Source organism: Micromesistius poutassou, assembly GCF_964030765.1.
Source record: "Micromesistius poutassou genome assembly, chromosome: 7".
Classification (NCBI taxonomy): domain Eukaryota; kingdom Metazoa; phylum Chordata; class Actinopteri; order Gadiformes; family Gadidae; genus Micromesistius; species Micromesistius poutassou.
Window position 1 is genome coordinate 5258452 of NC_140277.1, and position 72089 is coordinate 5330540.

The 72089-nt window shown below is 43.1% G+C and overlaps 2 protein-coding genes and 2 pseudogenes across 4 annotated transcripts in view; 2 read left to right on the plus strand and 2 right to left on the minus strand.

Moving 5' to 3' along the window:
• Positions 1-15715: 15715 nt before the first annotated feature.
• Positions 15716-21560, minus strand: LOC311350147 (annotated as a pseudogene). Its single transcript has 4 exons — positions 21360-21560; positions 17094-17246; positions 16662-16751; positions 15716-16071 (listed from the first exon to the last, which is right to left on the minus strand). The product of its transcript is annotated as an uncharacterized misc_RNA (transcript).
• A 4691-nt stretch (positions 21561-26251) lies between these two features.
• Positions 26252-33176, plus strand: cdc42ep3 (CDC42 effector protein (Rho GTPase binding) 3). The gene is made up of 2 exons (XM_084470896.1): positions 26252-26543; positions 31312-33176. The coding sequence occupies exon 2, from the start codon at positions 31558-31560 to the stop codon at positions 32650-32652; it is 1095 nt and encodes a 364-aa protein (XP_084327022.1). The 5' UTR covers positions 26252-26543; positions 31312-31557; the 3' UTR covers positions 32653-33176.
• Positions 33177-44705: 11529 nt separating this feature from the next.
• Positions 44706-52537, minus strand: LOC311350148 (annotated as a pseudogene). Its single transcript has 5 exons — positions 52435-52537; positions 51689-51916; positions 50006-50162; positions 49661-49717; positions 44706-44776 (listed from the first exon to the last, which is right to left on the minus strand). The product of its transcript is annotated as an uncharacterized misc_RNA (transcript).
• A 17179-nt stretch (positions 52538-69716) lies between these two features.
• opn3 (opsin 3) overlaps positions 69717-72089 on the plus strand; it is a gene marked incomplete at its 3' end in the record, with an annotated part of 5934 nt that continues 3561 nt past the window's right edge. Inside the window, exons 1-2 of the mRNA XM_084470167.1 lie at positions 69717-70122; positions 71661-71980. Of these exons, the coding sequence (XP_084326293.1) occupies positions 69795-70122; positions 71661-71980 (648 nt within the window). The 5' untranslated portion in view covers positions 69717-69794. The remainder of the gene's footprint in view (positions 70123-71660; positions 71981-72089) is intronic.

The window sequence follows — 72089 nt, forward strand, 5'->3', positions numbered from 1 at the left end:
CCAGAGTTCTCCTATTAATTATTTACAGGCCACCCACATATGCTGCAAATTTCTTCGATGACTTTACAGAATTATTGTCTAGCATCTCCACAGACTTTGACTGTCTAGCTATAACTGGTGACTTCAATTTTCATACTGATGATTTTAATGATAAATGCGCAAAAAAACTTTTTACCATTTTGGACACATTTTAATGTCTCTAACATGTGAAAGAGGCTACTCATTGTAAGGGGTACACTCTAGACCTGGTTATCACAAAGGGTCTCAATGTTTCAGATCTCTCTGTGACTGATCCTTCACTGTCGGACCATTTCTGTGTTTTCTTTAATATATCTTTTATTCCCGACATACAGACAAAATCAAATACTGTAAAAAAAAAAAACTGTATATCAATGAACATTCTATTGTACTTTTTAAAAAGGCCATCTCCTTGCTACCACCTCTCAACCCATGTTCTGCTGATGATCTTTTAGAAAACTTTAATTTGAAAATTTTGAAAGTCATAGATGTCATTGCACCTTATAAGGTTAAAACCATTTCTGGAAAGCAAAAGGCACCTTGGAGAAAAGCTGCTTTTGTAACAGCCCAGAAAAAAGAATGCAGGAAGGCTGAACGCATATGGCGTAAAACAAAACTTCATATTCACCATGACATCTATAAAGAGAGCCTCCGTGCCTACAATTTAGACTTAAAAAGTGCTAGAGAAACATTTTTCTCCAATATTATTAAAACCAATACTAATAATGCCAAAACCCTATTTGCAACTGTTGACAGACTTACCAAGCCCCCAACACAAATTCCACCTGACCTTCATTCCATCCAGAAATGAGTTTGCAGCATTTTATACTGATAAAATTGAAGGCATCAGACACGCCATTAATGTCTCCACTTTAAACAAAAATGTTGGACTACCACCCTGTTCAGGCAAAAGTAACGTGGCAATGACATGCTTTAACATCATAGACTCTAAAACTCGGAAACTGTGCCACAACTGAAGCCATCCACCTGTTGCCTTGATACTTTACCTACCAACCTCTTTAAGAATGTTTTTGACTGCCTAGCAATAGACATATTGCAAATAGTTAACAACTCTCTCCAATCAGGCACTTTCCCAAAAGCCTTAAAAACTGCTGTTATATAGGGTAGTAGTGGTGGCTCGTTCGCGAACGAATCAGTTCGAACGAACGACTCTTTAAAACGAACAAACCGAACTGATTCGCCGCTTTTGTTCGTCTCGTTTGTTCTCCGAGACTCGACTCCCAGCTCCACCCACTAGTCACTGACTCGCGAGTCACTGTTTGTTCACTGACTGTGACTCGAGGACTGAGAAGTCACGAGAGTCAGCCGGGCAACAACATCCCGATTCCGAACATGAAGCACTCCTCAGCTAAAAGGAACTTAGTTAATGTTGTGTTGATTGATGACCGTTTGCACCATTGCACGATCGCGATTCGTTTGAGAATGAGAACGAGGGAGGAGCTGAGTCTGACCGACTCGGCTGAGAACGTCATTCACGATTCGTTTGAACGAGAACGAGGGAGGAGCCGAGTCTGACTGACTCGGCATTCGCGAACATGCATTCGCAATTTGTTTGAACGAGAATGAGGGAGGAGCCGAGTCTGACCGACTCAGTGACTGAGAATCATGATTCACCGCTACCGGAAATGCGAACGAACAAACAAACGAATGAACGACTCTTCTTGGCGAACTGACCGACGCAAACTGATTCTTTCAAACAAATCATGAAATCCACCAGTATAGGGTATGGATTTTTTGTTCTTTCGCTGACCTAGCTACTGAATTCAACCTTCCACCCTCCCATCTCGATATTTCCAGGTGAGGAACTGTGCAAAATCCTTATTTACAAACTTCCCCCACCTCCCGCCCAAGCAGCCATGGGGTGAACTTTTACTATTTAATCCCTTGCAAAGGTCTTTGATCTCAAAGGTTTACAGTTCTATCCAATCATATGATGAACATTTACCTACCAAAACAAGGGAGACTTGGGAGCGTGAGTTGGGGTTGGTCTTTGATGAGGACTGGTGGGAGTCTGCGCTGAGGGTCATTCACAAAACCTCTATTTGTGCCCGCCTGACCTTGACACAGTTTAAAGTTGTATTTAGATGCCATTATTCGAAGACAAAGTTGGTGCAGATTTTCCCAGATATGGTAGATGTCTGTGATAGATGTGGAGGCTCGTCCTGCAATCTTACGCATATGTTTTTCTCTTGTCCAGCTCTGTCGAACTTATGGCAAATTTACTTCAACACCATGTCTAAAGTACTCTCAAGAACAATTCCCATTTCACCACACATAGGCATTTTTGGTCTTCCGGAAGACTATACTCTATATTCTACTAAAGAATTGGAAGTAATAGCTTTTACCTCACTAATTGCTAAACGCCACCTCCTTCTGAATTGGAAATCTACAACAGCTCCTACCCAGTACACAATGGATTAAAGAGGCTATGTCGTTTTGGAAAGTTGAGAAAATTAGATATTCAAGAAGGGGGAATGTGAGCAAATTCTACAACAAGTGGCAACCGTTTATGGACTTCTTTGCAACAATGTAACCCCCCCCCGCCCCCTCACTCACACACTCCTTCCCCCCCTTTTTTTTAATATTTGTCATGTCAGGTTAATTATTGTATATAGACTATACTACTGTATAGTTTATTTGGTTTTATTTCTGTAACCGTTGTTTGTTCCTTAAAAAAAACTAAAACGATCTTAAAGCTGTATGCAAACATGTTTAATGCTGATGCCAACATACCATGTAAGTGCCTTTGCTACTTTTGTATACACATTAATAAAAAATATGAAACAGAAAAACTGCTGTTATCAAACCCCTTATAAAAAAGTGGAGCCTAGATGCCTCTATTATTAACAACTACAGACCAATATCAAATCTACCCTTCATAAGTAAAATCATTGAGAAAGTTGTCCTCCAGCAACTTATGCCGCTTTTCCACCGACAGTATCAGCTCGACTCGACTCAACTCGCCTCGACTCGACTCGGTTCCAGGCGCGTTTCCATCTAAAAAAGTACCTCTTCAATGTGGGCGGGTCGTAGAAAAGAACCTCTCCACCATGGGTGGGTCGTCATTAGGTTTTAATCACGGGAGACGCGATTCCCGGGAAATATGAATCTGATCAAGACTATTTCCTGATTCCCGGGAAAGGTTATGATGGGAAATAAAATAAAATAAAAAGCGCAATGACTGCGCGTCTATTGTTGTCATACGGTAACGTTGATGGAGGCAAAACTCGAGCCCTGGGAAAGAAACGACACTAAAACTAAACGGCGAAACGCTGATCCGCCGGTCCGTGGACTCCAGCCACGCCGGACACACACAACCATGCACAGCCTAACTCTAGCCCCGGGAAAGGAGCGACACACACGGCAAAACGCTGATCAGTGTCCCCCTCGGGAACGGGTTCGTGGACTCCAACCACGCCGGACACAACTTAACTTTGAGTGATTATTCCCGTTTACAGCCGCTGGCCAATCAGTTACCAGCAGCCTGTTTACGTCACACAAAAGTACCTACTCAACTCGCTTGGAACCTCGACGGAGGTAGTACTAAAAAAAAGTACCCGGTACTAGGTACCAGGTACTTTTTTTGCCAATGGAAACGCAAAAAAGGCGTGGCGAGTCGAGTCGAGTCGAGCTGGTACTGGCGGTGGAAAAGCGGCATTAGTGACTTCCTGGCATCAACTGGTTTCTATGACACCTTCCAATCCGGATTCCGACCCCTTCACAGCACCGAGACCGCCCTTATTAAAGTTGTAAACGACATCCGTCTTAACACAGACTCTGGCAAAACCTCAATACTAATGCTACTAGACCTCAGTGCTGCATTCGACACTGTAAACCATACAATACTTTTGGACAGATTAGAAAACTGGGTGGGGCTTTCAGGCACAGTCTTAAATTGGTTTAGGTCCTACCTACAAAATAGGAACTACTTTGTTTCCATTGGCGACTTTGTTTCAGAATCAACAAACGTGACATGTGGAGTCCCACAAGGTTCGATCTTAGGACCCTCTCAATTCAAAATCTACATGCTCCCATCTCATGCTCCCATCTCCCACTAGGGCAAATCATGCAAAATAACAATATTGACCATCACTGCTATGCTGATGACATGCAAATCTATGTATCGCTATCACCAAATGACTATCAGCCCATAGATCTGTTGTGCCAGTGCATTGAGCAAGTCAAAGACTGGATGTGCCGAAATTTCCTTCAACTAAATGAGGACAAAACCGAGATAATTGTATTTGGTGCTAAAACCGAAAGGCTTAAAGTTACCCAACACCTTCACTCTCTGTCCCTGAAAACCTCAATCAAAGCCAGAAATCTAGGGGTTATCATGGATTCAGATTTACATTTCGACAAATCAGTTAGAAAATCTGCATATTATCACCTTAAAAATGTAGCAAGACTTAGAGGGCTCATGTCTACCGAAGACTTACAAAAACTTGTACATGCCTTTTATCACTAGCAAGCTTGATTACTGCAATGGTCTCCTTACAGGTCTCCCAAAAAAACTCTAAGGCAACTACAGCTTGTTTAGAATGCTGCTGCTAGAGTTCTAACAAAGACCAAAACATTTGAACATATTACACCAATTCTTAAATTGTTACATTGGCTCCCTGTATGTCAGATAATTTATTTTAAAATCATGTTGCTAACCTATAAATCCCTACATGGTTTAGGGCCAAAATATTTAACTGATATGCTTCCACTACATAAGCCTTCTAGGCCACTAAGATCCTCTGAGACCAATCTGTTAAGTATCCCCAGAGTCAACACGAAACATGGGGAAGCAGGATTTAGTTACTATGCAACAAATAGCTGGAATAAACTCCCTGAGGATTTAAGACTTGCCCCAACTCTGACAGCTTTTAAAACAAGACTGAAGACTTTTATGTTTTCTTTAGCTTTCTGCAAAATCTTAAATCTACAATGCTTCTATTTTTTATTTTATTAGTAACTTTGCCTTTCTTTTCTCACTTTCTAAAATGCATTTTTTTTAACTCTGCCTTTCTAAAATGTTTTTTTAAACTTTGCCTTTATTTTCTATCTGTTTTACTTTTTACTTATCTATTATTTCATTTTATTGTATGACAATGTTTATATGTGAAGCACTTTGAGTCTGCCTTGTGTATGAAAAGTGCTATATAAATAAAGTTGCCTTGCCTTGCCTAAAAGGGGCTTATGGTGTTTAGCATCCAGCTGCAGCCCCGAGCCGGGCCCGTGATGTGGCTGGGAGCCTGGTGTGCCAGGTCTGGTTTTTTCGACATATATATATATCTATATATAGCTGTTGGATATATACATATCTATGTTATTGGTTTACAGCACAGTGTTAATGTTAGCGCTAGTTCCAATGTAAAGTGAATGGCCGTCCTGCCATGAGGTTGAGCATAGGCCTACTAGTGCATGCTGCCTTTTTAAACCATGATTCAAACTGTGTGGGAGACATGGCAGAGCAACCCGTTTTCTAAAATCCTCTCAAGTAGTCCTGGGCAAAGTAACTATAACGGTAGCTTTTTATAATTTATCATCTTTTTAAAATAAAAAGTCAGTTAAAAGTAATATTTACAGCCACCGGATAAGGTGGAGGCTCTTTAGAACACTTCTTCCCCCTCCCCTCGTCTTCACTGCTTAGATATGAAAAATGGCGGAGGCAGGTGAGTCCTCCGAAACAAGTCGAGTATTTCAGGTCAACTAAGAGTGTGTCACGGCTTTCAAACATATAAACCATAAAGCATATGGATGCCTCGGGACGGACTAGTCAAACACTTACTTGATGTTGTTTTGCAGCATTGTAGTGAGTGCGTACGTGAATGAAAAAACGTGTGTTGCGAGTGTATGCGATTCAAAGTAACAAACTCAAAGCCGATGCATGCATCCAAAACTATTTGTTCAAAACCAAATTAACAAATCAAAAATGGCATTGGTTATTAGCTTCTTTCTTTTCTTTTCAAAACTTGGGAATTAATACGCCACGGTACAGAGTGGTTGAAAACAATGTTGGCGTCGCCTGTGTGTGCTAGTGATGGGTCGTTCGCGAACAAGTCGGCTCAAAGAGCCGGCTCTTTTAAGTGAACGATGGGAGTCGGCTCCCGAACACGAGCCGTTGTCTTTTTTGTTCTCCCGCGCTACAGGTGCTACATGCATTCATTATACCCATGCTATGCGTTTCACGGCGCATGCATGGCAGCCAGCAACCAATCAAGAGAACGAGGGGCGAGGGATTTCGATGCGCGATACACGTTGCCTGTGACTGACAGGAGGAAAAGAGGAGAGAGACGAGTGCGAGCGTATGAGTACAAGATGAATGAGACAAGGAAAAGAAGCAGCATTTGGATGCATTTTGATCAGTGTGAGAACACAAAGGTCAACATGCGCGCACGTGTCAAAATGAGCGTCGGAATTACGGCATGGCACCATTATAAAAGGTATACAGTAAGCAGTAATATGGAGAGCCATTTGGGAGCCAAAAGAGCCAGCTCTTGTTGGTGAGCTGTTCCAAGAGATCTGGCTCACTAAATAGAGCCGAAATTCCCATCACTAGTGTGTGCCTTGCGCACCTGGGTTCGACTTGTACTGGGTTACCTGACTTTGGCAGTAATGTGTTAAACCCTGCCAACCCTGACACCCTGCCAAGTGTCAACGCGAGCAGCATAGCTGCGTGCCTGCCCCCCCCTTCTCTCTTTGTTGTTTGTCTAGTTTATGTGGCAGTGTAAAGACTGTGGGGCTGAAGTGACTAGGCGCTCAGAACTTCTTAAACATTACAGACTAAAACCAAAGTCCTTCAAGGCAAGTCCTCTCACTCGCAGCCATATTGGCTACGCCTATCGGGCAGCTATTTGGTCTTAACAAGACCAGGGCCCTATCTAATGAATAGGGAGAGAGCTGTATCTCCATTTTCCGAGATCTAAGAAAAAACACATGTTTGAAATCACGATGAAAAACAGACTAAAACGCTGAAAGGGTTTGTGGTTTTGTATCAAATTAACGTTTTAAAAGCCCTTTTTCTTACTGGTAATCAGGATGCGCAATGCTTCACAACACAGTTTTCATTTACGGCATAACAACACCGGCACTGACAGCAAGACGTCGTCGCTCACGGTCAGCTATCCCAGATCATGCCGCAATTTTGGATAAAGCAAGAGATCAACAACGTAATTTTAACCTTGCCTGTATCTGATTTGGTATTGACTGCTTAAAGCCCATGTCTGTTTGGATAAATAAAGATGATGTATCACACAAGTTTGTGTTCAATAATTTCCCTCTGGAAAAGAACAGTGAAAGTCAGCTATAAAAGTTAGCTTTTGCTGCCGAGCCAACAAGATAACAGGTAGTCGAAGTTTTCCAGTCGATGCTGCTTGTACCGCTCCAGCTGCTGGGTCTTCCCTCCTGATTGAAAATAACTTCCTCCAAGTGTCGCAAAAAGCGTGACCGCGTAGGACCTGCAAAATGATTGGAGCAACGGCACCGGAAGAGGCAGGACATGTGCAAACAACTGCCATCTTGGCGTTACGAAGTTTCCCCATGCATTTCAATGGGTGATTTTTTTCTGTGATGTGTCTCCTCCTTCTATAGTGTCTCTGCTAAAACATGGTCATTTTGAGCGTGGTAATCATAAAGGCCTTGTCCACACTAACCCGGGTAAATATAAAAACGCACATTCGCAATGAAAACGATCTCCATCCACACTATCGTTTTCATATAGTTTACGGAATGTTTTGCATCCACGTTCCACACTGAAATGATTTTGATAAACAGTTGTCGTGGTAACGCGACTCCCACCACGCCTCTCTGTTTAGATGACAGGCACGCGATCAGCTGATAGTTGCAGTTGATCAGCTGGCTTATCATTTTCACTCACAAGCAAAAATATGGCTCAAACCAAAAGCACAAAGGCGAAAGTTTTTTTCTTTTAGAAACGCCGCTCCAAGTACGGTTTGAACTGGTGTCTGCGGTTTTTTTTCCCATCGCTTAAGCACAGCAAGTACAGCGCTCGCCTTCGGTGTTGGAGTAACGAATATGTATGAGACAGTATGCCCAGTTGTAACTGAAGATACATAAGTACATTGCACAGAGAAATCATAATTTCCAATTCACCTGCCATTTTTGTTTAGATGAGCTCTGTCTCGAGCGCAAGCGTGTGGCAGTGTCATGGCAACCGAACATCATTGTCTCTGAAAGCCTTCGTCTACCCTGACCACACTACAATGCGAACCCAGAGTTTTCACATTTATCCACCTCAGCGATCGTTTTTGAAAAGCATAGTTTTCAGTGTCGGAATTCGCCGTTCTTATGTGGACGGAAGGGCTAAGCGGATAAATATTCATGCATTTGTAGATTTACCCGGGTTAGTGTGGACAGGGCCTAAGTGTATATTTCCTGATTGTCCATGCCTTTTTAAGACTTGGAATTCACTTTCCACACACTTGTCGTGGAATCATAATAATACTGCAAAGCACTCTGACAGCTTAACAACATTTTCCTGTCATTTATGTGGCTTTTGTGAAATCTGAACAGAACGTGACTATTTTGTGCACATATGCCATCATCTAAAGAACAACGAGACAGTCACTTGTGTGTTCAAAGGCTGTGAATACAAATCCAATGTATACAGCACAGTCGGAAGCACAGCTTACATTTGCTGGTAGATTTTAAGGATGGTATAGTACAAGAAACTTGTCTAGCTGGAACTGAGGAGCCTGGTGTTTCAAACAATGATGACTGTGTTGACAGTCAGTCTGATTATGGTGAATTAGATCAGTTTAAGGATCAGCCAGAGATAGTAGAAAAAAAAAGTGTTATTGAAGCTGGAAAATATTTTTCATGTTCCAAGTACTGCAGTTGATGAATTGTTGGAAGAATTACAATATTTGTTCAGCGAAGCATCTTTGAATAGTTCAAGAAATGTGATACATGACACACTGAATAGTTACAACTTGCAAGTTAGCCAGTCATTGATGAACTTGCATCTGCCCTGAGCACGTCTAATCCTGTGTATAGGTCTATTGGTAGGCTGTCGTTTGGCCACATCCTTTAAGCGCAAGAAATACTAAAAGCACAATTTTAAAGTTGTCGAACCAATCAAATATATTTTGGATAACAAAGATAAAAGTATGCTGCAGTATGTACCGATATTACAATTTTTGCAGCAGCTTTTCACTGATGATCACATTCTAAACAAAGCATTAGATAGTCATCTCATATCAGGTGCTAGGGGAGAAGAAGTGACGTACGTCAAGTCTTTTCGAGACGGTTTATTTTTCAAAGATAACCATTTTTATCAGGAGGTGAGTTGAGAGTGCTACTGAATTTGTATGTGGACAATTTTGAGATTTGTAATCCACTTGGCACATCTCGTAAAAAGCATAAGCTCTGTGGCGTTTATTGGAATCTCAGCAATTCACCACCAGGTAGCCATTCTTCGCTGTCCTCTATTTATCTGGCCTTACTCTGCAGGTCTGACGATGTGAGAAAATATGGCTATGAAAGGGTCCTAGATCCCTTGTTAAGGGATCTTGTCATTTTGGAATTTTTATTGCACAGCTTGGAGATTTTGTTCAGGGCACAATACAGTGTGTCATAGCAGAAAATTTGGGAGCACATGGAGTTGCTGGATTCATTGAGAGTTTTTCAGGTGAATACATGTGCAGGTTTTGTGTGGCACACAAGTATGAAATTCAGGAGAGTGAAGTGTGTTCAGGTGCATTTACTCTCCGAAGCAAAGAGATGCATGAAATGCATGTCAGATCAGCCCAGGAAAATGGAAAACATTGTTATGGTGTTAAAGGGAAGTGTGTTTTCTCTACACATCTTTCTCATTTCAATGTCTTCACTGGCTACCCTCCAGATATTGCACATGACATCTTTGAAGGTTGAGTTGGCACACTGCTTTAACTTGTTAATTGGCAAAAAATATTTCACACTAGACAAACTCAACGAGTCCATTCAGAAGTTTCCTTACAAGTGGACAGACAAGACTAACCGTCCACATGCTATTCCGAAGACATTCACATTGAGGAAAAGTATTGGAGGAAATGCTCACGAAAATTTGTGTCTTTTGCGGTTGCTTTAATTTTTAGTTGGAGAGTGGGTCCCACCAGATGAGCCAGCATGGCAGGTCATTTTGGACCTTAAAGAGATCGTAGAACTAGTTGTTGCACCAATGCACACAACACAATCCATTGCTTTCCTCGAAGCCAAGATTTGTGACCATAGACATAGGTTACAAGAAGTGTTTCCAGATATAAAGCTTTTGCCAAAACATCATTTTGTCAAACATTATTCACAGATGATCACATTTTTTGGGCCACTAGTTGGGATGTGGACAATGAGGTTCGAGGCAAAACAGGTTTTTTTTAAGCAGGTTGTTCGTCACACACATTGCTTTAAAAACATACTCTTGTCCCTGGCAGTGAAACATCAGTTCATGTTGGCATATCACTTGGAGTCAACCACAGTGGAAAAGTCGATCTTGACTGTTGCCGCTGTATCTGACATTTTACATCAGGCTGTACAGAAAGTTCTGAAGCAGAAAAACCCTGATATTACTCTTATTCAGCTCACAAAGAATGCATCCGTTAATGGCGTGAACTACAGGGAAGGCATGGTTGTGGTCCATGGCTCTGTTGGTGGCTTACTAGAATTTGCAGTTATCCAGATGTTTGTGGTGGAAAATAACCTGAGCTTCATTGTGAAAGAGTTGAGTGCTTGGTATAGGAAGCATTTTAGGGCTTTTGAGTTATGTCCCACATCACAAGTATCGGTTATTCAACTTGCTGCCTTGGTAGATTACAGGATTGGAGGACGGTGAATGGTGACGCTTAAAAGATGAAACACCTTGAAGGTTAGATCATGGTAATTCATGTTGTGTTCAACTATGACTGTTACCAACTTATACTAATACACAAATGGTAACAGGAGGGCTGCCCATTTCTTGCAGAAGGACTAATTTGTTTTTTAGCACGCAGAAAAATTATCCTTATCCTGAGATTTGTCTTTGTTCAATAACCCTCATGATGCCATTCATTACACAAGTTTGCATGTTAAGGGAAACATTTGTGACTAACAAAAATAAGTTAATTTTACAAAGTTTGAAAAAAGATATGTTCTTGTATAACAGTATGTTCTTGCTCAAATCAGTTCATACTGTAAATATATTCAAATAACATCAGTACCCAATATTGGTAAAACATTAAAAAAAAAAAAATTCTCCTTTTAACAATTAGATTGAAGAATGGCACGGAAATTGAAGTTGAGTCATTGTTGACAATGACTATAGAAGACTTGATCTCCAATCAGAAATGCCAGAAACTCTGACATACCTACACAATACAATTCGTCAAGCAATTGACATTCAAGCAGACTTTTGTATTCAGTTCATGGATCCTGACTTCAATAATGAAGTCATGAATGTTACGTCAGTACAAGACATACAGGACAGAAGTACAATGAAGTTGGTGTACATGCTAAACAATGTAAGAGTGAGTCCATCTTCTCCAATGCAGAATGCTTGCAGCCCTTCCTTGTCATCTGGGTCACCAGTAAGCAGCCAAACATTGGACAGTGTGTCCCCATTGCCATCATCGTCCTCGTCCTCAACGGATTCTGATAACACCATCATTCTGTCTCATTCAGACAGCGAACTGAGAGCATGTGCATGGCCACGTGAATTCTCCATTCCGCGTTTTCAATATGATGTAGAGTTGCAGCTTCAGCGTGGCAAAGAGAGCTTCAGAGAAACTGGCTCTCTTCTGAAGATCCCTCCAGGGCTGAAGTCCGACATCTTAGAAAAATTAGCTGAGGAAATCTTTCAGTATACTGCATATCCACAAAACTATCAAATGGATGATGTAGCAGTGGCACTCATCAAAAAATTTCCCTGTTTGAAAGAGCAGTCTGCAACCGGTTATTATGGCTGGATGATAAGCCTGAAATACAAAATGGCTAATTACAGAACCAAGATGCGCAACATTGGTTGTCCAGAAGTCACCATAAATGCATTGAAAAACAAATCTGGAGAGGACTGCCGCCCAGCCAAAAATGTGAAGAAACCAAAAAAAGGCTGAAGTAAACTATTGTCCTTCAAACCCTGCTGGTGAAACCGATGAAAGCCTTGAAAATATAAAGGTTGAACTGTTAAACGAAACGAGAAGACTAAGAGACACTGCATCTGTAAAAAAGAAGATGTGAAGGACCTTCTCCTACAGAAGGAGAGAGGTGGTGCAGGGAAATCTAGGTGCTGTAGAGATGAAAGCCGGCCTGCACTTTTCCGTATTGATGAGGTAACAACAGGGTTGTTGTTTTTTACCACAGTGTAATTCTTAATATCACATTTTGGTGTATGACTGCTGACCCCAATAGTTACAAAGAAGACTATTTTTTTAAAAATAAATTCCCTGTATTTGATCACTTATATACCTATGGCTGGTCCACACTGTACTACACATCCTATCGGACACGTTTTTGTTTTGTGAATGTAAAGGTCCAAATTAGAATGTGACCTTTAATAATACAGTAGCTGTAAAATAACATTGCCTCAATGACTGAACACAGTGCCTTTTGTCTTTTTTTCCTATTTTCTTTGTATAGATACATGCTGAATTCCACAGGTTGTCCGCGCATCCTTAAAAAGTCTTAAATTCATGTTTCTAAATTTAAGGCCTTAAAAAGTCTTAAATTCGTTAAAAATGTCATATGCTGGTCTTAAATACTGTAACTCAAGGTCGCAAGGTTGGTTGCATGAACAAAGGCACGCGTCCTCTGATACCTGTGGAAAGCAACATATGGAGCGACACGCCAATGGCCAATCATGTAACAGTATCAAGTTTGGCTGCGCCATCTCGTCTCGCATGTGTGTTTCATAACAGAAACAGTGCGATGTGAGAAACGGAAGATGAGTACCACAACGAGTGAGGAAATTGTAAATAATATATATGAAGATAGTTCTTCTCAGATCTCAGGCGCCGCGGCCAGCATTGGTTCATGACAGTACTGGACATATCTCCATGTCCCCTTTCCCCCTTTGATGGCATTATCATTATTCTGTTTAATGTAGGCATTTTCGTTATAACATGGATAGCAAGCATAACAACAAAATCGCTAATAGGCGCTAATCGCTAGTTAGCGAACATACTAACTAGCGATCTTTACAACATGGATGATGGTTCATGACAGTACTGGACATATTTCCATGTCCCAACAACAATGACATCTATATGTTCCATGTTCTAGGGACTCCAGGTTGAAGATAAGCTTTAATCCACCTACCAAGTAATGCAATAGTGATCTCATGATCTCATCTCTTATGTTTACATTTAACACTGCAAATGTTTTTAGAACACTTTTTTGTAGCACATGTTTTTGAGCACTTTATAATTGATAATTGTTAAGTTTTCATTGTGATGTTCATTTTCATTCAGACTTATGTTTATATTTATTTGAGTTTTCCATGGTTGTGTTGACATTCCTTTTCCCTGCCTACAATCAGGGGAAGGTTCAGTTTAAAATAAAACTGTTTACGTTTATATTTTTCTCCTGGTCCTTTAAAAAAATTATTTATCAATAATTATCGATATCGACCGATATGAAACACTTATATCGTGATAGTTTTCAGCCATATTGCCCAGCCCTACGTTATACTGCACTTACAGCTTTTGAACCAGAGAGCACTGAGTATCACTTTATGTTCAATAAACTGACAAAAAGTCAACTTGAATGAGTCTCATTGAGTGACACACATGCTATGCTTGGGTTGTAATACAGCGGGATCCCCCCACCATCCCCACCGTGCTTTAGGTCTTAAATTTCATTCAAGGTGGTATTAAAAAGGTCTTAAAAAGTCTTAAATTTGACTTGCTGAAACCTGCAGATACCCTGATTCCAGCGCATAACAATCATCCCTCTGGAAACTACCTTCATGGCGCAGTTGGACAGCCATTTACCCCAACTGACATCTGTTTTACAGAAGAAGGGAGACGTGATCTTGCAAGGGGTAATTATGAGTATACACTGTTGTACAGAAATTGTAATATAAACTTGAGTATGTTTTTTAAATGACCTGTCCACTACCATATACAGTAACCATGATTATTTACAAAAGTGCAACCCCTGTTTCTTAGGAAATATGATTCCAGTATGTACACTGAAAAAAGGAACATGTTGGATTAACTTAATTCAATAGTGGACATTGGTTGCACACAGATGTTTTACTTTGGCAGCAATTTAAACAATTGAGTTAAATTAACACAAGTTATTCATGTTCAATAAACCTGTGTATTTTGTGTTGATACAATGTGATTGAAATGTGTTATAGTAAAGTAATTTGAACATTTTAATTCTTTGCAATTTTAGCATTTTATTTCAACACTATTCAATAACTTTTAGTCCAATACTATTTGGTCACTAAAATACTACACGTTATTTTCATATTACATGTTAGTATTATATTATTACACATTTTTGTATTGTTCTCTGAAGATGGTTGCCTGTAACCACTGGTAACCTTTCAAAATAAAATGTCTAATTTAACTGCAGTGACAGTAGGTAAAGAATTGAGCTGACATTACTGTTCTACAGTAATACAAAACAGTGAACAAGTAATGTCAGTTTTTCAGTGTTTTTATCGACTTAGAATTAAAATTAGACCTTTTCTTTTGAAAAAGTTTACAGGCAACCATCTTCAAAGAAAATACAAACATTATGTTCAAGGTCTCTATTGTCAAAATTAATTCAAATAATTCTAACTATAAACAATTTGATGTAACTATAGAACTGATTTGAAATGCAAACCTTTAGTTACCATTGCCATTCCAGCAATAAATTATTTTAATGTCTAATTAATACCTTTCTATTAACTTTCCTAAAAATTAACATTACCAATTTTTGCCGCAATTGAAAATAAAAATGAACAGTTGCCTGTCAAAACCTTTATTCAAGAGCTAAACAGCAATACAGCGAGTATAAAAAAATTCCAACACTGACCTCCAAATACAAAAAGTGCAATAACATAAATACCCGTGTTTTGTCTCCAATAATCTGAAAGATGCCATGTGGAAAAAAACAGAATCTGGTCATCAACTAAGATTCAAGGTTTAAGTTTAAGTGTCACTTATACAAGCAAAAGGTAAATATTTCAAAACTGTTACACTGCCTTCAGTCAGGCCATGAATTCACCCTGCACATAAGATTATGGAACTGTGTCAATATCTAATGCAATACTGTTGTAGGAATTAGAACAGCAGTTGAACTTGAAATAATCTACACAAGGTTAAAGTTTCATAAATTACACACTAGCCTAAAACCATCTAACCTAAACACATCTTTGGTTTCACAGGTAGGGCCTATACACGAAGAAAAAAGAAAAAAAAAAACATTTTTCCAACTGAATTGAAAGTGAAACATGTCGCTGATCTCTTCACCTGTATAGAAAAATACAAACATAACTGAAGAATGCTGCCAGAGTACTTATTGAGGAGATGAAGAGGGGAAAAACAGGCCCCATCCATGTGGCAGTTAAGGAATAAACACTTGGTGAAGGAGCAGTATCAACTGACTGACACTTTTGTTTTTGTTGGTGGACTTAACAATGGATGCCATGATTTGTTTTGGGTTGCTGATAGTTCACCTGGAAAACCTCCAAAATGCAGGAGAGCAAGTGTGAGCTTTTGATGTCCTCCTAACTGGAGCTAACCGCCTCACGTGCACAACAACAGTGGGCTCTCCTTACTGGAGCAGTTTTGTCTTTAAGTTTTGGGCTTTCCTCGAAAGCTGAGTCGCATCCAACTCCATTATCACCTTTTGAATCACTTCGAAAGTGAAGTGGAGCTGTGACGGATACCTCATATTCAAAGAGTAAAAAAGTCCAAACAGCAAGGCTGTGGCAAGGGCCACATTATCCAGATCTTGCAGAACCACCACACCCTCGACGATGATGCCAACATCAGGAAAGTCATTGCCTGGCGTCTCTCTGGTGATGTAGATTCCCACTGTCGTTTGCTCGATGGCACTCAGTGCAGTGGCTTCAGTCATGTCCTGAAAATAAACAAAAAAACAAACAAAAAAAGATCAGATTTAGCAATTCTAATGCTATAGTTTATTTAAACTCATGTAAGCAGCAGATTATTACAGCCAAAGAAGCTTTACAAACTAAGGTAAAGATTGAATTCTCATCCTCATTTTTTCTGGAAGTTGTTTTCATGTTCCTGGATGAATTCCTGATATCAGTAACCTGGACTTTATCCAGGGCTCTATCACAGTCCCAATTTCCGCCCTTGTCAGATGAGGGTCAGTGCAGTGTAGGAAGATGGTGGAATTTTCCTTCTTTGACTAAATTCACAAATGTGAAGTGTTTTCACACTGGTGTAATCCCTAATGCAAGAGAAACAATATTTTTTTGCTCTGTGGCAGAGGGGTCAAAGTAGGTGGTTTTTCACATTCATAATGGGGGGCTATGGAAAATAAGTGGACTATTTAGACCATTTGTTTTAATCTCAGCACTGGAATCACTTTGCCAAGGTGATAAAGAGGGTAAATGGACCTAAACAGTCCAAGTAGAATCACTGGGTTAACTGTTACACAGTTTGAAATGTAGCAAAGCCACAATCTACTCACAAAACACTCACCACATACTCCTGCACCAAGACATCAGGATTCTCATTTAGGTAGATGCAGAGTCCTTTAATGAGGGACTCCCTTCGGGCATCAGTGTCTTCCTTAAGAATTATAACAAAGAAAATAGAGATATTTGAACTCAAATTTTCAGTAGCACAGAAGAAAGTGATCAAAGATAGTATCTACAAAACAACACTAAAATTACCCATTTGTACCTGACCTTTATGGATATATCATCTCCAGAGATTATATTTAAAAAAAAGAAACATTTCTCACAGTGGGACAGTGAATGCATGATAAACATGACTGGGTCCTTTCAGTGGAATCAGTACTCACAGGTAAAGGGAGTTGAGCTTTGCAATGAATGCATATAAATCTTTTACTGACCTAATGCAATTCATATACACTTTATAGTTAAACAATTTAGAGTTAAAAGTTCTTACAGGCATCATGGCAGCTATGTCTTTCAGCTTTTTGCCCGGCTCCCCTGTTCGCTTTGCAAACACTCTCAGCAGACTTTCGGAGAGAAGGTCAAGCTGCGACAGAAACCTGGATTGTAGAGGCATCGTTGTGATCCTCTTGAACTCCGTGTTTATCTGAAACAACATTAAATTATTTTTAAATAACGGCACAGCCAACAGATTTTAGAAGACATTTCTAACATCAAAAGTCTGCCTCTTCTGATCACAAGTAGGCATGTCCATCTAGAGGCGTGCTGGATAGATAGATAGATTAGCAACGTTTTCTACAGTCTACAGGCAGACTGATCTATCCAGCACACCTCTAGATGGACATGCCTACTTGTGATGTCAGAAGAGGCAGACTTTCAAAACGGCTTGTAACAGCTAATCACACTCGCACCTGGTGGTATAATATGTCACTTAAGCCGCATTGTTTGGGCTCGCATGTTTGAGGGCAAAAGAGAACATTTATTTGATTTGAACTTCAGAACTGCCGTTTAACTTTTTCAGTGTTTGGTTCTGGTACAATTAATTGATTTCCTTGTATATTACTACAGTAGGAATGGTTTTCAACAAGTGGTACTTACCGTGACAAAATAAAGTGTTGAAAATATTTTGTTTGCTTTTTCTGATTATTAAATTATAATTATTTTTTTTATTAAATTAAAAATGTTAAATGTTTAATTAAATTGAACATAATTGTATTATGTAGAAATTCAACAATTAAGTTGATCTGTATTAACATAATTCAGTTTAGTATATTGAATATAATAATTTTTAGTAATTCTAACTAAAAGTACGAGTAAACTCTATATAAAATAGTTAAGTAAAATCAACGTAACATTTTTAAATAAACTAAACAAATACATTTGATGTAACCAAAACTTAAAAAATGTATCTGTATTTAGATGAATTTATTTTGTGCAACCACTTGACACATACAAATTAAGTAAATTCGAAACAATATTTTTTTGAGTGCACACACACACACACACACACACACAACCACACACACACACACAATATACTTTCTCAGCTGTGGATCACATCCTTCAATGCCTTCACACTGCAGTCAACAAAATGTTGATTCATGATCGCCTGTCCTGGTTTTCTTTTGGTCTGTGATGTCCGGTACTGTCCCTGCTGCACCTGGTTAGACATAGATGTAGAGAAGCCCATATGTTCTACTCATTCATGCATCTCTCTCTCTCTCTCTCTCTCTCTCTCTCTCCCTTTGTATGGTTCTATGCCTCTGACACGGGGGGGGGGGGGGGGGGGCAATCGTTCACCTCTGCGATCCTGTCCCAATCCGTCCACTCCAACACCTCGCGGCGCTGGTGTTGATCCTGCAGGAGGTCATCACTGACAGCCATCCAGCCACCGTATTCAGGTTGGGTGGGGGGGGGGGGGGGGGGGGGGGGTCTAAGTCGTCCCAGATGGAGCAGGTCAGGGGCATGTCCGCCCGAAGATGATTTACTTGTCTAGGAATCGGGTGGAGGGGACAGAGCGGGTGCTCCACCTACCGCCCCCCCATGTCAAATGCAAACTGCCTGAGAGAAGCTGGAGATCAACTGTTTGATCTCTGAGGTATCTGGTGTGTGTGTGTGTGTGTGTGTGTGTTTGTGTGTGTGTGTGTGTGTGTGTGTGTGTGTGTGTGTGTGTGTGTGTGTGTGTGTGTGTATATGTGTGTGGGTAAATTCTGCTTGTTTGAAACCAGGCTACACCATGTGTAGGGAGGTCACCATACACTATGGTAAAACAATGCATTTCTACATACAGATGGTTCTTTATTTTGGACATGGAGACACAGTGGCTAGTCATGAAGTGATGCACTCAGATTAGTGGGATTACAGTCCCTCCATCGGAAGTGTGTGAGTGTGTGGAGTGTGCGGAGTGTCAGCAGGGTGAATCTGGGATGGATCGAGACCCGTATTTGAAAGATTTCATTTGTCATGCATTTGCAAAAGGCTTCCATTCCGTAGGCCGGTGTGTCAATGCCCGTCTCCCGTCCCAACTATCCACTGTCCTTTCCTTTTGGATGATTAGATGTTTTGAAGAACTCTTCCTGCCTCCCCTCCCTCACACACACCTTCAGATGCTTGCACCTTCTGCACATGCTCAGTGGCTCTGAATGCCCATGCCAGGTATCCCTGGCATGGGCCTAGCCCTCAGCAGCAGGGTGGCCTGCTTTAGCTTAGCGCACCGCACACTCAACCTTCTGAGCAACAGGCTCCTAATATAGCCCCCCCCCCCCCCCCCCCCCCCCCACCTCCCTCCCATCCGCTCCATCTCGCAAATGAACTCATATCTATGTAGAGGTCCTAGGAATTCAGAAAGAGAGAGAGAGGTGGGGTGGTTCTATATTTCGTGAGCGATACGTGTCTTATTATATTAGGTTGGGAGGTAGGAGGCCGGTAAGCAGAAGCAGCAGAGGCTGAGAGGAATGCAAGAGGGGGTGGAGGTCAAAGGTCGGGCTCCATATAGTGAGTCGAGCTGGGTGTCTGAGGTCTTGCGTCCCCGGAGTCGCTCACTCCTCCTCCTTTCTCATAACAAGTTAGGACCGGTAGCCACAACCCGCCTGGCTCCAGTCTCGTATTGTGTTTCAGTCTCAGGACCCCTCCACACCGTTCTGCTGCTCAATGGCTCCATTCTTTTATGAAGGAGGGGTCGTGTCGTCACATCAATCAAATTGTAGCTTCATGTTAGATAACCTGAATTTATGTTCAGTTTGAGATTAAGGACATCCATGTAGGTTTACTACGAGACATTAAATACATTTCCATTATTGTGACTAAAGCTATTATAGCTATTATTTATTTTAAAGAATAAAGCTACTATTTATTTTTCTAGTATATAACATAAGCCATATATTGTGAGTTGGGACATATGATTAGAACATTATTGATTGTCCCAGGGAGAGGGCAAGCCAACAACAGAGATGTGTGCTATTATTCTGATATAAATATACTCTGTATTGAAGCTCACATATATGTATTTGTTAATTTAGCTTTTGTCCAAAGTGGTTTAGAGCATTTCATTCTTGATTAGATTAGATAGATGAGAGATCAGGTTGGGGTTGGGCAGGTAGGCTGCAGACCCTGGGGATTTAACCTAATCTCTTTTTGTCTGGGAGTCCAACACCACAGCCACTTCACCATCCTGCCCCCGAATATGTTAAACACAAGTAGAAAAATAACTTCCATAATTAAAACTGCGGTGTTTAAAGACTGCAGCAGATGCTGTTCTGGAACGTGAGCTCTATAAAACTCCCCAAGGCATATGCATTCTGCACTGTGATGCGATGCTATGGTATAAATGTCTTACAAATGTCACAACAATAAATCAGTAACTGGAACACCATTTAAAATGGGTTTTCTGTTTCAAAAAATACAACTCCAGTGAATTCTGTGAGAAGTATGAACACCATGAACACCATGAACTCAATTCACGAGTTTGGCGGTCAAAAGCCACCGAAGAGAATATCTCCATAGTTGGAGGTATTTTTCCATCCCATAATAGTGAAACCACGCTTGCCTCTCAATCTAATTCCTGCTAGCCAAAACAGGGTGAATCGCACAATGCAAAGCGCCCAAGAACAATCAATCATTCATCACCCAATCACCCCAAATTGACGCCACAATAGATGCTCTGAACAAGACAATACAGCCTAAATATTCTTCTTAATAGTTCTCTGCGCTGCTACAAGGACAAAAACAACAACATGTTACAAAAAACGCAGCAGAAACCGCCTTTCTCATGGCATTTCCGATCCCTCCTTGATTGCTGGAATGTTATTTAGTGATGACGGAGATAGGGCCGCCATAAACACACAGTCACACACGTGAGCTCCCAGGGGACGCTGTGGGAGGAAAACAGGAAGTCATCATCTGATCCGATTCGATCAGACACAAAGCTGGCGATGGCTATCACACGGGACCTATTCCTCCCTGAGCTGAGTCATGTGATGACCGTGTAATCAGCAATGGCACAGAAATGCAACCAAACAATTATTTCCAGAACATCTCAACATCTTAAAATCTGGAACGATAAAAATGTTTAGTCTGGCTCTTCCCTCTCATACTTTAGTATGACTTTTGAGTTTGCAACTTCAACTTCAACTTCACTCAAATTAGCGTGACACATAACCTACCCTCATACTAACGCCTCAGTGTACATTTTACAAATTCCTACACTTGTTTCTGGAACATTTTCCTGGAGCCCTTAACGCCTTTCTAACGAGGACCAGACCATGACGGGGGGGCCCGTCTTGAGTTCTGAGCCCACACTGTAGGCCCCTGTAGAAATACTCCCGTAAACATCCAGAGGTGTTTCCAAGGTGAGACATTTATCAGTCTCAGAGAACATCTTATTCTCTGCATTCCCACCAGGTGTCAGGGGCCCCCGGCCCTGCTCCTTGCACACCTGAACAATCGATTTATTCATGGCCATGCTCCGACTCTAGCTCCATTCTTCCTGGGTCTCTCTCTCCCTCCAACACCGCCTACGGCCTGCCTGGCTACAGCACACTCTGCGGTGGTGGATCATGGATGATGATCCACAGGGGCAGCTTTTACAGAACCAGAGCCCCGACCACAAGCTTTCCCCTCGTGATCCGAAAGCATGCTCCTGCTTTATTACTGACGCACACATCCCTTTGCCTGGATCCCCCCTCAACCCACCATTAATTCGGCAGTTGGGTAACAGAGAACCGCATCTTGGATGTGTGTATGACGGTGGGAATTTGCGATGGATTCTGTTACATTAAATTCCTCACAATGTCCTCATGGCTTCTTGTGGGGGGTTGGTGGTGATGGTGGTGGTGGTGATGGTGATGGTGAGTGGGTGGTGGTGGGGATAGCAGTGGTGGTGAGGTCGGTAGGGGTGGTGGATGTGGGCGATGGAGGACAGCAGACCCACGGTAGAGTACTAGTTTGGATGTTGTTCAATGAGTGTACACTTGCCCTGGAGGATTTACCAGATAGATGCAAGTTCCTTGTGATCAGTGTGTAGAGTCAGGAGAGGTGGTGACCTAATCCTGTTCTCACACAGTACTCTGAAACTATAAATAAGACAATAGATAAGACATACATAGAAGAACAAAAAATATTGTAAAACATTAATATCACTGATACTGGCTCTTCCAGGGTGCAGCCTAACATTATAGTGTTTCTCTTTCTTTGCTGAAGAATGTGTGAGAATGTGCAAGAAACGCCAAAGTAGGCCTACACAGTCAACTACCCACAATGCCGTGCTGGTCACATTGCAGCTACTACACAGAACAAGACTCCTCTGTCCATTCTTCACATTACACTGACCTCTCTTAGTTATTCTGTACTGTGTGTACTGTGTGTGTTGGGGTGGAGACATTGTGAAATGTTTACTGTCTGAGCCTGGAATATAAATCTCAGCATTAGGGTCAACAGCTACAAAAAAGTTACAGCCCTGGAGGAAAAAAGTTGACAACAGAGTAATTATGGCCTGGCCATCTATCATCTGGTCCCGAGGTAGTGGAATTGTTCACAAAATACGTTCGGGCCGAGGGGCATTTTGCTAAAAACATAAATAATGGCAAATAAATATTTGCCAGCATGAAAACATGAGTAATTATTTTATTTGTCGTGGACTTGTTTTTCAACAGTACAGAATTTTCAGAAATGTATAACTTGTTTTTATTTTTATATGATTTAGCTGAAAAGAGCTAGGCTCCTTGTGTCCCAACTGAAAAAAAGCTTATTACGCACGGTTATGTTAGAATTAATTTGATAATTTTCTCTCTCTTATCTTCTCTTTTAACCCTCTTACTCTTTGCCCACCAAACTACATTTCACTGACGATGAAAGCTATGAAGTCTTTTAAAAAAAGGTACCTGTTACAAACCACCAAAAAATGTACTGTAAGATAACAAGCAGCTCCCCTCCCAATGAAACAATAGAAAGATCATCATAAAAGACACCAGTCGTTCTTATCTTAAAACAAAGGAAACACATCCCAAACATTCCAGCTAGCATCTCAAACCTCTGACTTCCCTCCCTCCCTTCGTCTTCCTTGGATGCCAAGTGATAATGATATAGTTTACACGCCGCTCTGGTGTGAACACGTCTGTCTTACAGGAGGAAGGGCGCGGTCCAACTGTGGGTTTGTGTGTATATATATGTGTGTGTGTGTGTGTGCATGCTGGTGTGTGAATTTGTGTACGTGGGTGTGTTTATCTGTGTGTATGTATGTGTGTGTGTGTGTGTGTGTGTATGTGTATATGTGCATGTGTGTATGTGTGCATGTGTGTGTGTTTGTGTGTATGCGTATCTGTGTGTGTCTATGTGTATGTATATGTGTGTGTCTGAGTGTGTCTGTGTGTGTGGGTGGAGTACTGTCGAGCAGGGGAATGTGTCAATTGGCAAAGGCGCGAAAATAATCTAGAATTAGCCTGAGATCTGTGCAAGAGTCATCGACCGCACGCAGAAAGCTAGAAGCTACTCCTTTTCCCCGAGATGATTTACGGTAGTGCTTTCTAAATCCTCTTTCGAAACTTTTTGTCATCAACAAACCGAGTTAGGGGAGGGCCGGTTAGCACGGTTTTCTATCAGCAACCTGTTCGTGTTTCAGGGTGTGGGTGTAAGTGGATGACCTCACCCACCCTCCTTGTGACAGCAGTTGACAAAGGACAAAAAGGAGTGGATAAATAAACCACATATGCACGCACACACACCCACCCACCCACCCATACACATACACATAAACACACGCGTACACATACACAAACAGACACACACGTACACACAGAGCCTCAGTTGTTCAACTGTAGGAATACATGATGCAAACCCAATGACGGTTTAACGGTGCTGAATGAAAGAGGGGGAAAAATAGAATTATTCCTCCCATAACATCATAAAAAACACAACATGTGACAGAAAACTTGTGAAATTAGATGACAAACATCGTCCTGGCAATGTTTGTGTATTGAACAAGCCCAGTTCAGTCACACAGTTCTTGAATTTGATTGATATTGCCTCTGGGATCTAATGGGAGAAGTGAGGGGAATTTACATTTTGAAAAAGGTTAACTGCATGTTTTTTTGAGAGTTTTATAAAGACAAACCTGAGATGGGTTGTGAATGGCTCCATGATTTTAATGGAAAAACGATTGTGAAAGATTTTAAACTGTCTAAATAAATATAACTCCCTTACAGCCTTTTTTTTTGCCTATTTATTTGTTCCACTCTTACAAGTGATTATTATTAATGTGAGTGACCCTGGGTTTGAACTCAGAATTCCTCCTGGAATATCAGGTCTTTTTTCATTGCTATTTTAAAAAATGGAAGACAGTGACCATGTGTTCAACTCGTTGCTCCATGTGCTCAGCACATGGACGTCTCAATGACATCACCCCCAGCAGCGCCGCGAGACGCGTCTTAAAAGGCCATCATTCACAACTGCGTCCCAACCGCCGCCAACTAAATGGGCACGTTACTCAAACGAAGGGTGTCAACATTAGTGTGTCTACACACAAGCAGACGCTACAGCATTGGTTTCTAAATGGGCCGGTGTGCTGCATAGTCCATAGTGCTAGTTGTGACATGGCCCATCTATACTTTGTGATGTTGTTTTGAAGCAGTTAACAGATTAAAATCTTGTGCTGACTGGGAATCTTCCTCTTGAACGGCTGTGCTTTTGCATGCAAGGAGAAATGTTGGACCTCTTTGGATGCGTAATCTCCCGAGGAATAGAAGCGCACTCACACACATGCCAACAATAACGCACATAAACATTTGTATAGGCAGACACACACACACACACACGCACACATACACACATACACACACTGTTCCCTACACACAGCCACACACACACACATGCAAACAAACACACACACCAACACCTACACGTCACAACCACATGCCCACATGCACACAAACATTCACACAGCAATTAAAAAATCAACCCCCCTGTTCCCACCTTAATCTTCTCTCTCTCTCTCTCTCCATCTCTGGCTCCAATTGCTCTCTCTCTCTGTCCTTATTTGCACCTCTAGTTTCAACCCCTTTTCACCACCTCAGAGCTGCAACGGTTTCCATGGCGATGCAGATTTGCTGGCGCTTAATGTTTTGGGATGCAAGGGGGACACAGAGGCCTGTGTATGCAATGCACCGTCTTGCAGTCTCCTCGGTTCAGAGAGGACCCCCGGTCTCATAGAGGACCCTGGTCTCATAGAGGACCCTGGTCTCATAGAGGACCCCCGGTCTCATAGAGGACCCCCGGTCTCATAGAGGACCCTGGTCTCATAGAGGACCCCCGGTCTCATAGAGGACCCTGGTCTCATAGAGGACCCCCGGTCTCATAGAGGACCCTGGTCTCATAGAGGACCCCCGGTCTCATAGAGGACCCTGGTCTCATAGAGGACCCCCGGTCTCATAGTGGACCCCTGGTCTCATAGTGGACCCTGGTCTCAGAGTGGACCCCTAGTCTCATAGTGGACCCCCGGTCTCATAGGGGCTACAAACGGCTCTCCTGGTCCCTATTCAACCACAACAACAACAACAGTAATAATAACACAAGAACCACCACGGTTCCCAGGATGGTTATATATTTCTTGCCGCAGTTGCTCACCGGCCGTCCGTGAGGCAATTTGTATCCGTCCCTGTATGCACCGCAGCAGCCCCTCTGCAGTGCTCTGCAGTAATGAGTCTGTTATTGCAGAACAGAGCCACAATCTCACCAAAAGAGAGAGAGACAATGAGATAGGGGAGGGAGAGAGAGGAGGGAGAGGGAGAGAGAGAGAGATTAAGGGAGAGATAATGAGAGAGAGAGAGAGAGAGAGAGAGAGCAAGCAAGCAAGGAGAGCCAGACACAGCCCAGTCAAGAGTCTGCTGGTGGTGCAGCTCTTATCAGATGTATGGAGACTGCAGGCGCGGCGCAGTGACAAGCAGAAGAACAGAGAGCGGCTGGGGAATGAACATGCACAGGTGCTGCTACAGTAGGCACTCAGCAGCATAGAGATAGACTGGGAGAGAGAGAGAAGGAGGAGGAGAGAGAGCAAGCACGAGACAGAGAGAGAGAGAGCTATAGAAGGAGGAGGGGTAGGAGGAGATTAGCATTTCAGAGGGAGCTGGAGAGAGAGAGAGAGAGAGAGAGAGAGATAGACAGAGTGAGCGCGGGAGAGGAATTTCAAAACAGCTGTCCGGCAGACGTCCCAGCAGACAGGAGCAGGTCCAGAGGGCTGAGGCATACGGCAGAGACATACTGTGAACACGGCACGGGAGCAACACACACACACACAGACACACACAGACACACACACACACACACAGACGCTCCGGCCAGAGGACACACTCGCACATCAGGACCCGTCAGAGGTGCAGCAGGCAGCGGAGGCAGCGCAGCTTCTCAGCAGGGATCCACACCTCGCCATTGGAATATCTAAATCTATCTCTGAGAGGTAAGAGCAGAGAGAAGGTCATTTTTTGGTGCACTGTAACTTTTATTTTGGTTTGCCGTGCTGCGATGGGGGTCGCGGTACGTACATTGATTATTAGGCTGGGATGATTCATTATGCATGGACTTGTCATGATTTAACATCCTGTCCTGCCTGTCTGCCGGTCTGCCTGTGGTGCAGCCAGAGCCTAATGCCTAAAGTACAGGCACTCCACAGTGCACCGCTGAATAGCCCGCAGTATAACAAGGTTATTGCCTCAACGACAGGAAATGCTTGTAACGCGTGCATGGCAAGTTTAGCCTCATACAAGAATGTTTGTTCAGCAAAAGCTCTTGCGCATACGACACTGGCGGCAATCTGTTTAGGGCAACCTGATACACCCCCCTCCTCTCCGCCGCATTTCTCTCCCAGAGGGACATATTTAGTGTGGCTACACGTTCAAGGCATGTTCCCCTGAAATGTGGCACCGGCTCGGCCTGTAATCTCCCAGAGGACGGGAACTGTCTTTTGAGGTGGGGTGCGTGGGGGGGGGGGGGGCCGTTGCTCACCAGTCCTGGGGGCTGCGCCAGTGTTGACGTCCCCTTGATCTCCCCGTGCTTCTTTGATATGGTCCCTCTGCTTCGGCGTGGCCAAGGACGACTGGACCCGCAGCTGGGTGCCTGCGGGTGGCACTGGAGGAGAGAGAGACAGAAAGGGGACGAGGAGGAGGAGGAGGAGGGAAGGAGGGGAAGGAGATAGGGGAAGAACAAACGCCTCCACCCGGCTATTCACCCGGCACAAGCAGAGCACAGCACCCCCCCACCCACCCTCACCCCAGCCCTCTCCACCCGGCTTACTCCCATAGGACGGCCTTTGCCTATAATTGAGGTTTTCCCTGTGCAACAAACTGCTCCTTGCCATTCTGTAAGGCTACCATTACGCTCCCTGTGGTATGCGCCTATTCTTCTGCCGCAACCCAAAGTGAGGGTCGTTCCACTATTCATAGACGCCAGGGCCAGGGCTTTACGTGTTGGAACAGGATCTGAGGAGCTCGCCAGCGACCTTCAGTGAGATGTATTTGATGTCTGTTCCAGGCATTATGAGGGGAAATATATGGAGCCACCTGCCAGGGCACTTATGCAACACACAACATGCTACAACACTACACCTACCGTTGTTTTCTCTCTTTTTACGCCTACAGAGGCGTTATGAAGTATAGGGTAGATATTATAATAAAATGTTCAGTATCAATGCAGCTCAATGCAATAATAGTATCGTCAGGTTCAATGAGTGTGGTTTTCACAGCACAAGCTCCAACACCATCTCACTAACTTTAAACCTCAGCCTAGGCCCCTCTACTGTATGTTTGGATACGCTGATGCCACATGGCATCATTAAACAGGGCTGTACTCGTTCTAAGAATATGCTGACCCATTTATTTCACACACATGTGACTTACACACACACAAGGTGTCCAAAATAGCTGAGTTAAGTAAAGTCCAGCCTTAACTTTAATTACCCACTCCCCATCCCTGCGCCCCCCAATTACTACCCATATCTGTCAGTGCTCACACTAAGTCAAACCTCCCCTGCCCCCCGCCACTCAACTCTTACCCCCTTTCTGCCCCTTGTTTTGATGAGCCTCTGGTGTATTGGACTCCAAATAGCTGCAGATGGCCCACTGACCCATAGGGCTTCACCAGGCCTGAGAGCACTCAGGCCTCATGTCAGTCGCACCGTCTGCTGAAGTGATTCTCAGCCAGGGGCCGGGCGCCACTATATCCCCCCCCCCACCCTTTCCTGTGGATGTGTAAATAAAACCCATGAAGACATTCTGCAGTGGCGTCGTGCTGGCGTTGCCAACCCTCCCCTGATCAGAGCTGCCAACACGTGCCGCTTCTTCTGGGCCCCATCCAGAAAGGAGGGAAGCATCCTGGCTTCGACAGGGCACCTGCTCGACAGCTCACACCCTGGCAGAGACTGACGTGGATCCCGAGGGATAAAACTTTGTCCTCCGCTGGCTATCCTGGGCTATTGTCATTTCCTTCTGGGTCCTAGACTAGATCCACTCATAGACCTCATAGTCTATTTGATGTTTGATTCCAGTCTCAATAAGCACGTGAAGTTCGCTTTTTCCCGGGCCTCTAATGAAAAACAGTCGTGGCCGTGTGTGTGTGTGGTGAGAGGTTTGGAGCAGCGGTATGGATATTGTTTTCCACATAGTTTGGTCGGTGGCCTCTGACATTCCTCACGTGTTTACCACCCAAACCAAACGGAGGCACCAGCAGGATGTCAGATGTGAAGGTCAGGTCCTCACCGTAACGGCTGACTCCTTCTCACGAGGCAGCAGCCACTGCTGACCTTGGCTGGGATGCACGGCAGATGCTGGGGTTCCTCTGAAGGGCTTCCTTTACATTCCATCCATACTATTGATTTGAAACCGGATTATCGTCTATAATAACGCCAGAGCACGCGCAATGTATACTAATGCCATGCCGCTTGAGAAAAGGCGGTCTAGACGATTCTCGGTGGCGGAGGAGATTTAATTTCATGGCGATAATCAATAATGTATGGTGGAAAGAAAGCGCCTGCTTAAGTCAGAGGGGGACTGAGCCGAGTAATGAAGGACAGTAGCATAGATGTTGTGTAATGCGCGGAACAGTGTGGCCCTGACTGGAAGCAGGGTGTTAGAATCGACCAGCCTCAGCTGCATAGGTTAAGCTAACTAGTTGCTGCAGTTCCTCCCCCCAGACCCCCTTCAAGGTCAGAAAAGATTGAGTGATGACAGGGGAAGGGTACGAGAGATTTTTTTAACCCAACTGCAGTAGACGAGAGCCCCCACTCCCGCCACACACTCTTCACTCACCCTTTAACAAAACACTCTCAGAAACATTCTTTTGCACCATGACACACATTCGCAACGGCTATCTCCCAGCAGGCCCGTCAGGCACCTAATAGAGGAGAAGCACTGGCGCCCAAAGCTACACTGAAAATACATGAGGAGAGCGCAACACATGTTCCGGATCCTTCCGGGGTGTACGCGGTGGCTATCTATAGATCCATAGCCCTCGCTGACTGACGGGTTTATTTGAATTGGAATGGCATCCTCCTAATAGAGAAACTTTATGCCAAGAATAGGAACGTCGACAGTTTGCTGAGACATTATGTGAGGTTGATAATGTCGTTTACAAGGTGTATTCTTCCAAAATCACTTGCATCATAATCCCAGATATAACAGATATAAAATATATAATACAGCCAGTGGTTTATGAAGGATATTAACATAGTAAAAGCAATTTGCAATTGAAACAGTGTATGTTTCCTTCTCCCTCTATCTCATGTGTCTCTCTCCCTCTCGCTCTCTTTCTCTCTCTCTCTCTCTCTCTCTCTCTTTCGCTGTGTATCCCTCTCTCCTAAGCTGCTGTTTAAGAGCAGTGTGCCTGGAGAGGCTCTGATAAGCCTGCTGCACATCGTCTCTCTGTGTGTCTATGGGGCAGGAATGTGGATGTTTTCTCAGTCAAACATTTTGTTCGTTTTTTCCCCTGAAGGAGCTGGACTTGACCGCCCAGGCACTCTTGGCTGTGCGTGTTTAACTGTGCACTCTGTAAGATGGTCACCACTGACATACCTCTCAAAAGTAAATATGTCTATAAATGGGCAAGCTCTCTCCTCTCTGGTGCCCCCCCCCCCCTCTCCCCCCACCTTCCCTCCTACACCTCAACCCCACACATCGTATACTCCCTTCCCTTCTATACACAGTGCTTTTTTTTTTATCCTTTCCTTTCTCCTTTGTCGGTCTCTCTAACCGGCCAAAACTGTTCTCCCTTTATCCTACTTTGCACGTCCCACATTGGACCAGCTGCTCATACACAAATATAGAGCTGTTCCAAATACCACACATATGCACACAGACATGACCTCTAAAACTCATCGCCCACTTTGAGATTTGACACATTCTTAACTGGACATTTACTTGTCCAGTTGCTATTCCGTTCAAATTCAAAGCATATTCGGTTATTCAAAGCGAAGCAACAATCCCATCTGCAGCGTCGTCTCTCATAACATCGACCCCGTATAATCTCTCACTCATCTCCCTCTTGCAAGAGCAACCTAAAACCCCTTAACCCTCTCTTTCCCTCTCCCTCTCTCTCTCTCTTGCTCTATTTTCTCCTCCCTGGTCCATTCCCATCTATTTCTCTTTGTTTCTTAGCAGCAGCCCCTCTATAAAATAACTTGCTGTGCCTCTCTGAACCCACCACAGTCCCCTTTAGTCTTTTCTTCTCCCAAATCATTCCAGCTGTTTGGCATTAACACGTCCAGATGAGCAAATGCATGTGGATGCAAATAGAGAAAAGAGGAATCTAAGGAGCAGCAGTAGCAGCAGCACTGGATTCGGACCAAGCATGTTTCCCACTGGTTTGGCCATTCCCTCCAGATGTGAAGGGATGAGGGGGATATTTACTGCTGGCTCAGAGTTTTATTTTTTGTATTTATGTGACTTAAGCTGGTGACCAGAGATCTTTATCTGGGTGGCTGACGACAGGAAGGTTGTAGGGGAGCTCAGCAAATCAAAGTGCAAGGCCCATGGAAAGGTCTGAGGAAAGGACATCTCAGTAAATCTGTCCATGCAGGGTTTAAAGTGTTGAATAAAAACGTGCAATGGAATGCATGCTGCATGTGTACTGTGACTCAAGCAAAGAGCCAATTGTTTTACAGGCTTGGATTTTATCATTGTCCAAGAGCTTGTAAACTAACACTTGCCCTTTTCTTGTTTTTTTGCTCTTCTTTGCAGAACACCGTCCCAGTCGACCTCTCCTCAACCGAAAGCCTCAGCAGTTTCAGCACTTGGAATCCAATTCCCCGATCAATGACAGAGCGGCTGAAGTTATTTTGGGAGTTGCACATGACCTGAGCGTTTGAGAATGTAACTGGAGGTCCTTTTTCAAGGGCACGCTGCATACTGTACAGCCATCCATACCAATAGAGCATACTGTACTGTTTCTCCTGAAAACCAAGAACCCCATCGTTGACCTCAGCTATGCCGGCCAAAGCACCCATCTACCTAAAGCCCAACAACAGCAAGAAGGGGAAGAAATGTCGCCTGCGAGACATCCTGTCCCCGGACATGATCAGTCCACCGCTGGGAGACTTCCGTCACACCATCCACATCGGCAGGGGCGGAGAGAGGGACGCCTTCGGGGACATGTCCTTCCTCCAGGGGAGGTTTGAGCTGCTGCCGGGGAAGGTGGAGGTCGTCCACCCACAGTACGGGACGCAGAGCGACTACCAGAGGACCAGCAGCACCTCTGAAGCCTACTTTGCCGAGACCCCATCCCCGGTGCTCAAGAACGCCATCTCCCTGCCGACCATCGGCGGGGGCCAGGCCCTCACCCTGCCCCATATCTCCTCCTCTGTGTTCCCGCTTCCCCCCGTGCCCCTGGAGGACATCCTGGGTCCCACTGCCGCCATGAAGCAAGACAGAGCGGACGCACTTGAGAGGATGCAGATGGACGCTCTTTTACACTCAATGGAGGTCTTTACCGAGGAGCCCACGCAACCTTCTCTGAGTATGCAGTCAAAGCCCGATGTGCTCTTGGATCTGCTGGGGAAATCTTCGAAGCCGACCTCCAAGTCAGTATCTGATGCTACCAAAATGAAAAAACGGGACAAGAGGTCTGAAAAGCCACGGTCCTTTAATGCCAGTACTCTCAGCAAAAACAGCTACAAAACCAACGGCAGCCTGCACAGTGACGCGAGCAGCGACAGCTATGAAAGTTTCGATGGAAAGGGAAGTTTCATGGGCCACAGTCATGAAGAGGAAATCTACAATGGCGACGGCAGTCTCAACAGCACTGGGAACTGCGATTTTGGACCATTTGGCAACAACATAACCATGGGTTATGAGAAGGGGCTTTCTCGTTTCAGTGGAGATTACGCAGACAGGGATAGCGGTGTGGAGGAGGGACGGGTATGTGACTTTGACTATGAGTTCAGCAAGGATAAGAGATTGTCACGGGATTCCCTCGGCCAGATTACTGGATCTATGCTCTCGCTTGAACTTGATCTGGGCCCATCCATCCTGGATGAAGTGCTCAACATAATGGACAAACCTTCAGCCAAGAACAGGCCCTGAACAATGCTGAGATCCCCTTCAGAGAACAAAGGGAATTTATGGACATTGGACTCACAAAGCAATCAGAACGGTGTCTGGATGTATCGTTGCAATAGAATGAGTTGCAGAAGGCAGAGCTGCTTATATTTCTTATGTTTGAAATAGAGAACTATTCTAGCTTCTATGGAGTGCTGGTTATTCTTCATGTTTTTCAGTCATGCTATCAGCATGTTAGGGTGCATGCGCTATTGTATTATAACTCAAACTCAGCCATCGTGCCTTTCATTTAGCCATTAATTACTGATATCAGCTACAAAGTATAGACTTGTGTGGTTTACGGACTTTTGCAGCCTATATACATGGTTCTTTTAAAGTGCTCGGGTGTCCTTATGTCTTCATGGCCTTTTTATTGCACAACCTTGAACTTTGGTTTCCTCATTTACATATATGCATTTTTGTGTGACCTTCAACCGTGTTTAACAAAGCCCTCTTTTGTTTTGCTGTCACATGATAGTTTTCCTTGCGAGCAGGCCTATTTCATAGAACACTATGCCTATGCACAGATTTGTGTTTTTAATGATACAACACAAATAAATACATTTTGTCGTATGTTGTCTTTTTCTTTCTTGTCAGTGTCAAGGGGTCTTGGCGGCATGTGTGTGTGTGTGTGTGTGTGTGTGTGTGGGGGGGGGGGGGTCAGGGGGGTAAAGTAGCATTGAGTCGAGTCGTGCCAGATTACTCCTTACTGTTATCACTAGTAATGATATACACTGATATAGAGGTGAGAAGAATAGATGTAAAGGTTTGCCTCTGGGATTCCTCCCATGTAGAGGGAGAGCTGGCTTCACGTACCCCACAGGGCGCCAGCTCCGTTTGTTCCACTGTGGACAGAACAAGCAGAGGAGGGGTCTTTAGCATTCTTTAAATTCCGGTCCTCAGAGTACAAGTGTCCATGACCAGACATAAATCAGCTGTCTGCTGTGAAAGGGGGAGGAGTCTGGCGTTAGACCCCAGCCCAATCCATCACCACACAGAGCGCCGCTGGACTGTGAAACAACCAAACGAGTACTCACATGCAAACGCTGTCGAGCGCTCACCGATTGGACCGCCACTCTAGCGTGCAAGAGATAGAACTGGGATGTGTTGACCCAGCGGTGATGAAGCGCGCGTCTAGAAGAGTGAGACAACCCCTTGACCCTCCATCGACCACCCCACAGTCCTGACCTGTATTGTCTCCTCAATCTCTTCTGGGGCCTGCCCCTGCAGCCATATGGATGCCGTGCTCAGTCCGCACTACATTCTGAGGTCCCTCTTGAAGATAGGAGAAGAGTCAGGGCCCATGGCGTGCGCTGCCCTGCTCCACTCGCAGGCCCAGTGAGGATCAACCTCTGTGGGTGCTCCCGTCGCACGCTACATCAAACGTGTGTTAGTGTCGGCGGGGGCTACGGCACATGTGAATAATTACAATGGTTTTATTTCAATTTCGGTCACAAAAGCGAGGCAGTTTGCGGCAAACCTCTCCGGATCCCTCAGAATGTCAGTAAACAACCACGGCCGTAGCAGTAAAGGCGTGCCGTGCTCGCTTCAAAACCCACTGTTAGGAGAGGCATTAGCTTCTTCCCATGCAAGGAAACCCGTGTCACGGCCTTAGCCTTTGGAAAATCCCGGCAGTATAGGGCTGAAGGAGATTGCAGACGAGTACCGCCTTCATGTGTAAAGCAGTGGCCTTGAGTGTGGAGGTAATTACAATGCTAGTCCTTGCAATGGTACACCATTGACTTGATGACAGTCTTCTTTTGACAGGCTAAGATCCTTAGCAAAACTGCTTAATCCCTGCGAAACATCTCGTAGCCACGGCCATGTGTTACGTTTTGTAACATAGAATATATTTAGACATATATTCTGTGGGCACAGGAAATTCCAGAGTGTTATGAAACCCAATACAATATCTGTTAGAATCTGAACATGGCCTCCGCATTCCTCTATTTTCAGCTCAGTGGGGTCGTCTATTTATGTAAAAGGCCTATTGGACTGGACATTTGAATTTGTTTTTCAGGTTGTGCAAGTGAACTACGGTAGCCCGTTTATATAACTTCCATTCTCCACACGCAGATAACAAAAGCTGGGCTGAATGTCTCTGGTGCGGGAATATTACTCAACATCAACATGAGTAGGCGTCTGTACTAACTGCCTTCTCATGTTTCTCTTTGAGTCTTTCCAGGGAGCCCGAGGGCAAAACAGCAAAGCTCTCTGACGGAAGGTAGAAATAGTCCTGTAGGTCCTGTTTTTTTATTACGGCAGGTTCAGGGCCAAGGTAGCAGGTCCTCCTGGGGAACGTGTGCTTCCAAGTGACTTGGATTCCTTGGGTCCTATTTTAACACCTGAAACGCAAGTATGAAACGCGAAACGCAAGTAGCTTTGTGGGCGGTTCTATGGCGCTGTTGCTATTAGCGAGGTGTGCTTGTTCCATGGCGGATTGCTATTATTATGGCGGATTTGCCAGGCGCACACCAGAAACGGTTTACAGCCGAGGAGACCAATGTGCTCGTCAGGGCCGTAAAAGACAGAGAGGTTATATTGTATGGGGATGGGAGAAACCCACCCAAATTAGCTTTGGCTAAACAGGCGTGGGAGGAAATCGCCACAGTTGTTTCAGCGGCTGGCATCCCTAGGACATCATACCAGTGCCGTAAGCGCTACAACGACATCAGAAGAAGGGCTAAGTCCAAACTTTCTGGCAACAAACGACTACGCCTTATAACTGGAGGTGGATCTGCTAGTACTCAGGACCTGACGCCAGCAGAGGACATCGCTGCATCCACCCTCACAGCAGAAAGCGTTGAGGGATTTGGGGGCTTGGAAATCAGCACCCAACCCGATACACCAGCTGTCCAACCCCAAGGTACACAAATAAAGTTCACATACATATAGATGTCTTGTGAAAATCTTTTAAATCATTATTGACATGAAATAAATGTAACACATCCATACAATAAATCAAAACAATGTCACACAGCTTCTCAGGAAGAAGACCCTGGCCTCGGGACCAGTGCGCACAAGCCGATCAGTGCGCATGGGCCAGCTGAGGAAGGAGCCGCGCAACCACCAAGGTGCAGAGGATCCAGACCCACTACACGCCGTGGCAGCAGCATCACCAGACCGGAGAACCACCCGTTCCTGCAGCTCCAACAAACCGGGTTCGACATGCTGGAGTGGGAGCTGTCTGGGATGTGGCAAAATACAAACGCCCGTCTTGCCCGGGTGGTGATGTTGCTGCGGCCTCTCGGGCGTATCGCCTCAAGTTTGGAGAGGATTGCTGCAGCCATGGAGCGTGGGCCTCCAAACGCACCAGCTCCTCCCCTTCCACCTCCTGTTGTGCCCCTGTTGTGCCCATTCTTCCTCCCCCCGCTCCATCTCCGTCCACCCGCTCCACCAGGAGCACATCCCACATCGCCACTCCTGGACCCTCATGTGTCCAATCCCGCCGTGGCGTGCGTAACAGGCCTAACAGAGGAGGGAAAGAATAAGTGTTTTGGCTAAATCTTCTGTTTAAATCTTTTCAACTTTTCATTTATTGTTTGTATTTTTTTTTTTCAATTACAAGTCTATTGATTTTTCTTTTTGACAAAATGTAAATAAAAAAATTCTCAAAGATATACTTTACTTTCCGATGTTTTGGGCTCAATCTCACTGAATCACAAGGTTATGAATGCATGGTAAGAATTTTGCAATGTAGTCAAACAATAGACCGGAGATGTCATTAGTTTGCTTACCTCATTATATACGATGCAGCTCTTCTGTCAGGTGAGCTCTCCTCTCCCATGCTGCTGCTGGGGCATTTGGGTTAAATGGCATCGGCCCATGCAGTTCAACATCACGTCTCCTTAAGTCCCCTAATCTATCCTCATTTATGTCATCGACACATCCATGATTCATGGCAATGTTGTGTAAAACACAACATGCCACAAAGAATGCTACGACTTTTTGAGGACCGTACTATAAAGTACCACCTGACCTAACCAAACACCTGAAGCACATTTTTAGTATTCTGAATGTTCGTTCAATTACACTGTGGGAACGTTTGCGCCGGAACACGCCTCCTCCTTTCGCTGAACCGCCCCTTGGTGCGTAAGATCATTGCCTAATTTTCCGACGTGTGCCTGTGGAGGGAAAAGACCGCTCCACGCCAGGTGCAAACTAGCAACAATACATGTGTTGGTGTAGAAAGTCCATTGCTCTGGGCGCAAGATAGGGCTCCTTGAGTTCCTCTCACACACCTTCCTTCACATTGTAAAAAGCAAACACACACACAAGTGAACACATGTCAGAGATTTTCATTTTAAAATGTATCATTTGCATTAGTGATTGTTTTTGGTGATTTATTTTTTCTTCCCAAATGTTCTACAAATAAGTTAAAGAGTTAGGGTTGCCCACTAGCATTGAAAACTAATTTCAACATGAGGAGCCTTTACTTGGTGTACAGGGAGGGACCAACTGAGAGGGAGGAGAGATGTAGGAGGAGATCTAAGTGTTGCCACTACCTGTAATTAACTCAGCTGCCTGCTTGCTAGGATGAAAAAAACATCACTGAAGAATTTTCAACTTTGTATTTGTTTTAAGTTGTGCCAAACAGACATGGGAAAGAGCGACAGAAGAGGAAGAAGGCATATTTGGAGAACCACTCACATAAGTCACAAACAAAGCAACATTGGTTGAAAAGGAGAGTGGAAGGAACCACCATAGTGAACTATATACCGGTGGCTGTCAAACAAGAGACGTAGATGATGATCATTAACTGATCCGCCATGCATAATGGCGATTGGAGAGAACGCGCACAAAGGCCCTTTTCTTCTCCCATAAATCCATACAGATGAATGATTCAGGAACATGTCTCGGAAACATTCCTTCAATAGCTGAACATGGGTGAGCAAGAGAGGGATCCAGCTCCAGTCTTTCCTCGGGTAAAAGGGTGAAGCTCCCCGTCCGGAGATGAATAAGCCGTCGGTGCCCGGGCAACTGGGTGCCAAAGTAAGCAGAATTCAGACCAAGCAAAATGTTCCAGCCCCAGCTCCGAGTAGGAAAGGCTGAATAATGTCTTTCCCATGGCGAGGTGTTGGGGTAGGAGTTTCACCATAGCCGGGCCTAAGCCAGGTCAGGTGGATGACAGAGGGGGCCTTTAGTAAGACATTTCCCCTGCCTTCCTGGCCCTAGGATTGGAGACAGCAGAGAGACACACTGACCTTCAAGGGCCTCTTGTCCCCCTTCAAGACAGTCCCGCTCCACACACACCCCCAGCCCAAACACTGGTTTTGGACATGAAGAAGCAAACACCATCTCAGTAATGATGAGGAATTTCATGACATGTTTTCTTTATTTTTACACAATTCAGTTACTAAGTTGTGTTTTCCTTAAGAAACTTGGCTGAGCGCTTGACACTTCCTGAGAACAAAGCAGAGGCTGCGGTATGTTTTTTTTTTTTGGTTTATAAGAAGAGGGAGGGCAGCGGTGATACAGTGCAGGTTACAGCCAACTCCCACACAGAGCACTCTCTCGCAGACAAACGGCCACCTCGCGCTTGCAAGCGCGGCTGTGTTGACCGGTGTTTGGCCGACAGTTGCCATAGAGAGTTTAAGTGTTTAGCTAAGTGTTTAGTCCGCACATGTGAGCCCTGGAAGCAGAAGGGGGGCTGCGGGGACGAGAGTTAACCGTGGAAATAAGGTCACCTCGGATATAGCAAAATAGCCGAGGACGTCAGCCAGACCATATTTAGTTGTAGGGCCCGAATGGGTGTAAACGGATGCGACCATGTGGGCTAATCTGTTTCATCATTTTCCCTCTGGCATTGACTTTATCTTCCTTGAATGGTGTTAAAGCCAGCAACAAAAAGAGTAATGAATAACATCAACAAGTACAGCTAAAACGAAAAAGAACACTTTTTTTTTTTACATAGACTACGTATTATTTCAGATAATTAGGCCGCAAGTAAAAACTTGTCGGAAAGTCTTCACATTGGTAGCACGTTGTTATTATTATTTACCATGGATACTGGGAACACACTCTGAAATTACAGTAGTGCATTGGCCCTTTTATCTTTCTTAAAGTAAAAGTTGGCTCCATTGAGTAATTGAGCCCTTCGTGCCGGCAGACTTTATTAGCATTCCAAAAGAACACGAGGTGCAACTGCTCCCAATTTGCAATGTATCATATGTAATGCATAAAAATACTGCTAAATAATATTTATGTAATGAATAACTACTTACATATTCAGTGATGAATATACCTGAGTAAGGGAGCTATGCAAACCCTCGCAAGCGTTAAGATGTACTTGTTAAATAAATAAACAGGAACGCTATAATTGGACAAGTTTATAGGCCTGCATACCAAGGACAGATAAACTCTACCGTGAGGTCTGCAAACTTGCTGGAACTGTATGCTACATGACTCACACGGCTTCACAAACCAAGTGCACCCGGAAAGCGGATATTTTCTAAATAACGCTGCCGTGACATTAGAAAAAGGGAAGACCTACAGGGGAGGTAGACGTCTGATTTCTAAACACATGCGCTCAATGACGTTCCGCGCTGCTCTGCTATCAGCGGAATGAGCGTCTCTGCGCACATCCGCTGACACGCGGAGCGTCTCGCCCTGTCTTCTAGCGCCAATTAATGGAGACATCCGCCGCAGCTACTGTAGCATAGTGCAAACAAGCCATGATTAATTCATGCTTCATTCTGATTCATCCTGGATCTCTGGGAACACACGGACGCACACACGGACGCACACACGGACGCACACACACGAGATGATTGAAATTTATGTTTTATACATTTCTCTCTACAGTTGAACATAACATACCAGAACAAAAAAGATTGCACACTATGGAGATAAAGCTCTCTGTGATTTTGATTCTGAAGCAGTCATACTTTGAGGTTGGTGCTTGGGAAGATCATTCTAATCGATCGCAACCAGAGGCCTGGATCAGGTCACGTGAAACCTTCTTATACCAGGCTCACTCGCTTTAATGTATCGCTGTCAAAATGCCAAGCCTCTCATATAGCGGGCATGGGCTTAAGGCAACATCTCCCCATTAGGATGCACTCACTTGACTATTCAGATGCACACACACACACACGCACACACACACACACACACACACACACACGCATAGAAACATATATGTATTTATATATGCTGTCTTAACTGCCTTTCCTGCCTGTACCCCTGAAGCCCTCTCCCGAGGGGTTTGACTCGGATGCCCAGCCGACCAGGAAGGGTATTGGGTTTGGGGGTTTGGAGGGCGTCTCCTCTTATAGATATGGTTGACATCACTCGCTCTCTTTTCCTCCTTACGCCTCAGCAGTATTTCTCTCACCCTGATGAGAGGAGAGCTGCTCCCTGTTCCCTCTCAGAATCATAACAAGGGCCAGATAGCCCAGCTTAGCAACGGCTGGCCTGCATAGGAGGGGAGCAGGGCTGGGTCACAGGTGACATAGGAGAGAAATGTTGCTTTGAGGAGGCATTATCAGTCAGGCATCCTCTTTGTTGAGCTACTATTGTTGAGCTATTTGCTCAATTGTATTCCAAATTGATTTACATTTTGATCAAATTGTAGTGTTTAACTGTACAGTTTCATTCTTGAACCAGTTTAACAAAAAAAAAAATCAGAACAGCCCACAAACATAATCTCTATCATTGGTGAATAATAGAAAGAGTGAGTTTTCACCTCAAAATCACAATAAAGGTACAAACAATTTCCATTATTGCATTTTTGTCATTTAGATGTAAATGAATACAAAATGGTGCGCTGGTATTGACATTAAATTGCTAGTCATTACAAATGTATCACCATACAAGTCATTTAAGTGACCTGTTATCTTCCAGTAGAGTACCTCATTAACGTACATGTGTAAGAGTGTATTGCTGGCATTCATTCCCATATGGGTTTCTAAAGCTAGTGTGCGATGCAATGACGACGCGGAGCCAGAAGAAACTACCAGGGCCCACGATACAGTGGAGTCCAGTGGAGCGCTGCCGGGCTGCACAGACAGGATTCTCCCTTATAAGGTCAGACCCCCACTCCACTCCTCTCTCCCTGTGTCTGTTTTGATCCCTGTGTCTCCAGGGGGTCTCCTTCGGGTGCCCCCCAAGAGGATCCCCTTTATATAACTTGTCACCGGCGATCACGCCATCAGGAGCTGCGGGGGTATTTCCAGTGGGCTCCCTGCTATACCCATCCCCTTGAAGACCCAGCAGCTGGCTGCCTTGTCTTCTAACCTTTTGTTCCTTTTGTACACATCGTGGTTTGCACAGTTGAATTATGACCGGGGCAGTAAAGTGAACCAACACACACCGTTTGCAAACGCACCAGAGCGAAAAGCCCAGTCTCTTATTTTTTTTGAAAGAAAGTAACAGATGAGTGTTTTTGAAATTCTCTGGGTGGAAGGCGAGCTGTGCTCATGGTCTGCATGGTGCCCCCGACGTGACCCCCATCGAGGACTGTCTGTGAAATACCCCTGGTCACCATCTGACCGCCATGGGGAGTAGAGTTGTAGAACAGCTTACAGTGGTAGCCTTAAGCCCACACTGTGCATTCCAGGCTACGTTCTCTACGTTCCTCTCAAGGAATCTCAACTAAAGAAGTTGAAATTAAGGTGTCTACCCTGGTTGGAGGCATCTACAAGGTTATTTCTGTGGTGAAACGGAAAAAATTAAATTATCTTTCTCATTGTTTTGCTACAGGTTTGTTTGTGTGTATTCTCTTAATGTTCCACTTAGTATTGTATACCCCTTGTATACAATACTAACTGAAACAAAAGCGTTCAATAAATCCGGGAAGACCTCTATTGGCTGGCAGTGGTATGACACCATAAAGCAGGCAGGCGTGTAAATTACACATCGTTAACGCCTTTACTGGTCAAGTCCTTATCAATCAAGTAGTCATCCATATAAATAGATAAGTATAAGTAAAATAGATAAGTAAACACTTTATCAAAATGCCTGAAGAAGTCTTGCATTTCTAACCTAACAACAAGGTCAAAGGTCTATGCTGGAGATTCCCAGATACAATACAAGGTTTGCCTCAGCCTGTCATGACTTTGAAAGATGAGCTTTCCTGTTCGAAAGATTGGTGTTCATGTTTTTCAAGGTAAACTGTAGGTGATGTCCAAACACAACATTCAAGTCCTCCATATGCCTGTCCCAGCCTATCCTAAGGGCTCAAGTTGACTTGCACTTTGAAAGGTACTCATTTAACAAGCCCACACACACACACACACACACACACACACACTTGGGACGTGGCAATTACACTAGCAAGAAGTTGGCCAACAAGTTGCAGATATTGTTTGTAATTATTATTATCTATATTATAGTGAGTAAACCTCAGAACCTGACTGAAGTTAAACTAATATAGTTTGTTTAATAGAGAGCACTTAGAAAAATATTAATGTCTTCTGCAGAGGCCAAGTTAACTATGACTTATTACTCAGGGTTCGAGTTACGTGGGAGCCAATGGGAGTTGAGCTCCCATAAGTGGCTGCCTGAGCTCCCATGAAGGCAGTAAAATCATCCATCTGTGGGGGCTCTAATACATGATGAACATCCATTGTTTTAATCAAAAATATTGCAATGATCCCGGTAAAAAAAAAATATTTTCTCTCGTGAATGAGCATAATGGATGCACTTCACCGCCAAGCCGCCAATTAGTGCCAAGTACCCTAAGTACCCTATAGGTGCGCAGATTTTACTAGTCGATACTCCAGCAAGACATATTTCAATTTTGATTTTTTTGTACGTGACTTTGGTCTACTCTGTCTTCGTAACGGTAAGATGATTGCATTTACTTTTTTGAAAGCTCTCAGGTTGTGTGGTGTGCGCCTTCTAATTTGTGTGTGTGTGTGTGTGTGTGTGTGTGTGTGTGTGTGTGTGTGTGTGTGTGTGTGTGTGTGTGTGTGTGTGTGTCCGGGCATCAGAGAGGAGGACGGATGGAGGACAAATTTCATGGTTAAAATAACAACTGGTATATATTTAAAACCCAAAACATCACACGCGTTATTTGGTCCTGTGTCTTTAGTTGCTATTTCAGTTGCTGACCTCATGGTCGCAAAAGAGGTGAACAGCGCCCTCTGCTGATTGGAGGGTGTGTTTTCTTTCCTCCTCTGGTCTAAAACCAGCTTTCAAAATGAAACGTCTAGGCACCTTTAGTTGGCCCCATACCACGTATTCCCTGGGCGCTCATAGTTACCTCATTAAAGGGATTAGGTCTTTGTAATTTTTAAGACCACTTAGATTTATCTAAGTAGCTGAGCAGAACATTCCACACTTATGAATGTCAAACACAATTAGGCTTTCCAGATCAAAGAAAAAATGTTGATAATGTGGTGCAGGTGGATTAATCAGCACGACACAAGTTAGGATGCATTTACCTGTGTTGGTGGGTTCAGATTATAAAAACAAATCATATTATAGGGTATTATAGGGTAGTAATTTCCGGCTTTATAATTTCTTGAAATACCCACACAGAACACCATTTTGTGCTGAGATTCAGGTACTGGTCTTGGAGCAAAGCTTCTGTGCTTCTGCTGTGCTACAGCCTGGAGTAAAGGTTGATCCTCAAACACAAGTCCAAACAGATCAACATTGTTGTGGTTTATTGTTGTGTTATTTTGACCTCTCAAGGTCAACATGAACTAAGTGGACTGAGACATTCATGAGGACACTCCTTTAGTCCAGGGGTCGAGGTCAGGGTCAAAGGTCAGCAAAATTTTCTCAAAGCAACGGATCAACCAACTGGGTGGCATTGGTCAGCAGAGAGACATTTGTAGAAATTAATCCCTCTTAAACAAAAAAGCCTAATTAATAGCCTTAGAATTTGTTTCTTTTTCCACATACAAGTGCAAGTACAAGTACACTGCTGTGAGATGCTGGCCCTTTACAGCCCTACCCCCTAGATTGCAAACAATACAAGCAAGAAACCCACAAAAGACACCATAACCCATATGGAGACAAGGGATTCATTCATAGAACCAATAGTCCCGTCAAGCTTACACAAGCATGGGGCCTCCGTATGTGGCAATTTGAGATGAAATTAAGCTGCAGTATAAATGCTCCATAGTCAGGCTTAAACTAACTAAAGCCTTGACAAAGTTATGTTTTACTAATGAGATTATCCGTGCTTTCACTTCCTCCCAATGGCACTGCCCCGGACAAAGGGAAGGAGGAGGGAAATGACCCCACTATTCAGGGGTCTGGATCAGACCCAAGCCCTTCGCATGCAACCTGCTAATTGGCGCGGGTTGGCTAGTGCTGGGCGCTGCGTGCCAGAGCATCGTTAGCGCCGCCGGCTCAGGTGGTGCTCATTGAATAGAAGAGGAGAGTCACATGACCCCTTGGTCTGGTCTGGTCCCTCTGTGAGCTCCGAGCTGTGAATGGCACCATGTGGCCCAAAGAGAGAGCGTTCAATTTAGTTTTCTGAGGGCTACTTACCTGACCAATACCCTGAAAATAACTTTATACGATAGGCCGGCTGACAGTCCCCCTATGGCATATCTGTCACTTACATTCTTGTGTTCCTAATATCTATCGATAAAGCTGCATATTATGAACCATGCCAAGTGTATTCATTTTGCATGTATAAAGTCCACTGTTGCAGAACCAACTGGCTGATCTTCTCCACCATCCATTCATCATTTAACCATTCATCAACCCATCCATCCATCCGTTCATTATCTATCTAGCCACCCTCCGAACCATCCATCTATTCTTCAGCCATCCATCCACCCACCCACCCATCTGTCCATTCATTATCCATCCATTCATCCTCCATCCACCTATCCATACATTCATGCATCCATCTCTGTCGAGTGATCTATGATGAGTTGCAAAAGTACACAAATGTAACCACAAGCATGAGGAGGAAAGGAGAAGGGAAGTTTACTAAGACAGGAGGCCGTGGATTCCCGGAGTTCAAATGAAGATGTCTATTGGCAGAGACAGGAGGGGGTGGGGTGGGTGGGGTGGTGGAGTGGTGGGCGGGGCGGGTAAGCGCTACTGTATACGATACCGCTAAGTCCTCGCTAAAAGCTCTCTGATTCATTTTCTGGGAAGTTCTCCAAGACAAACAATGTGTCTAAAGCCTCCCTCGGATCTGAAGCAGGAGCACGTAGGGAATTAGAAAGACAAACACACACATACAAAGGGATGCTGCACGCAGACATGTATAAATTGGGATCATTAATGCACATGTCAGCACTTTTTTTGCCGCGACTTGCTTTATACTTGTTTGCCATGTTGTTCTATATGTATACTTGTATATGTATATGTTGTTACTGCTTTTACTGTTTTCAAAAATGTCCTTTTCCAAGCTGCTTTCTGCCCCTGCATTGATGTATTTAAGGAACCTGTTGGAACACCTTGACCAGGGACTACTGATGAAACATTGACCCTTGGCTGATTTTGGCATTTTTCATACCATGAGTCTCTCTTTTCAAAAAAACTAAACTAAAGGGAAACAGACGTATATATATATTAGATGGAAAGATAGATAAATTGATAGATATATGGCTGGATATCTAGATAGATAGATAGATAAATAGATCTGGTCTCACAGGAATCCATGAAATGACCACCGGTGCTTAACTCAAAATCTGTGGTGGCCTCACGGAAGCACTGGAAGTGTCCGGGATGCGGCCACTGATTTTGCTCCAATGAAAGTTAATGACACTCATATTCCGTGGCCCACACACAGATCCCCGTTTCAATGACCGAGTGCAGATTTCGTGCTCATTTAGGCCCTGGGCTGGTGGGTGTTAGGCCCTGGATGGATGCTGAGCAATTAGGCCCTGGGCTAGTGGGCGTGGCTGTGGAGTGAGCCTGCAGGTGTCTGGGGCCTGGTGGTGGGTGGTGTTTGTTGGGCCCTGGGCTGGTTGACCCTGGTCGGCCTTGGGACCAGGGAGGCCTGGGTGAGCTGTCCTGGAGCCTTTCACCCTAAAACTGGAAATAATTAAATATATACTGCCATCACCCAAGATCATTATGACCCCTTCCAGCCCCTACCCATGCTTCAGTTCACACTCCTCCTGAGGTAGCACAAAGGAGAAAAGTCTGGACCGAGACCTGGAGTTGATAATTGAACAGCACAAAATTTCCTAATTAGAGGAACACAGCGGTCAAGAAGGGGTGTAAGGCTGGATCATATCATTATCAATCGGTAATATCAAAATTTAGTTCTTAAAACAAAACAATCATTGGACTGTCATAAAATTTCTTTGTGCCACCACCCCTCCCCTTCACACAAATCAGCTTAAAGGTATCATGCTAGGATAGGTTCAAGGTTCAACATTTTGATGTCATTTCAATACTAGTCTTTAATTTTATTAACTTAATATTATTTATAAAAACAACACATAAGACGCATAACATTTGTTGACTTGATTTTTTTTAGGTTGGCGGCCAGGTTTTCCCGCTGGGAAAAAAAGGGGGAAGAGATAGTTAGTGAAGACAATCATGAATAATCGCTTGACAATCAAAGCGGTTATGTTTACACTGTAACCCGTATTCCAGTTTGATTAGGTATTCCAGTGGAGGGATGTTTCGATTATTATGTGTGGAGGCCATCCTATAAGCCTCGGTGTTCTAAGTGTTCTCAACGCGTAGCAGAAATAATCCAAGGTGCAGGCATCAGCTCTCTTTGGGTGGTGTTCCCATTTATTATAAAAGTAGAAAGGCTGATATAAAATGGTACTTCACAAGTGTTGGTACTAAAGTGGTGGCTATAAATGCCTCCTACACAACGTCATAATATTGTACCAATTGTAAAAGATCTGAATAATCCACAGTATGGAAATAAAAAATGAATGAATTTACTAAATGTTACAGCACCAACATCTGCATCAACAATAGTTTATAACTTACTCACCCCAGACAACACTCTACCACCAATTCCCACAAACCCATACTGTGCACATCCAATAAGACATCAGGTATACATGAATATTACAATATAGACTAAGTTGCGGTATATGTGTTTACATGTAGCCTACAGTATGTGATTGTTGTGAGTTATGTGTATGGCTGCTGGAACACCATAATTTCCCTTTGTGGATAATTGTGAGTATCTGGTTTAAAATACAACCACCGCACCACAGTTTGCAGGGCAGCCAATCTATTAAGTTCTCCCTCTTCCCCTGTGGCAAGCAAACAAAGACATAGGAAATGGGTGTCTTGCTCAACTTTATATTCAAATTTTAACACTTAAAGGTAGCATCAGCGATTATGAGCGTTTTGTAAACGCACTTGTTTATAATGTTCAGTTACTATCTCCTCATGGTCCACTCACTTTACATTCCCTATATGAGCTGTAAAACATTCTGGTAATTTTACACAGCCCCATAAACTGGACCATAACTGCACACAAACATTCTGTGGTTGGTAGCATCTCTAACAATAATAAAACATTGCGTGATTATTTTTCAGAGAATACTATATATTATAATATTATCTCTGGCGTGTCTTGTCGGGTGGGACAAAAGTGTCTGCTAGGAATTTGAACAAACACAAAGACAAACAAACGCAATATCTGGTAGGATCACTGATACATTATTCCACAGTGCCACAGTGCCATTCTAAATTTAAAAAGGTGATCAAACAGTATTGGTAAATCATCCATTGTTTTCTTTGCAATTTTATTGTGTATGGAAATAACCTTTATCTTTCTTTTTTTGATTATGCGTCTGTACTGGTGCACCTTCCGGGTGTTGCAGGGGCAATCCTTTTCTTTTTTAGAAACTGTTTGACATAAGCAAATAGTGGTATGTTAATCCAAATGTTAACATACATACAGAAAACAAATAACAAGCATATCATAGAATTTATCATACAACTGTCAACAGATAATAATAAAAGAAAATAATATAGAATATACTTTCATTGTCATTGCACAGTAAAACCATACAATGAAATTTGCTTATGCAGGCACTAAAACAATGCTCACACAAACACGAACACAATTAATAGTATAAAATACAGAATAAAATACAATATACAAGACACATTTTTAAGAAAACATTGTCCTTTTAAGTGCAACTGTGCAAGCTAGGAGGGGAGTGGTGATATTTGTTGTATGTCCTTGGGCTTCTTTTTCGTTTTTTGCCAGTCTGTCCCCTCAGTGGTGGTGGTGGCAGGGCTGGTTGACAGGACAGTCTCCACTAAAGGTGTACACACAGAATATACAATATGCAAGCAGGTCAAATATAGACCTGTACCTATATAAAATTTGTTGTAACTTGTAACTCCATCAAGAGAGAGGGGTATGTTTGCCATCGCGCATGGAAATGAACTAAATCAATAATGTTCATTTCAGAAAGAAGACATGCATAACAAATGAAATAGTAAACTTAGTGGGGATAATGTGAAAGATGGCAGAATATCAGCTTTGTGTTGATTAGTTACACCTTTTGTCCTTGGGCGTCTTTTTGGGGTTTTGCCAGTCTCTGTCCTTTCGGTGGTGGTGGTGATGGTGGCAGGGCTGGTTGACAGGAGAGTCTCCACTAAAGGTGTACACACAGAATATACAATATGCAAGCAGGTCAAATATAGATGTGTGGCCGCTAAACACTTTCTACAAAAATATCAAAGATAGCACAACAAGACTAAACAGCAAAAACTATGCTAAGCACACCGAATTATGGTCCTATCATTACAACTTGGTGGGACTTTGACTTACCTGTCTCAGCCTTAACACTCCCGGTGGTGGTGGTGGCAGGGCTGGTTGACAGGACAGTATTCACTAAAGGTGTACACACAGGATATACAATATGCAAGCAGGTCAGATATATATGTGTGGCTGCTCAAGCACATTCTACTAAAAATGTGAAATATAGCACAAGTTATATAGCAAGTTGAACAGTCTACAGATTAGATGTATTATGTTGTAACTTGTAACTCCATTAAGAGAGAGGGGTATGTTTGACCAGTGTTGGGAACGTTACTTTAAAAAAGTAATGAGTTATAGTTACTCACTACTTGTTCCAAAAAGTAACAGAGTTAGTAACTGAATTACTCTATAATAAAAGTAACTAGTTACCAGGGAACGTAATTATTTGCGTTACTGTAAAAAAATAAGTAGCTTTGTAGATGCGTGTGTCGTTGTGAGATGCTTCATTAAATTAGAGTTGCTTACAACGGATGTCGACAAAGTCTTTGCTCCTGGACATAATGTTCACTTTACATGCACATTCTTGCCTTTGACCTCAATGAATTTGAAGTAGTGCTTATATCTCCACCTTGAAAATGCCAACTTTTCATCGGATTGCTCTGGACTCGTCATTTCTACTGCTTCATCGAGTCTGTTTTGTGTTTGTGTGTGTGTGTGTGTGGCACTCGTATCCTGGCTTGTGTGTAAAAACACTGGCTCCGATTGGCTACCATGAAACATGACTCTGCCTTAGCCAATAATAATCGCTTATCTCTTTGTTAAACCACCCGGTCTCCTCACTAACAGTTTGTGTGGAGCCAGGGGTTCTGATTACGCAGTTTATTCAATGAATTCATAGTAACGCACCGCATTTAACTGTCAGTAATGGTAACGACGGAAAAAATAAATTAGTTAGATTACCCCGTTACTGAAAAAATAACGCTGTGTTTGACATTATGCATGGAAATAACTCAATTAATAATGTTAATTTCAGAAAGAAGACATGCATAACAAATGAAATAGTAAAATTAGTGGGGATAATGTGAAAGATGGCAGAATATCAGCTTTGTGTTGATTAGTTACACCTTTTGTCCTTGGGCGTCTTTTTGGGGTTTTTCCAGTCTCTGTCCCTCTGTCTGTCTCTGTCTGTGTCTGTCTGTCTCTCTCTGTGGTGGTGGTGGCAGGGCTGGTTGACAGGAGAGTCTCCACTAAATGTGTACACACAGAATATACAATATGCAAGCAATATATGGGACATATGGGACAACAAAGTTGATCAGCAATAACTAGGCTAAGCACACTGAATTATGGTCCCATCATTGCAACTTTTTGGGTTACCTGTCTCAGGTTCAACACCAGTCTCTGCCCACTCGTTGGTGGCGGTGGTAGGGCTGGCTGAAAGGAGAGTCTCTGCAAAAGAGGAACACACATAGAATGTATACTATGATAATAATATACTATAATAATGATAATATGCTGCTAAAGCACAATCTCACAAAAATATGAAAACTAACGATAAAGCTATGCTAACCACACCTTGTTGTTGTGGGTCTTCAACGGACTCAGAATTTTAAATGCAAGTACATTTTGTTATTTGATGTCATTTCATTTTTACAGTGTCCCACATTTTTCAGAATTGGGGTTGTATAGAGACGTTATAATGTACAGTAAATGTGGAATCACCTTCAACGATTAAGGTGTACAGTTCTTCAATGTTATCAATACATTTCCTTTCCTCCACACTTGAAATGAGCCCCTCTGGGAGAAGCATCTTTGCCTCCTTCTTGGGATATTCCAGAAGGAGGATAGGCTTCCAGCCCACTGCATTCAGCTTCTCGATCTGAAGAAAAAAACATACTTAAAAAACAATAATAAATTGTGCCAGTGATATATGTTTAACAGACACTAGCTCCACAGCAGTATGTTTCAATTGAAACTCAGAGACACACTTTTTTTTTTACTTATGGAAGTGATGATATAAATAAGATGGTAAGTTGGGAGTGTATGTGTGCATTTGTGCATGATGCATGCATGAACGTGTCAGTACAGGAGCATAGTAGGGGTATTACTCTTGTCTGCCTTAGACTGTTCTGCAGAGCATGATTGAATTGAAACTCAAACTAACCCTCACAAAGCAATTACATGTAAAGCACCCTCCTAAGTAGCAAAATGCGGAATAATGAAGAGATTGGTAAATAATTTTCGGTCTACACCACACATCACATTCACTTACTCATACTCCCCATGTGCTGTGCAATGACAGAATCTCACTCACTAACACAGTCGGATGGTAGCACCATGTCTTATGGGCCCAGTTCAGTGCATTTAACTCAACTGGACGCTATGTACTTGCATAATGGCACTTGTTGCATGAACCTCAGTAGGGAAAAGTCAACTGTGGATGATATGGAGAGCTCTGACATACATTACAGAACTGCAGGCTATCAACTATCCTGGCCATTTCTGGCCTTTTTCTGTAAACTTTTCCAATGATAACACTTTAAAGTTAAGATGCTAAAAATTATCAATAAATCGCCTCCATTAAAAGTTCTCCATGCATGGTTGGGTCACTTCCCTTTTGTTTATGTTTGAGGTAAATAAATACCAAACCAAACCAAACAGAGCATCTGTACTTCCTTACACAGTCATGAATGTGCAATTAAAAATAACTGCTTAACTGACTTAATCAACTGCTTCAGACTCTCTATGTGAGTACATTTATAGCATAACTCAAGTTTAAACTAAAGTTTCACAATAGTCGATTATAAACTAACGCTCTCGCACTAAACCCCAATCCCCAGCCCCTGCAGGCGATTGGCTGGATGGTCAAGCCTGGACCTGAATGTTTTTGCCGAATTTTTGGAGCCTTGGCTGTCCACAGGGACCAGGGGCGGACCGTACTGTTAGGCAAACCAGGCAATTGCCTGGAGCCCCAGGCCCGATAGAAGGCCCCATCGAGGCCTTTTGGGGCCCCCAAAATACCGTCCTTATATTTCTTCCCCATATCTATATTGTCTTTATAAAAATCAGATTGCAACTCCGCTACGGCACCCCCCCCCCCAACAATTCCGTTCAGCTTTGCCTGGAGCCCCCAAAGGGCTAAGTACACCACTGACAGGGACCACGTTTTAACAACGTATTCAGGGGGCAGACAGCTAGTGGATATCAGAATGTAAAATACTTTACATTAATACTTTACAGAAAATCACATACCCACATTGTGAAAACCCCAAGTCATTAGTGCCAGTGCACTCAAATACCCCAAAATCATCACACACCACCTGGAACCACCTGGACCTAGGTCATTTTGATGCCACATTCTTAACCTAACATTAGTACTATGGTAATGTAGCACAAGTTACTTACCAGAATGACAGCATCATCCAATAGGTGTGAGGTGATCTGTTTTTTTTTTGTGTTGGCCACCCAAGTATCTTTTTCTTTTTTAAACTTGTCAAGTTTTTTTTTAAGCCTCAATTTTTGTGGCTGTGGTGCCTTGCACATAGGGCATACTTTATAGCCATTAAAAATGTTTGCCTGACATGCAGGGCATGCCTTTTTGAAACCTCCTGATCTTGCCATGTTTTTGTTACGCTGTAAACCATAAACAAGAAAAGCATAATTAGAATTACCATTGTATGAAAATACAAATTCTTTAATTGTTAAGAGAGATTTAACCATAAAAAACTTTCAGTCTTTCAACTCAGTTATATTAAAGGCAATAATCCTGTAATAGACAATATTTTAGCTATTTCGAGACTGATATTTGTGTCCAATCCAGGGTATCTAGTATAACACTATGCGTCTTGCTGTTCCTACATCAAACATGGATTGATTGATTGATTGATTGATTGAGTAGGTATTCCCCCAATGCAAATTGGAAATCCAGTAGAACCCTATGCTCTTCAGGTTAATAATAAAGAAACAATTTACAAAAGTATCTTTAAATTACATACATAGTGAAATTTCGCCTGACAGTTTACTCTCATCATTGCTGTTGGTTGCCTTTCCTGGTAGTTAGCACTTCCAATACACTACAGTGCTGTAGCCTAAAAAAAAAAAGGCTGAGAATTAAGGCTACGATCTACTGGAGGTCTGACTGGCTCTTTTACAACGTGCGTATGAGACTCGTGTAAGATCCAGGGCCATTTCAACTTCGCCATCTCTAATGCATGCACTCCGCTCCTAATTGACATGGTGCTCCGGTCCACACATCTGTTATTTGCACAAATACAGAGGAACGCGACGCACGGCAGTTCGATACACATAGTTCAACTCTAATGCTGGCCGTCTAAAAATAGGCAACTGTTTTGATTACCCAAACCTGCTAAATGAGCAAGACCTGCACAATCAGAGCTAGCACTAGCTACCATGAGACAACTGTGAGAAAAAGCTTTACATTGCAACACTTTTTAATTGCAACACCATGACAGCCTCAAACTAACTTTGAAGATGCAACCGACAATGATGCAAAAAATAGTTAGGTAGGCTAATGATATGGGGTCAGTTCAGTCTCATTAATAATGAATGCACAGAGAAGGATTCACAAATGTATTTTGTGATTTATATATAAATGACTCTTCTCACAAATACATTTCAATGCACACACAAATGGATATCGGTATGTATAAATGTAAAATAAATCCATAAACAAAAATAAGTTTCACAAACACATTTCTGATCCACACACATGTGTCTTGTTTTAGATAAATGTAATATAAATCCATAAATATATTAATTAAAAACATATTTGCAATTTTCAAACGGGCTACATTTGGCTGAATTATAATGTATAAGTGGTAATATGAAGAGCCGTTTGGGAGCCAAAAAAGCCAGCTCTTGTTGGTGAGCTGATCCAAAAGATCCGGCTCCCTGAAAAGAGCCAAAATCACTCGCAAAGACCGGAAAAAGGCACATTCTGGGATGTAGCCTCATAGTCTATGTGTAGCCTTATAGTGTGTTCCCATGGACCTATAAAGAAGTGTTCCAGACATAGAAGATGTCTATGGTTCCAGATCCCTCGGACACCAGCCTTCCGAGTAGCAAATCTCCCAGCTTTCTTGCGGCATTTCACGGAGGCACGCCCCCTTTTGGTTGGCTCCCCTCGGAAAAAGAGATCGGAGAAAAATCCGTGGCCGCATCACGGACAATTTCAGTGATTCCGTGAGGCCACCGCGGATTTTGAGTTAAGCGCCCGTGGTCATTTCACGGATTCCTGTGAGACCAGGTTGCTTCCTTTGTATGTTCATAGGTGTAATGTTCCTACTTTATTATCATTTGGTATGTGAACCAGATAGGAAGACTTGATGCTCCTGCATGACTATCTGTGCTTAATAATTTCTATGAATCTTAATCAATCTGACTCCCGTTAGTCTCTCAGTATTAACTCTGAAAGGATAACAATAGTTTTAGTTTGAAGTTGGTAAATGAATACATTCATTAATGTACTGGCTATAGCCTACCATAAAATAATATATAATAATATATTTCTAAAATTAAAATAAAGTTACTCCGTGTGTGTGTGTGTGTGTGTGTGTGTGTGTGTGTGTGTGTGTGTGTGTGTGTGTGTGTGTGTGTGTGTGTGTGTGTTATGACGGTTTTTTATTCTTTCTATTTATCTATCATTTACTTTTCTTTAGTGCCAGTCATTAATTTACCCAAAAGCGTGTTACTTGCAAGAAAGTCCAGCTCACTACGCCTCCATAACGACTATACATTGTTAGATCAAAACAAATGATCCATAATTGCTGAAAAGTATGATAGCCATCATTGCTGGCAGAATAAAAACTACCTTCATACAAAACAGTTCCATACAAAAGGGTGCTTGATAATGAAGAAGGATGTGTATTTCCATACGTAAGCGTTTTATTGTCATTGCCTGCCATCTGGTGTCCAATAAGAAGTAATGCACTGGTAGCCATAACCTTGATTCTGAAAAAAGCTGTGCGTGTGTATGTGTTAACAACAGGCCTATCATCTAATACATAGGCCAACGAGGTAGTTGTAAGGTGTTTTCATAAATGTTTATTCCGTACAAGTTGTTATTTTTACATTACTGGGTAAGGGCATCTATTCAATTTCACGTTTTAGTCAATGAAATTACACATATTATTCAATGTAATGAAATTACACAAGATGCATTTGCAAGAGCTATTGCAGTATCATCACGATTGGGGCTTTTAATCACTGCTTACATATTTGCTTAGTGGTCCCAAAATACTGGGAAAAGGTGTGGTCCTTTTTGGCTGACATGCATACAAATGGGGTATAAATGATCGATATATGCAAAGGTCAGCAGCAGACTTCAACAGACTGACACGTGTGTGTGTGTGTGTGTGTGTGTGTGTGTGTGTGTGTGTGTGTGTGTGTGTGTGTGTGTGTGTGTGTGTGTGTGTGTGTGTGTGTGTGTGTGTGTGTGTGTGTGTGCGTGTGTGTGCGTGTGTGTACATGCTGTGAAAACGATTTTATCATCCTGCACTACCTTGGGACATATCCTGAGATACACCCCTCCCCTGTTTCCAATTATACACACTTCATTATGTTTAATCATTCAGAGACACGCCACAGGTCACAGAAAAAGGCAAACCCAGCAGAACCATGATGCATTATCTTTGAAGATTCAATCAACCTGCGGTCACTGTTAGTTAACCTACCACGCTGTGTGGGTGCCTGCTCTGAATCGTGTCGGAGGCGGATCACCAGTGTCATCTATAGAAGGCAGGAGCCATGAATTCCCTTTTGGCACCGCTATGCTGATGATCCCTTTTAACATGTGCTGGCTTCACCGCAAACAGTGGGGGAGTGGCATCAACCTGAACCCCCGGCGAATGCTGCTCAATAGCCCACCAGGAGGGAGATCACAGAGGCAGCCCCCGCACCTCCTCATCACTCCAAGGGCTTTCATCATGCTGTGGCCATAGCAACATGGAGAGGGTCGGGTTGATTAATGGGAATCAGGAGCAAGCCAAGCAATAGTTAATTTTGTTTGCATAGCCCTTAATCACAGCAACAGGCTTCCCAGGCCCCATGATGAGACACCCACCTGTCAAACCCTGTGCCCTCTTAAGGGCAAGGAAAGACTCAGACTTAGAGTGCAATGGGTGTCTAAATAGACGCAATTGTGGCATCACAAGCAAAACTGTAGAAGTAAAGGTTTATGATGTTTTTAGAAAAGAGAGAAAGCGTTATAGCCATGTGGTGGTGTGGGGGTGTTTGCTGATGGCTGGTATTTCAGGTGGGGTGGGGGCCAACTGTCCTGTCAAGAAGTTTGGGGGGTAGTCCACAGCAATGCACTTAAACATCGACACCACTCCTTCCTAGACAGGAACAGACAGCTTTTTGGTTCGACGGGGCAGGTGGACAAAGAGCATGTAGAAAATCTTTAATTTAGTACCTGTCTGTAGCGAGGTAGGACAGTGATGGATAACAGGTTGATACAGGGGTAATGAGAGCTGAGGGGCACTCTTAGGAGCCAAGTTAGAGAGGGAAGGGAGGGATTTTGAATTTAGCAACAGAACAACAGAACAACAGAACATGGGTTCCCTGATTACAGTTCAAATTTACCAGGATAGGATAATAGACAATATAAGTAAATAGTGGCACCTTCAAATCTGACCTGGCATTGATTGGAAGCCAATGGAGAAGAGAGATTAGCAGTAATGTGGTGACATGTTATAGTTCTGGTTAGGTCTCTAGCACTAGCTGGAGGATTTTTGCAAAGTCGTTCTGTATGTATATATTTGTATGTATATGTTTGTCTTTATGCTTGTTGGTAATATTGTTCTATATGTATATATGTTATTACTACTTTCACTGTTTTTAAAAACTGTGTCCTTTTCCAAACTGCTTTCTGCTTTTGCTCTGATATGTTTGAGTTTGGTAAACCAGGGAATAATGTGTGACAATATTCTAATCTAGAACAGTGTTTTCATCCAGTTGTAATATAGAAAAGTATGAGTATAATTGCAAATAAGTGTATTATAGATAGTATAGATAACTCTGAAAATATAGTATTATGGCTTTATGTTATTTAAAAAATGGTCTTGCTTTCTGGATTTCATGGTATGTTTTCCATTTATGTTTTGTGTTAATTTGTGTTTGCTAAATAAACACAATGGGAGCATAAGCAGCAATTCAGACTTCTTTCCACTGTTTCCGACTGGTCAGACCTTCTGCAGTATTCATTGTGAGGGGGCGCTGACACTCTTTGCTCAGCCACTGCATGAGAATCATCTATTATTCAACTGTTTGCATATGGGTGGTCAAATAATCATTATGTGGTACACTTAAAGTCAAACGTTGGGAAACATTGATCCAAACGATATGAATGAGTAAATAACACAGAACTCATTTTATGTTGGAAATGTGGAAACACTTTTGACATGTTGATTAAAATAAAGCATAGGGTCGAACTTCAGTACAAAAAACATTGCACACACAAACTTCAAGAAAAAGTAGAGCCCTCCATACCCTTAGTGTGACTTTTGTTGTTGTTGAATATAGTTTTGGACAAGTTGTTAATTTGTTAACATTATTCAGGCAAGATTCAACCTTCTAAATGCAGTATTAAAGGATGAAGTCAATATTTTAACTATTTTACTATTTAATACATTTAGATTCACTATTCAATAAAAATGCGTAATCAGGGGCAGTAAACATTGACACTTCAACTTAAATCCTTTATGCAAATGATCATTCTCCACTTCCCACTGCTTTCATCACCTACTCAGCACAGAATGCCACCTGTATTAATACATAGGATTGAATTCACACTTCCCTAGCCATGTTTCAGCACCCCCCTCACCCCAGTCAGGAGGACTGTTGGGGGCGTAGAGGTAGATGGCGTCATGGCTACTTGCCTTAGCGAGCACATGGATGGCACACATCCATGCTCACAGTAGATAGCGGATGATGATGAGACACATTCCGCATCGGTCTCTCCCAGGGGAGCCCAAGAGGGGGTGGGCAGAGAGACCCAGCACTAATGATGTCCCTTTTTAACCCCTGCCTGTTCCTTTAGTTTGCGAGGGGTAAGTTCAGGTGTACATTTATAAATATCTAGGCTTGGTTATTACTTTAGTAATGATTGAGTATAAGGTAAGGGTTAGGTATGGTGAAGGACAACGCAGAATCCTGCAGAAATATTCATATTTTATATTTTATCCCCCTCAGATCAGGCATCTGGAGATGATCTACAAGTTGAAATTCTTGGCAGACATGTTGGTCTTTTCAAAGTACAGCGAGTTGAATTGTCAAGAAGAATCTTAAAATATGACCTGTTTCTCTATGTGGCAGAAAGTAGTTTACTTCTTTAATAGAAGTAGAACCGATTTAAATCACTATTAGCGGTTTATACCTTTATCTTGTGACCCTCAAAAGATCTCTCGGTGTCCAATCCTTAAGTGATTCCTTTTATGTGCAATTTGCGCTGTCAAAGTGCTACCAGTTGAACTGTCGGAGGTCAAAACCACTGACAAATTGCTGACTCACAATGTCATTGAAGGTCCCTATAGCAGATTAACTCAAGGAGTGTGACGCTTCACAGACAAGTTTGCTCTTCTCTAATATATGCAAAGACCTTAATTCTCCTTTGAAATATCAAACAGCGGCTGCCGTGATCATCAGAAAGGCCTTTTAAGCCATGTAAAGCTGTTTCTATAAAGCTATGGCCAGTGGCGATCAATGAGGGGCCAAGTATAGATTGCTTTGTCTCAGAGGAAGTGAATTCCAAAGGAAAGGATGAGATGTCCAAAGCACGTGGGCCAAACACACTCACACACACACACATGCATTACAGTTGCCATGGTAACGTTTCACTGTGTCTGTTTTGACAAACAGGATGGCATTTAACCTTGCAGTTAACATTAGATATTCAGTTAATAATGATGTGTGAACTGATCATAATAGTATCATTATATTTTAAGAAACTTACAAGAGTGAAAGGTGTCCCCAATCTTTTGCTCAGATTCACATTTATCGCTAGAAATTCAATCAAAACACATTTTAATGCTGAAAGTGACTTATAATGGCGCATTTTCCACTGAGAATAAAACCAACGTCATCCATTTTGTTTTGGCACGACAGAACCTTGACATACATTACGTATTGCTATTTCTTTGGATATCAAGTTGCTTTTATAACCGCTTTAGTCAGTTTTCCCATTAGTGAACTCTAGTGGCTGAAGTTGTGTGGCAAAGCTAGCGTCAAGATTTACCCACGGTGTGTGGGGAAATCCAAAAGTTGACCAGAAAAAAACAATTTATGTAGAAAGATCCTTGGGAAACTGTGTAGCTCAAAAATGTTTTCATGGAATGTAATTTAAAAGTAAAATGTTGCAGTAGAAATGGACATTTCAGGCACTGCAATGCCAAGGACACAAGGACGCAGAATGAGATAAGACTCTGCCTCAGGAGAGTTTTTGATTGGCCGTGTGGCATGATTCCGGGGGGGGGGGGGGGGGGGTATTGCTGATATTGCAACAGGATCCCAGAGGCCTATGGTTTGACAGGAGGGATTGTGTGTATGTGCGTGTGTGTGTGTTTGTGTGTGTGTTTGTGTGCGTGTCAATTACAGTCACTGTTGCAAGATGAAGCTGATCAACTTAGCACCCCTGCCCCCAATAATCAAAAATTGATGTTAGCTGCTTAATGACTTAGAGACTTAGAGACAAATACACAGGCCCCAGGAGTAGACCCGGCTATGTTACTGCTTGAAATTCTAAACACAGCAGTATTGGCCGCCATCCGGAAATGTTACTATGAGCAGCAACATTTGAGTATTAGCAGACAAATTGTCATGCGGTCTAACTGCCTTTGCACATTTTGCAACACTGTTAGCAAATAGTCACATACAACAAGTACAGGACATATACCAGCACATCCGTTTAAATGAGGGTAGTGCATAGTTCAATCAATACATGACAACTCCCAATAGTGCAGTTGGCAGCTCGGTGGGTAGATGGCCCTGTAGGGAGTTCTGTAGGTAGTCTGATAACCCACTACACATTGTACAAACATTCTCAAAGACACTTTGGAACATGCATGGAGTCAAGAACCTCTTGCAAACTCCAAACATGCACTCATGCACACACACACACACACACACGCACACACACACACACACACACACACACACACACACACACACATACACACACACACACTCTCTCTCTCTCTCTCTCTCTCTCTCTCTCTCTCTCTCTCTCTCTCTCTCTCTCTCTCTCTCTCTCTCTCTCTCTCTCTCTCTCTCTCTCTCTCTCTCTCACACACACACACACAAACACGCTCACACTCTGCACACATCATCTTAAAAGGATTTATTTAATTCTCCAGGCGTTCTGCTAAGGTCATGATGAATCTGTTGGGAGAGGGGAGGGCTGGTTCCAGGTCCTCAACCATGAAATGATGTGCTGATGAGGGCAGTTAACACGCTTTAAAGTCCGCAGACGAAAAGGTCAGCATTCTGCCACCAGGCATGCAGGTATGCAAAACGATCTGCAATGTCTTTGTTTGCTCTGATCTATCTATTGTATCTGTCATTGAAGTAAACATTCAATATGATAAAGAAATGGGTTGACTGTTTAGAAACAATGCCCATAGGGAGTTACAGCTCCTTGGAAACCTCGGAGGGTGAGGAAGGTGGAAGAGGAGGAAGAGGAGCAAACACAGGGTGGCATTTCAGCTCTGGGTCTTCGTCATCATCTCTCTGTTTCTATCGTCTTCCTTAGATATGTTTTCAGTGTTAAGGAACATCTCTCTCCCTACCATATGCGAATGAAATGTAAATGTCAACGTAAATTCCCATTTACATTAACAGGACTTACGATTGATAGAGGCACAGCCTGTGTCATTTGAAATGTCTGAAATATGGCTGCTGCTCCAAGCTTGACGTTCCAAGATCCACTTTCTCAATCCATGTTGCAGAATAACAGAAGCCTGGGCTGATGCATTACAAGCCATCAATAACAGCAACCCAGGGGTATACTTGAGGCATGTTTTGAGCCTTTGTGTTTGTTTGTGTGTGTGTGTGTTTGTTTGTGTGTGTGTGTGTGTGTGTGTGTGTGTGTGTGTGTGTGTGTGTGTGTGTGTGTGTGTGTGTGTGTGTGTGTGTGTGTGTGTGTGTGTGTGTGTGTGTAAGTGTCAGAGCTCATTAGGAGTGGGAAGCTAGAAATGCATGCCCTGATTTTTTCTAGGAGGGCTTCACCCCACTGTTAGGGAGGAGGAGAAAGACGGGAGAGACAGAGAGAGAGCGAGATAGAGAGAGAGAGGGAAACACAGAGAAAGTGAGAGAGTGAGCGAGAGCGAGCAAGAGAGAAAGAGAGAGACTAGTATCACAGGAACATGAATGAATGTCATGGTTCCACTCTCACTCTACCGTCTATCACCGTCTATCGGTCTATCCCCCATCCTATCTTGGACGCACACCACCATCATCACTGCCAGACACAAACACACACACACACACACACACACACAGGGACATTTTCATATTTTGCAATGATCAAACCAAACTCGTACATGTATGTGTGTCTGTGTGTGTGTGTGTGTGTGTGTGTGTGTGTGTGTGTGTGTGTGTGTGTGTGTGTGTGTGTGTGTGTGTGTGTGTCTGTGTGTGTGTGTGTGTGTGTGTGTGTGTGTGTGTGTGTGTGTGTGTGTGTGTGTGTGTTGGAGGTTTGCAGAATTCAATTTATTCATTCAAGCCTCTCCCCGGTCTCCATATCCCATAAAATAATAATCTCCCTTATTACACCACGTCCTTGCTCGTGGAACCTCAGAGAATAGCCATGCCCCACCACAGAGCCTCCATACTTCCAGACAGTATCTCCAGTCAGGCACCCTAAGCCTAGACCCCTGCCCCAGCCTACTATACAACTCATTGAAAACATTGCCCTCACACCCATATGACTAGGCTAATGGACAGAGGGCCGAATCGATAACCCAGTCTGTCGGATACCACTCGAGACGAGGCACGGCGAGCGTAAAACAACAGGGAAGGAGAAAAGTGGGCGTTTATTGATCTTGTGGATAACTGAAATGGTAATACATTCACAGAGCCTTTATCATCACGCAGCAAATACCTTATCCTGTGTGGAAGAAAACAAAACTTCATCAATTGACCTAAGTTAAATGATTGCACACTGGTGTGATTGTCTGTATTGATTTATTTATTTTTTGAGCCTTGATTTGAGAAATTGACTCATCCAAAATACATGTTTTAATGTTTTGTGTGAGCCAGTACCCAACGATTTAAATCTAGAATTTCAGTCTGCAACGACTGCAAGATTCCAAGCTCAAGCTACTGGTTTGCAAGACAGTGACATACAATGTGTGTTGTTTGTAGGTTAGATGCCAGATTGCAGATATATACAAAAGACACATGATTGTTATACAATCAAACTAATAATCTAATTTAGATGTTTATTTTCATGTTTATTAGGTAATACAATGAGACAATAAAAGGATTATGTAAGCATGGTGTTGATCTAAGGAAGGTCTAAATGACCAAAAAATGTAAACGGAAAAATATATATATATTCATAAAACTAGTGTGCAACCAAATTAAAAAGATGTTCTTTATTATGATCAGAACAATAAGTCAGTCCAACACCTCACAGGTTATTGCAACACATACACACTACTCTCTATTGATTTAAGACATTCTGCCAGATTTACTAATGAGGCTCTCTCTCTCTCTCTCTATCTCTCTCTCTCTCTCTCTCTCTCTCTCTCTCTCTCTCTCTCTCTCTCTCTCTCTCTCTCTCTCTCTCACCACAGTGGCCGCAATGTCCAGTAGTCTGATGGTAAGGAGCTGCGAGCCATTTGGAGGGATTAATCATTACTGCAAATGTAATTCAGTCTCCCCGATCGATTTTGTGAATGAGAATATATCATTCCATCAGAATTTATTCAACCCAGGATTAGCTTGCTATACACCTACGGAGCCCTGGCATCATACCCTGCCATTAAATCGCTGTCTCTAGAGCTGATTGTATTCCTTGATATGCCACGTTTTCCTCTCTGCGTTCCTCTGAGGTTGCTGTAGTACGTGTCTTTTACCCATTTTTGTCTAAAAAAAAGTCTCAGGTTCTTTTTAGACAACGATGCACCTTTTGTATGAGACGACAAGAGCACGCCATCCCAGGGGATCTTCAGGGAGAGATGGAAATGCAATGACAGCAAAAGAAAATGCAAATCTCTGTGTTGTTGTGTTCCTTTCGCTTAATAATAATCCATTTGTTATAATTTTTTATAAATTGTTATAAAATCCAACTAAAATCCCTTCTTACTACACATAAACCCTAATCTCATACATTAATGTTCCGCTTTGTCCCGAGGCCCTGAAGTGCTGATTAAGGATAGTATTTTACTGCAGAGAGAGAGAGAGAGAGAGAGAGAGAGAGAGAGAGAGAGAGAGAGAGAGGGGGGGAGGGAGGGAGGGAGGGATCAGCACACAGAAACACAAACAGACAGACAGATAGATGAGGGCAGACAGATATGCAGACAGAAAGACAAAGAGGACATCCGAAGCCTGACCTCCAGGGGGTGCAGGTGAGCCAGTGGTCAGTTCGGAAAGGACAGTAGGTTATCCTCTAACGATGGAGACAGTGCACACTGGAAAGGTAATGTTCCATGCAGGGCTCAAAAGTGGAAGTTTTAAATTGCACACATTCAGTGCACCTTGAGATATATATATATATATATATATATATATATATATATATGTTGAATATTTTAGAATTACCTTCAAAGAGCTGAGGAAGTCAGAGACCATTCAAGCATTAATATAGTGCTAATTGTGTGAGGGTGACTGGCTTTTGAGACTGGGGGCTGGAAGTACATTGGTTTCCTCTTCCAACACACCAGAATAATTTATGACCGACTGTCGTGTACTCTAATACAAGTAACGTCATATTCAGGCAACATTCACAGAGCTAATCTAAAAATAAGCTCCTTGAAAAATGACTCTGATATATTTGTTATAAGAATGTATTTAATCAATCCCAGATGGGAAATTAAGGTGTAACAGCAGAAAGTAGGCGACAGGAACCTTATAAGATGCTATTAGGTCTGTGTTATGGCTGTAAAAGAAGTAGGGATGGTTATGTTTAGGTATACAGTTTAGAAAGCTCAGGGTAATGGGAAGTTCGAGGACGTTGGAGAGGTAGAGGTTGCTATGTTTATATACCATAAACAAGGCTGGGCAATATACCATACACTGGCTCATATCATGTAAGCCTATTGCAGTCTTGCCAATGGTGAAAACATAATTTCTTTGATAGAATGATAAGACGGTTTAAGGCATAAGCTACAAACCCGGAGCTTTGTCGTCGATAAAGAAATGTGGTATTTAGTAATATTATGGAGACAGTGTGTGTCCTTGGGCCTGTGTTACCTGTGTGGCTCTGCTTTGGTGACAAAAGAAGCGTGATGTGAGTTTATCTATTGACATGTTACATAATATGGTATATAGACCTCACATTTATACACATGTGGCGTGTGGGCTGTAAGCAAACCGTCAACTGAGATACAAAGCATGTACTGGCAACTCAATGAGATAGAACCTTCAACCTACTATCTGGGGAGAAGCAGAAACTCATTGTTCTGCAGTCTTTATTCATCCATTTTTTTCTTGGTTTGCGGTTTTGCTTGATTTCCGGTTTATGTAACAAGTTCACAGGAAGACACAAGGACAACATTTAATGGTTTTGGAATTGTATTATTCAATTATTCAAATGATTGACAATTATATGAATGCAACCATCAATGGCTTTTCATGTTTGGGAGGAATCTGCTAGGGCGAGCAGAGAGAGGATGTGGACCAAAGGCGGGCTGAAGGTGAGAGGGTTCAGGAGACCAGAGAGCAGGATAGTAAAATAAACTCAAATACCTCAAAGAATACGCTCTCAAATAGCATCAGGATTTGTGTTGGGGTGTGTGTGTGTGTGTGTGTGTGTGTGTGTGTGTGTGAGTACATGTTCCCTGCTTAGGTGATGAGGGTCTGGAAGGTGTCAATGAATATTGTAGTCATTAAGCTAAATACAGGGAAAAAAGTGTTATTACAAAAAAAAAACCTGAAAGTGCCAAAGATGAGCTCACACCATGCATAGCGCACGCACATGCCTGCACACACACACACACGCTCACACACTTTCCTTATAGTCTCCTCAGACACCAGGTTGAGTATTCACAAAGGCTGATTGCTAGTAGTGTACCGTGTGTTCCAGTCACAAGTGCAGCCAAGCGGTAATTGTAAATTAATAATTAGTGCAAGTGGTTATTAGTGAAAGCTGTATTATTACAAGTTTGAGATAGAACGCCCTCTTGGAAACGGTCACATTGGATATTAGAAAGCATGAATGTAGCATTGACACTTTTTGTCTTGTCTATTTTAAGAACTTATTTTCCACGCTCATACACAGACACAGATGCAAAGATACCACCGCCCCCACCCACACACACCCAAAAAAACGACACACAGCATTACTTTTTTTTTTATTATTCTCTTGTTGGTGTAAAAATCCGGCACAAGAAAACGCGAGTCGACACTGTGTAGACTCTGGTGGTCAAAGGTAAATGAAGACACACACATACACACACACACACACACACACACACACACACACACACACACAATAACCCCTACACACAGACACACACACACACAAAAAACACAGACACACACACAAAGCCTTCACCCTAGGGTCCCGGGCAGATTATTTCGGCAGAGGACGAGACGTTCCAGAGATGAAATAGGTCACTGCCACCACATACCCCCCACCTCCTCGTACTGTGTTCTCTGGTTTCGGCCCCCAGTGGCTGGCCTGCCGCGTGGGGGGTCCGGTGAGAGGACAACAGAACACTGGACACCAGGGTCTGTCCCCACCCCCCTCCCACCCTTCCCCCCCCCCCCTCCTCCTTCCATCATCTCTCAGCAGCTCGGGCAACAGGGCTGGTTCCGTCATACTGTGTTAGCGACAACAAATGACAATCTGCTGTACATGCCAGCTGCTATCTGCAGCCTTGACCCTGATGGGCTCTTAAGTCTCTGTGCTGATTGGACCAGGGTTCCAGTTTCCACATGTGGGACACGGTGTCTCCCGACTGAATCCCTAGACAAAAACACTTGGAGTCTTCTCATTTCCAAAGTCAACAACGTCAAAATATAAGCGGAACGCTGAATCAGTTCAAGTTCTAAGATTGGTCAACATAAGCAACAAAAACACAACGCCGTAATTAGATGTTGTGTTTTTAATGACCTGTGATCAAAAGCCCTAAATAGCTTTAATGAGGTGCCAGTATTTTATTAATTCAGCACCGGGTTACAGGACTCTTGAAGGATACAGACACTGACGCAGCATTCTGAGGAATGGCAATGTCAATGAAGGGGTCGCATCACACGTGTGTATCGAGGGCGAGCGAGCTAGAGAAAGAGCTAGAGAGAGAGCTAGAGAGAGAGACTGAGAGAGCCGTCAGTGCGTTCCATTATTTGCCGCTTAATACTCTTTGCGAGATTTCTTTAGGAGATCATGGAGGCGAGGAAGAAAGTACAAACAAAATACCTTCAAAAATAAACCGGATGTGAGGATAACATCTGACAGGGTTGCCATGATAATCTGACCATGCGGCTGTTTGTGTGTGTGTGTGTGTGTGTGTGTGTATGTTTGAGTGTGTGTGTATGTGTGTATGTTTGTGGATGCGTCCATGTGCATGTGTGTGAGTGCAATGCACGTATGCGAGTGTGTGCATGCGTGTAAACACGACACAACACGCTCATCTACTAACAAGTGAAATGCCAGCAGGTAGTGATGGTGTGTGTAAATGAAGGCACCTCATCGTGACAGGAGGAGGACGCTGTAGCTGACACTGAAGATGGCTGGTGGGCTCCATTCTTAGTCAGGCCAGCAGCACTGCATATTGACATGATGTTCAAATGGGCTGCATTATTTCCACTAGGAACACAAGATGATATGCACTGGTCATAGACATTGAATACGATTCTTAAACACAAAAGGCTGATAGTGTTTGTGTGGGTGTGCATTTGTGAGAGAAAGGCGTGAAAAGAGTGGGCTGTTCACAGTTCATATCCAAGGCACCTACATGGTTACTGCAGTGCATTCATGTGTCTGGAGCAGCGTGCAAGGTCCAGTCTATAAGGGATCCTGGAAGCATGGATAAATGTGCTTATAGACATACGCACATGTTTGTCTTCCTATCCCCTTCCCTAAGATGTGTTATCTCCAACTACCTTTATATAAGGAAGAACTGGCGTGCCAAAATGAATAACAGAATCATAACAATTAATTAGTTATAAGTAGGTCCTGAGGTTTAATTTATGTGTTTGGATGAAGTAGATAAAAAACATTCTGAACCACCGTTTGTCTGCTTAATAAGTACTGAGTAAGTTGGTACTCTTGCGGGTTGCGGCAGATGCCGACGTACATAGAGAAGTGTTTAAGCCTTCTCCAATCTGCTCGTAGGTGTTGACGCCAATCAAATTACATTTATTCTGGCCACATTTCAAATGACATCCATTTCTATAATAACATTTTACCAAATTAGAATCTATCTCGAGTCGTCGAAACAACACCACATTTTTTTTCTCCTCTATTTTGCAGCACATTGTCAATGGCTTATCATGCAGGAAGTTTGGTCTGTAGTGGTCCTGGGAGGAGGTGGAGAGAGCCTCAGCTACAGAGAGACAGCTCTTAAACAGCCCTGCCTAACTCCAAGTCTTTCATATTCAGCTAACAACGTGACTCAGAGTACCAAACCAACAATGAAAAGGGTGCTGGGTCAAATAAAATGTCTTACTGCCTTACTAGTTGCAATGGGAATAGTGAGCTTTTCATTAAGTGACTCTGTTTAGGCAACCCATATAAAAGTCATTGTCGTTTCATGGTCATTTCAGAGCTTGCATCACAGGAATCTTTGTATAGTTTGTCATGCAGGTTTTTTTGTGCATGGATCAGGGATCTGTTATGGTACACATGTGAAACACAGGAGGAACAAGACTGCAACACCTCACACATAATTATTGATCTCTACCTCAACTCGAGGGAGAAATAATATGAAGCCCCCAATAATAGGGCAGAATTGTATTGTTCCTTATTGTGTCATTAGTAATGTGTTTTTGGTCATTGTTTAGTAATTAATCTGGAAATTATTTATCATTATTGGTATACAGTGTTGGGTTTGAAACTGCCTAAGCATTTCTCATGCGAGACACGTCAAAACAATATTTGCATTAGTCTAGGTTAGGGTACGGTTACGTTGATTTAATATTTGGTCTGATTTGAGTGTCTGAGTGTCCCAGACAAAAATCCTCTGATGCATTCTGAGGTTCAAGCCTTATTGTTCTTCCCCTCCTCCTCTCCTCCTCTACGTCCCTCAGCTCTGAGGAGGCCAGGTGGGTTCATATCCCTCTTGTGACAGTGATAACCTTTTCATATATGACTGCGGGTCTTGAAATGACAGGAGAGTGCAGCTCAACATGCACATGCCCACACAACAGCTCACACTTTATCATGTTGCATTATGCCAGCACTGACCAACCAGGGCTTCCATTCCCACACAGGCTTTCAAAAGATACGGCTCGCTAGCTACCATGAATTATTCATGTCATTCGCTAAAGATGCAGAGAAATAAAATAGAAAAGGTTAGTAATTTTTTACCCAGCTCTTGTGAACGTCATCAAAGGTATTTGACATTTTCATATCAGTCCACCATAATGGGTCCCTCATTGTGATCTACCCTAATTGTGATTGATTTTAAAATGATATAATGTCTTAAAATATCTTAAATATCTTTTGAAGATCTTCGATGTGGGGACATTTTGTGTATTTCATGATGTTGTTTTTATAATTTATAGCTAAGTGCAAAAAAAACAACCAACAACAACAACATAATGACTCCAAATTTAGACTCTAACTCTGTTTTGTGAGGTTAATTGATTGGAACAACACTCAAAGATTACCCACACCATTAACCAAATGTTTAGGTCAACAACAAAACATGCTCCAGACAACAGGAAGAAGCATTTCAATGAAACAAGTAGAACATACATACAGTATATTGACAGCTATAAGGCATTTAGAGTTTAGCCCTATGTATCCTCATGTAGCAAGCTGTTTACTGGCAAAGACAAGTTCATGACTTCCCACTACAGCATGCGCAATACCGAGGACAGCATTAATCAGAAGAAAAGAAATATGGAATGTGGGAATTAGAACTTGAAGGAAATATTTTTTAATCAACCTTTCTTTGAAGTTCTTAACCCCCGTTTTGCCTGCAAATGATTTGGAACCTAGAACATGCAGTTTAAAAACAAGTGCTCCCATTTTTTATATTGGAAAAGAAGGATGAAAGAAGGCAGTGCAAGTGGTGCGTGTTGTGAGATTACTTCATGAGGGGAGTGAGAGTGGAGCTTAGGAAGCCAGGCTTCAAGATCTCCAAAGCCTGAAGTAATGAGAGGCTGCTCACTGCAGAGCCAACGGCTGGAGCTTGGCCTAAGGTCAGGTTGCCTCCAGCTGCCCCCCCCCCCCCCCCCCCCCCCCCCTCAACAATCCCGTCCGCCCCCTATAAAGCCTTGGACACCCTCTGGCCACCCCTTGTATAAAAGTCTAGCTGCCACTGCTTGGCACGTGAGGAACAGGACGCTTGTTTTGTTTTCCGGTACTTGATAGCCCTGAATCCCTGATTGGAAGATACTGAAGCTGCAGAGTTTCAGGGGGAATGTAAGGAAAAGTTCATGCTAAAACTGCAATATATTAATAATATCAACACGCATGAAGCCAGACACACCGTGCAGAATGAGTCAGGCATCTTTTTTTTAACATGACCATGGTTCAGGTTGGGTTATAAATATAAAAAAGTCTGCTGAGCACCTGAAGTTGTGTTGATGGGGGGAAGACAACGGCCAAGCAATTTTACAAATAATTGTTTTAATATAGAGAGATCTTGGGAGGATATCGGGGAATGGAAGCCAATAGGAATGGCGAATCAAAATGCAAAGCTTATGGAACATTTGCATTGGGATGGTCAAATATTTGGTTACATCTGGTTTTTACTAAAAGTTATCTATTAACAATACGGCCACCACGTCCCATCTAATTGGGTCGATGTAAATCACAACACATCCAATTTAAAGAGCAAAAATACGCTGACATCTCAAGAGTGCTTCTGCTAAATCGCACAGTCCATCCAACAATCAACTTGCTGCGCAATTACATCAACACTTTGTTCACTTATGTTGTTGATGAGCTGACGAGAGGAAGAACCCCCGCCCAACTCGCAGCTCTCGCTCCCCTGGACTCTTGTTGGACAACTGACCCAGTTTTAGTCCACATCAGTCGCGCAGGTTTGAACTCGATCGGCTGGGCTGATGGAATTTACCGAGCCGGGGCTTCGCGGCATTTTACGCGGTAGACGCGCACAGCACTGTCCTCCACCATGTTGCTGCTGAAGTTATCCACGCGATGAATCCCGCCAACCAAACTGGAAGTAGTGAGGGGAGTACTACAGTAGCTCACCATCTGTTTGCTGCTGGCACCTACAAACTTCTCGCCTTGACCGTCGGCAGCATTGGAGTGTTTGGGTTTTGCAACAACGTCGTGGTCATCGTACTCTTCTATCGATTCAAGAGACTCCGGACGCCTACGAATCTGCTGCTGGTCAACATCAGCTTGAGTGACATACTGGTGTCTGTCTTCGGCATCAACTTCACGTTTGTTTCGTGCCTTAAAGGCGGGTGGATCTGGAGCAGGGCGACATGCACGTGGGACGGATTCAGCAACAGCTTGTTTGGTGAGGATTGTGAAATATTAATATTAGCCTACTAATCGAGTATTGGGTGCAGCTTTTTTAGACGTTTTAGATGTAGACCATTTTAATTATTGTTTCATTTTTTTGTCATAGGTTGTGGTAGGCTACAATATATCTCGCAGGTTTGCCCATGGACCCCTTGAGACTTTAAAATTAAAATTCCCAAGTTGTTTTCCCGTTTTGTATGTATTTCTTTTTTTTCCTTCTCCTTTTTCTCATATCTTTTTTGGGTGGTCGGCAGTAGTTCCCCAATACATCACCTGCTCTTCCTACATTTCACACTGTGATGGAAGATGTTTTGGAGGTGAATTGAAGTGCAAAAATGAGGTGAAAAGGGCATGAATCCGTTGTATTCTTGTGACGGTGACTTTCATGGTGACATTGGACAGAGACATGTCCTCCTGCTGCTAATAGGCCTACTGCCTGATGCGCAGGAGCCACAAGGGGAGGAATCTAAATGAGATAATGACAGTGTGTGTAGTGAGGTGTGTGTAGATAGTGAGGTGCGTGAAGGGGAATATACAGACCTAGGATTTCTATCTGGGCTACATCACATCCACAGTAAACAATAAAGTATTCTCAAAGTCACAATTTCTGTGAGTGGTAACCAAATGTTGCGTGAGGGTTTGGTTTTAGGCATTTGCATTCTCGATGCACTCTAATGCCTCGCTATTTTTGTTTAACAAATAGTGCTACGACCCAAATACAACCCCTTTCCACAACACTGTATGGCTGAATGAATCACATCAGAGTTCAAACTCAATTGGCAATGTGAACCTTCAAGAGAAAGACAAGTGATTGAACACATCTGTTGGGGGAAAAAAAAAACACGCACACGCACACACACACACACACACACACACACACACACACACACACACACACACACACACACACACACACACACACACACACACACACACACACACACACCCCACCCACTCACGTTTATCCCATTTATAGAGCTACGACCCAGCTGCCGCCTCCACCACTGCAGTGCGAAGGTGTAAATACTCCAATTAGCTGGGTCCGCGTGAGCGGCCGCAGACCGCTAATAGCTTCTGACACGAGCGCCTCTGTGTTGTTTCCAATTCGTTGGTCCTGTCTCACTGCCTGTCTCACACTGTAAACCCTGAACACCATTATTAAATACTGTTCAGGTATTTTATTAGTTAACTAATTAACTATTGGTTAATTGATAGTTAATGCTTTTTATTTACTGCAATTACTGCATCAACCAAAGCAAATTAATGGTTAATTATTGTACCCTTTGGTTAAGTTACCAAGGATCCTTTATGTCACTTTTGGTGCATTACAAATTTACCGAGTATTTGTAATGCATTTGTATTTGTATTTTATATACAAATGTATATAAAAAAGTTACCAAATGTCAAAAAAAAAAGTATCACCGGGTATCACACTCTCCAATTCAATGTTATCGGTGTTATCGGTGCCGTCTGTATGTTTGTGTGTGTGTGTGTGTGTGTGTGCGTCTGTGTCTGTCCCTCGGCCACCGGCAGGCATCGTCTCCATCATGTCTCTGTCGGCCCTGGCCTATGAGCGCTACATCCGGGTGGTGCACGCGCAGGTGGTGGACTTCCGCTGGGCGTGGCGGGCCATCGGTCACATCTGGCTCTACTCGCTGGCCTGGACTGGGGCTCCGCTGCTGGGCTGGAACCGCTACACCCTGGAGATCCACGGGCTGGGCTGCTCCCTGGACTGGTCCTCCAAGGACCCCAACGACGCCTCCTTCATCCTCCTCTTCCTCCTGGCGTGCTTCATCGTGCCGGTGGGCATCATGATCTACTGCTACGGGAACATCCTCTACATGGTCCGCATGGTAGGCATGGCTGCTGCTTCTGCTCTCAGCGTCCGACCCGGTCAGGTGTTGAGTCAGTGTAAGGGAAGTGGTTCCCCCGCGGGTCAAACCTTCTATGGCCTGTGACCCC

What these genes read in the sequence shown, in the direction of transcription:
- cdc42ep3 (XM_084470896.1), top strand. Translation starts at nt 31,558, where the DNA reads ATGCCGGCCAAAGCACCCATCTACCTAAAGCCCAACAACAGCAAGAAG.